Source organism: Zootoca vivipara, chromosome 7, assembly GCF_963506605.1.
Source record: "Zootoca vivipara chromosome 7, rZooViv1.1, whole genome shotgun sequence".
In the NCBI taxonomy this organism is placed as follows: Eukaryota; Metazoa; Chordata; class Lepidosauria; order Squamata; family Lacertidae; genus Zootoca; species Zootoca vivipara.
Genome location: NC_083282.1, coordinates 43,116,528 through 43,177,475, shown reverse-complemented (window position 1 = coordinate 43,177,475; position 60,948 = coordinate 43,116,528). Strand labels below are relative to the sequence as shown.

The following is a 60,948-nucleotide window of genomic DNA, read 5'->3' as shown; positions in this document are numbered from 1 at the left end:
GCCACCCACTCCTGTCTAGGTGGGTCAAAGCTCTGTTCTGAAGACACTCTGGAGGGACTGGGAACCTGTCTGATGCCCCTGGAAGTGGCACAGTAGCAGTGGTGCCCTCTTGAACTCGGAGGTAGTCCTGGTGATGGGTTTTTGGAGAGAGAGGATGGAGGCATGGCTGACCCAGAGCTCCTTCTTCATAATTGAGCATTTACTTCATTAACTCTCCTAATATGCTCCATCAGACCCCACCTCCTCTCAAAGAAGTTTCAAATGATTCACAGCTTGCTTTAAATATGCCGGGGGTTTTTAATTCCTGCATTGCAGAGGGTTAGATTAGATGGCCCATGGTCCTCTCCAACCCTACAATTGTATATGCTATCAGCTGAGTTTCTTTAGCAACAGGTGTATCCCATTTTCAGATTTTAAAACAACCTGGGGGATCGGAACAGGAGGCTTTGCTGAATCTGGCAAGATTTCAAACCGGAGTAGGATTTGGGCAAGGGCCACTTTCATCTCATTCATGGCAAACTGCTGTCCAATACAATTCCTGAGGGAAGAGAGAAAAATCAGGAAAATCTATTAAAAAGCACAGTTAATCATAATGCAGGAGCTTTACCTGCAAATGCTGACTCAGCCTGTCAAAATCCTTTCAGTCCAACTTTCAGTCTGGATAGACTCCCAACCATTAACAAGGAAACGCAAATCCTCTTGGAGCCTTGGACCTTGCAGGAATGCATCCCCCAATCCTTGAGTGTGGTGCAAGGTTTCAGGGGTTCCTGAATGTGCTCCAGAATTGGTTTCCTTGGAATGAGGGCCACAGGATACTTATGGCACTTCTGCAATGTGAGGTATGTGTTGTTGTTTTTTACAATAGTGGAAGGTTCACAGCACTAACAACCCACAACCCAATAGTCTCCCCATTACCAAAGCTTTGGTTTCTCCCAAAAAGCAAGTCAAGCCTCTTGAGGATGTAGCCTCCAGCCAGCAGAAGGGGTGGGACAGAAATACGTGCCCCTTTCCAAGCCCCTGCTTTATTTTTTACTTCCTGTAGCAATACATCACTCATATGTGACAATCAATGTAATCTTTCTGTAGCCACCTGCAAGTATGTACTAGGTCACTGGTGGCGAACCTGTGGCCCTCCAGATGTTGTTAGACTCCAGCTTCCTTCAAGCAGTATGACTATGACCAATGGTCAGGGGCAATGGAACTTCTAGCTCAGTAACAGTTTCTCCACCAGGCTCCATAGACAAACCTCTTCCTCTCCTCCCTATTGTTCATCAGCCACCTCTCACTCATCTGGCCTGAATGTCAGAGACATGGCGCCCCAGAGCGACGATGGGGAGGAAGAAGGGGACAGCGAACTAGAGATCTACAGAGACAGGGATCTTCGGAGAGGCAGCGAGGAACCTCTCATTCCTCCACAGCAGTTTGAATTCAGCCCCCCTCAATCCTCCTTGGCTTCTCATGTCAGAGAAGAAGAGACAGTTTCTCAGGACAGTGAGCCAGAGCTGGCAGAATGCACAGACACTGATAAGGAGTATCAGGTAGCAACTGAGAAAGAGGAAAGTATGTCAGAGGAAGGGGCAGTATATCACTATGAATCTGCTCACGCTCGTAGGTTCACAAGGGTTAAAGAGAGCCATCGATCAAAGAGAAGGGAGGGAGGGGGCTCCTGGAGGATATCCTGTTGGAAGCGAGGACATAGTTCAGATGCCTCAATGTGTTAATGACAGTCCTTGCTGCCTAATTAAGCCAAGAGTAAATCAGACCGTGACAATGAACCGTCTATATCCTCACCTTGGTCCAGCTGCAAAAGGCACAAAAGCATGAGAATGCCTCTGAGATGACTTCTCGGGTGAGAACCTAGTGGGGTCAAACACCTGAAGGAAAAGAAGGCAGATGTCTTTTATTAGCATCTCTAGCAATTGATAGTCTTGTTTCACAGTCTGGAAGCTTTTATATAATCTTGGGCCCAGTCTGAAGACATATATGTTTAAAATGCTTTGATGCTTCCTATAAGGTTGCCAGAATTTCAATTATAGGTTTGGATGCACCAATATCCAAACTTCAGGTCTCTGGGCCAATGGCCCAATTTCCAGGCCACCCACTGCTGTCACTACTGCTGAGGGCCCTGGACAGGAAGAGTGGAAGTGGAAAGAAGGTAGAAGGGTACCATCCTGCGCCAACTTGCATCTTTCCTTGTCATTTTGACCCACCTCCTCCAGTTGTCTCAATTGGCTTGGCAGGTGAGCAGGAAGTAGAGTTGTGCAGTGGTGGCAGAGGAAGAGCATGGGGATGGAAGCAGTGGCATGCCCATCCCACATTTTGGCAACAGTAACAACAGCAACATTTTGGCAATTGTGGCAGGCTTGGCTACTATGGTCCTTATGCAAGGCCAACATTTGGTGCCCTTCCTTTGCGCTGCCTTCCCAAAGCCAGGTAAGGAGGCGTCTGACTTTGAGAAGGAGGTTCGGGTGCTCTAGGACCCTTTAAGAGTCTCATGCTTCTTTCCCAAAGCCCAGCACCTCACATACCAGGCTTTGAGAGGGCGCTCCCTCTGCTCAGTGCCCAGTGTATGCACACCACCCACACAGCCCTAAATCTGCCTTTGGTGGCAAGCAACAGGGCAGTAGCAGGAGCATCCGGCCTGCTTGCTCATCCATCCTCCCCACATTTTATGTGGGTAAGAGAAGGCATAAACAAACCTGCCCATTACCATTTCCCTCAGTTTCCCAATTTTAAGTTTAGTTCTCCACATTTCTACACCATTAACACAAAAGAGTCCTCCTGAAAAGTTATCTGCATTATCATTATGTACACATATTTCGCACACAATTGTACACCAACAGTCATCAACAGCTATCAGTCAGTCAATCACCCATTTCCACCACCCTTCTGAGTGATCCCCCCTCCCCATCCCCACCCCTCCCCACCCCTTCTCTACATAAGTGCCTGGGGACTCCCATTTCACTGTATCTGAAGAAGTGTGCATGCACACGAAAGCTCATACCAAAATAAAAACTTAGTTGGTCTTTAAGGTGCTACTGAAGGAATTTTTTTATTTTAAGTCAAAAAGCATTTAGGAGTGATTCTTTTTAGCAGAAAATGGCAAGGGGGGGGGGACATGATTACAAATTGTTCTCTTACTCATGCTAGAGTTCTGCTTTCAAAACATAAACGGCCTGCTGGATCAGACCAAAGAGTAACTAAATGTCTTTGAGAAGCCTACAGGCAGGTTTTGAAGGCAACAGCCCTCTCTCACCATTGCTGCCCGGCAACTGGTACTCATCCAGACATCTTTTTGTGCCATGTTCCAAGGCACAGGTCTGGGCATTCAAGCTCTGTATCCGAGTAGGTGTTTTTTGTGTGATTTCTTTTTGTGTTTTGTCCTGGTACTTTCCCTAGGAAAACCCACATTGTACCATTTTAATTGGAGGAAATGGTAGTCAGTTTCCCCACAGATTGCCATTTGCTCCAATTCAGCAGTAAAGCATGGGTTTTCCCAGGGAAAGCACCAGGACAAAAAACACATACACAGAAATGGAGCTTTATAGCACTGACCTGTGCCTTGAAAGTGTGGCACAAAGGAAAGTCTGCATGAACCCTTTGTTTGACTCGAAGGGCAACATCCTCAGTAGCTGAGATTATTTTTAAAATGCAGTTTGGCTAAAATCCACCAGCTATGTATTCTAACTCTGAAACTAGTTGCAGATGTTTATCTGTAACTACAAATTATTACCTCTGGGTCTTGCCATACTCTAGGGTTTCGGTGGATACAATAAATATTAATTGCCACCAGGGAACCTGTAAAATAAAGTGTTAATATGATTAATTTCAATTAATCCAAGCACTGCCATTACCAAAGACCATAAATAAACGATAAATAGCAAGAACTCAGGTCAAAAGAGGATGGATTCCAAATAAATCTTCACAAGGTCTTATTGATGTGATGCGGAGTTTAAACGGGAATTAATCCCAATGTTGAAGGCAAATAAAGGTAAATTCCAGTAAAAATCAGGACAAGGCCCTGTATCGACTATTCTTCGTCAACAAAGATTCACAGGTCAAAGTGTACCAAATATGTTTGTAGGCAAACATATTTGGTACACTTTGACCTGTGAATCTTTGCTGACGAAGAATAGTCGAAACAGGGCCTTGTCCTGATTTTTACTGAAATTTACCTTTATTTGCCTTCAACATTGGGATTGATTCCCATTTAAACTCCGCATCACATCAACAAAACCTTGTGAAGATTTATTTGGAATCCATCCTCTTTTGGCCTGAGTTCTTGCTATTTATCGTTTATTTCTGGATTTTCCCAAGAACTCCAATTTCTATTACCAAAGACCATAGCTGCCAAGTTTTCCCTTTTCTCGCAAGGAAGCCTATTCAGCATAAGGGAATTTCCCTTAAAAAAAGGGAGAACTTGGCAGCTATGCCAAAGACCTATCTCAGAGCTAACATTTCAAAGAGAAAGAAGCAATGTTGGGGGCAGAAGGAGCTTATGGTTCTGATCCAACTAAATGGACTTGTATGTATGTCCTACTCAAATTGATGGAACATATTAGTCACATCTCTGAGAGGGCACACATAAACATTCTACACAATTAGAGATTACACAACAGCTGCTTCAGAGAAGTGGACACGGAGCAATGGATTCAAACTACAAGAAAGAAGACTCCACCTAAGCATTAGGAAGAACTTCCTGACAGTAAGAGCTGTTCGGCAGTGGAATTTGCTCCCAAGGAGTGTGGTGGAGTCTCCTCCTTTGGAGGTCTTTAAGCAAAGGCTTGACAGCCATCTGTCAGGAATGCTTTGATGGTGTTTCCTGCTTGGCAGGGGGTTGGACTAGATGGCCCTTGTGGTCTAGGGCTAGACCTTGTGTCAAATATTTTATTCAATCTAAGGTAGACTGTGGCCAACAGAAAGGGGCCAATCTGAACTAACCTTCAGGTAAGCTGCGTCCATCACAAAAAGTTATGGGTTTACTAAGCTGCCGGGAGATGGCAGGCACTGGAGGGTAAAGACGGAGACTCTCCTTAATACACATGGTGGTGTAAGGAATCTTCCCCAGGTCATCCCTGAAAAATTCAGATGAAACCATATTTGAGCAACAACTTTTCCAACTAAGATGATAGGATCTTTCAGCAGCTGTGCAACAGGTCAAACAAGGTAGCAAGGGTCAGAAATATACTACAGTGTTCTCGTTCTCTCTCTATCACAAATCTCCAGTGACATCATTGCTCTAATAGAGTTGATGGCTAGAAGACCTAAGCCCTATTCAGATATTTGGTACCTAGGTGTACTGAACACATGAAAGGAATAGTGAGGATACATGGGCTTGACTTTCCCTTGCCACTGCAGTACCAGCAGATACTGAATGTCTAAACAGGTCTCTAGACATGGAAATGGTAGGTTGGATCCAAAGTCAGTTAGTTATATTTGAGTCTAGCATTCACCAATGTGGTGCCTTCCAGATGTCTTGAACTACAACTCCAGTCCCAGTTAGCATGGTTGTAGGCCAGAACATCTGAAGGGCACCTGGTTGGAGAATGATGCTTTAGTCCCTTTGAAATCAATGAGCTAAATTAGTTATGACTTACTCATTTCAATAGATGTTATGATTTTATCAGAGTTCTAAGTATATGAGTCAAGTTTTTCCCCAAATAAGGAAGCTTTTCATTACATATCAAAGCTGGAAGCACATAAACAGAAGGATGTAAAAGATGAAGCCAATCTGGATCCCTGCCGACTTATCATGTAATAATTGGAGGAAGGGCGGAATATAAAATAAATAAATACTTAAGTACATAAATAGACAAAATAATAAAATAATACCAGGTTGGTGAAATAATGGAAAAACTCAATAATTGCTAACTTCCACCTGTATCTTTTGAAAGTAAACATACTTAGAACTTGGGGATCTAAGCGTTTGTTGGTGAGAAAGGAGCAAAAGGGAAATGATAAAGGAGTCTCTGTGTTTTAGAAAAGGGCGAGAAGAAAAACAAATTTCTGATAATAGAATATTGGTGCGCTAAGACGTAAGAACAAATTGGATAATTGACTTAGATAAATGTACTGTGTTGTGTACGTTCAAAGTTAAGACGGGTAAATGCATAAGGGAAAGGCAGGAAGTTCACGGAAAAATTTAAATTAAATACAAGAGGTAGGTTTTAGGCCCACCTCCTTATCCCATGCCTTATCTAACAATGATATTGAGAAAGAAGAGAATACAAACTTTAACGATAAATAATGACAAAACGACCTGATGGAAAGAGGAATTAAATTGAATTAAACGACACTAATAGTAAACTAAAGAATATAAGTTTTAAGGACAAATAACGACAAAATGATTTGATTAAAAGATAATTTTTATTAAATTAAACAATATTCAATTAGTAGAGACAATGGAAATACAAATACGATAGGGAAATATGATATAATTAGGTGAGGGAGGGAATGGTGGACGGGTGGGGAAGGGGGAGGGGAAGAGAGGGTTTATCTGTTGGTTTGACTGTCTTATTTTATGTTCTTTTTTGTGTGTGCTTTATGTTCCTTTTTGGGTGTGCTTTTTGTAAGACGTTATTTCTGTATTGTTATATTGTACTTTTTGAAAACAATAAACTTTAATTAAAAAAAAGAAAAAAAAGGAGTCTCTGTGATTGGCCTATTAAACTGATCTTCCAATTCTAGAATGAGAAAGCAATTATCCTTCCCCTCCAAACAGGCCATACAAGTATAGAAAAAGCAGAGTTAGAGGTCTCACCACTGAATTGTGTCTCGATCTCCCAGAGTGTCCTTTATCTCCTCCCTGCACCTTTGCTGGTGTTCTGGGTTCTGGGCCATTGCATATAATAGCCAAGAGATCCCACTGGCTGTGGTATCATGGCCTTCAAACATGAAAGTGTCCACTTCAGCACGCAGATCTTCATCAGATAACCCAACACCATTTTCATCCTGAAGAGGGGAAAAAAGGAGATTAGCTATTTGATGAGTTAGAAATGGTTAGGGATTTTAAAAATTACCACGATTAAAGGACTTCAGAAACTTTTTTTTTAAAAAAAAACTTTTAAAAAAGTTTTCTTGATTATTTCTTCATCAGGGGTATAATATTTACAGATGGTGGAAGGCTTCATCACTCTTCACCTACATATGCTTTTTGCTGCTAGAGTTGAGATACCCCCATGCTCTTTCTATTATACCCCTGATGAAGAAATAATCAAGTAAATGAGTGCTTCCAGTTGGAAAATTTTATTCATATAAAATTTAGTTACTGTATTCTATCCCCAGATTCCAACTATGGTCCAAATTACATCTAGTACTGAAGGATAAACGTCTCCGATATCTTATTAAAGCCCTGTACTGTGGAAGCAATTTGCAGGTTAGGTGTGGGTTGCAGGGCCAGCTCTTGGACTGTATTGAGATGGACAGGGGAGTGAGACAGGAATGCATTCTGGCCCCTACTTTGTTCAGTTCGTTTTTGAATGACTTAGAGGCAAGCTTAATGGACCCTGATGGCCATCTTCCAAAAATAGGGACGAGAAAGACCCCTGTCTTGCTGTATGTGGATGACGCGGCCATCCTCTCCCGAACCAGACCTGGCCTGAACTACCAACTAAGGAAATGCTCAGGCTGCTGCTCTGGTAATGGGTAATTTTCATCAATTATGAAAAATCAAAAGTCCTGGTGTTTGAGAAGAGATTCTCCCCGAGTAAATGGGTACCGGATGGTCACAAACTAGAGCAGACCAAATTCTTCCAGTACCTAGGGCTTCTATTCCATCATTCCAAGTCCTGGAAACATCATCAGCAGACCGCCTATCAAAAGGTAGAGGTAAGCAAACTGGCTAAACTTCGATTCCTTTATGCAAGGGGAGGCCATTATGTTCCATCAGCCATTAAGGTATTTAATGCAAAATCTGTCTCTCAACTCTTCTATGCCTCAAGCATCTGATTCAGTGGCTCATTCTCCTGGTTCAATGGCTTCCAGGCAAAGTTTCTCCGGTCCCTCCTACAAGTTCCAAATTGTGTTCCAAATGCAATACTATTTTTAGAGACAGGTGAATGTCCTCTAGCAACTAAAGCATGGTGGGCTGGCCTGAGATACTGGCTCAAGATCTCAATCTTTGGCCTAGGGAAGGGGTTACTTCCATACCTAAACAACAAGGAGTTTACCAGCTCATGGGTGAAAATTATGGTTAGAAAAGCCACTTTGGTTGGTATGCCACCTTCTCTCCTGTACCATCTGTGCTATGATACTGCCCTTGAATCTCTGAGGCAAAGGCTCTGGGACATATCACATAGTGTTCTCCGATCTCAATCTCATGTTGTCTGTGGCCCATTAGCAGTAGGAGTTCACTATGGGTTCGATTTTCAGACACCTGCATATTTTAGAAATTTGTCTGTACCAACATATCAGCGTCTCTTCACCAAAGCCAGATTAAATGTATTCCCATCAGAAGTGCTAAATGGCAGACTAAGAGGCATCCCTTATCAAAATAGGATCTGTGTATGCTCTCAGGATGTTGACTGTATGAGGCATATTTTATTGCAAGCTAGGGAACTATTGATTAAACCACTACTGTATTGGCAAATCGGCCAGGTCAATCTGAAGCCTACTATACCAAATATATTCTGGATGACAAGTCCAATGATATCACAGTGGCCATGGCAAAGTTTCTTTTAGAAGTCATACAAATCAAAGATCAACATACCTATGACTAAACAAATAACGCTTCGGTCTCCCATCCCTGGGGGGTTGTCTGTATGAATCTGTATTTTATTCTGAATCCATGTTATGGGTCGCTGGACCGCAATAAAGATAATTACTATAGTTATTCTGCACTATCCTGTCACTCATATGGGACAGCTGCCTATTCCTTCATTGCAGGGGGTTGGACTAGATGATCCTCAGGGTCCCTTCCAACTCTACAATCCAATGGTTCAATGTTTTAAACTGCAAAAGCCTGACTAGGAGGCAATGGTGTATAGCTTCCACATCAACTTATCAGGATGAATGCCCATTAAACAGATCACTGGATAACAGAGATTTTATTTTTTTAAAAAAATTTCTGTGAACATATCAGCATGAATGCTCAATAAATCCATTTTCTTCAGCCTTGGATCCCCAGAGATGTTGCTGGTCTACAACTCCCGTCATCCCCAAGCAATGGCTAAGCAGACTTGGAGGCATAGGAGCTGTAGGCTTACAACATCTGGAAACCGAAGGTTTCAGGATACTGCAGTAAACAGCCAGTCTGGAAGATTCCTGTGTGATTGGTACAGTTCCAGATGCATCCCTACTTCAAACTAATACATCATCAAGTATTATAAGGGAACAGGGAGAACCAGAGAGCCAATGTAGAAGACACGGAAGCCAGTGTAGTTACTTCTAGAGCTGGTTAGCAGCTAAATGTTATCTAACTTTTAGCTCTCAATATTATCTCTAAATATACTATTGTCATTTGGTTGGATGTCATGCTTCAGATTCTATTGTGGGATAGTTAGTGTGAGTGTTGTTCATGTGTCTACTGATGCCACATGGCAAAAACTGTCCATTGCATTGCCATTTTGAAGTTTCTTACCTTGGCACAAAGAAGAATATCCAGAAAATCCAAGTACCGCTTTTGTTTGATTTTTTCAAGTTCTCCCTCCTTCCTAAAAGATTTCTTTCTTTCTTCTATGACTTTGTCTGTGTGACAAATGTTAAGGAATGAAGACTTTACACTTCTGCAAAGGCAACACTGTCCCAAGTTCCCAACAATCATATGAAGTAAACACTGAGTTGTGATAGACTCCATACATGTCAGAAGTCACTGGACAAATATGAAGTGACTCAGGGCCTCTCTCAAGAGTTGGCATGTCCCAAGACTCCTTGCCCCACCAGGAGCTCACTACCAACCCCAGAATCTTCTGATACTGTTCCTTTGTCTTGTTGCTGTCAAGTTCATCTGTCTCTGCAAGTGAGTGAGTGTTTTGCCTCCAGGCAGCCATGGTGACTCTTTTGGAATTTATTCTCAAAGGGCTAAAGGAAAGTATATCTCTCAAATTGCCATTAGCTAGTTCTCCTGTAAATGAAGGAGGGAAGTGATGGTAGGGTGTTACCTGTATGTTGGTGTGCCACTCTACAGGCTTGCAGGAAACTGCGCCCAGCTGCAGTCCATCGATAGATGAGATCAAGCCGATACAACATGGTACGGACTCTCTGTGACACCAAATAGGTCAGGTCATAAACTGCTTTTATGTAAGAATCCAACTCTCTGAAAGAAAAAGCAGACAGTTGTTGTTGGTGTTGCCAACAGTTGTGCTTCATGTTTGTGAAAACACCTTCAGTTTAAATGAAAATGGGCATCAAAAAAAAAAAATATAGGCCAGCTTTATAGGCGGGGAAATAAAAAATAAAATAAGACATCAACCTGTGAGTCTGCCCTCTGCTCTGGTAACTGAAAGCACATTTCATAATGCTTTCCAAAGTCATCAGACTGACATGTTCAAACATCTCCAGTGATTTTGTGGCATCCTTGTCAATCATCTTCTCCCATTTATCCTAGAACAGAAAGCAAAGATGAGGAGAGTTAACTTCCCAAATCCGGAAGAGCATTTTACTGAATGGCTGTCCCAGGTCAAATATCAGAGTATCCTTATCATATGAACTGTTCTATAGCGCAGACTCCATCTGCACTATTCATTTATGCAGCCTTAACAAACGCCACTTCCCAAGTTTATGTGAGGGAAACCATGACTGTTTAAAGTCCTTTGATTCTGCTTTAAATGTATAGTGCAGACTGGGCCTAGCTTATGACGTGCCCATAACCTTTATCCTTGCTAACCATCAGTGGATAATGTGAACTTGCCCTCTCTGTGTGTGAAGGGATAAGAGTGGATTGGATGAGCCCACTCAGTGCATATAGAAATCGCCAGTTATTATTTTGCCATTCAAGTTCAGGCAATTCCAGTATTAGACCTGCCCCTGATTCCATCTTACACTGAACTACCGTGTTTCCCCTTTTTTAAGACGCCGTCTTATTACTTTTTTTTCTCAAAAAACCACAGGGTGGCTTATTTTTGGTGGGATGTCTTACTGGTATTTTTATTATGAGTCTGAGGGAAGGGAGGTGTGTGCGTCCCTGGCCCAGCCCTCTCTCCCCAGCCCTGGGATGTTCACAAAGGGCTGCTCTCTCTCTCCTCTGATGTGGGGACTCACTTAATAGCAATCTGCTACACTGGAGCTTCTTAAATCTAAACCAGCATAATGGAATCTATCTGTGTGATACAGTCCTAGCAGTAGCCTATACGTAAAAGCAAATAAGGATCTCTACTAGCCCAAGACTTAAGTTCCAACAGTCTGAAGTTCCAACAATGTAACACTTTGTAGTGATAGCAAAGAAGCTACCTGCTGAGAACAAAGAAGCCAGTAAACCATAGCTGCCAAGTTATCCCTTTTTTAAAGGGATTTTCCCTTATGCTGAATAGGCTTCCTCGCGAGAAAAGGGAAAACTTGGCAGCTATGGCTAAACAGCAATTAAGATTGCTGACTTGGTAAATGGTAGCAATTAAGAAGCAATTGAGCTAGCGAGGTGAGTTAAATTTTTGTGGGTAAAGGAAGCTAGGACCGGCAGTTTAACTTTTGTGCTCGCAAACAGCAAGACGGAAAAAGTCCTTAATTTAAAAAAAAAAGTCCCCAAGGCAAGGACTGCGATCCAGACTACTTACAAATCCTTAAAGGGGCAGCTCCACAGACAAGCAAGCATAAGGTAGAAAGGAAGGCTGCTTTATGCCTTCGGTAAAAGCAAGGAGACAACAATCAGACACAGGAGACTGCCGTCAAGAGGAAATCAACAGGCAACTCATGGGTGGGCGCATAGAATGGAAGGGAAAGGTGGAGGGAAGCGAGAGGTGGGTTCTCTCTCTCTCTCTGTGTGTGTGTGTGTGTGTGTGTGTGTGTGTGTGTGTGTGTGAGAGAGAGAGAGAGAGAGAGAGAGAGAGAGAGAGAGAGAGAGAGAGAGAGACGCGCTCATGGAGATCTCCCTTAAAGGGAAAACAGCCTTTGCATTCGCGAGGCAGCGGCTTCAAAAGCCCCTCTCCCGTCAAGAGGAAATCAACAGGCAACTCATGGGTGGGCGCATAGAATGGAAGGGAAAGGTGGGGGGAAGCGAGAGGTGGGCTCTGTGTGTGTGTGTGAGAGAGAGAGAGAGAGAGACGCGGGGAGACAGAGAGATGCGCACACGTAGATCTCTTCCTTAAAGGGAAAACAGCCTCTGCATTCACGAGGCAACGGCTTCAATCGCCCCTCTTTTCTTCCTCGTGCCTTCATCTCCTCCCCACCCCACTTTTCTCCTCTTCACCAAGTACAGCTTACACAGCTTGGCTAAAAAAAATATTTTCGAATCCTTTTATTTAAAAAAATGCTCTCAGAAACGGGGAGGGAAAATCACGAGGCTTCGGCAGCCAGCAGCTATGGCTCTTCAGTGCATTTTTACAAGCTTTTAAAGGAAATACGTGTCTGTGGAGCGACAGCAAAATGGGGAGATATTTTTAAGGGGGCTTGGCTGGCGAGAGGGGGGGTTATTGCTACTGGGTGAAGGGTCTATCAGTATGTCTTATTTTCGGGGTATGGCTTGTATCGCGCAATTGCTTAGAAATCCTACTATGGCTTATATAATGACTACGTCTTAAAATAGGGGAAAGACGGGTATGACCAATCCCTACTGTGAGAGAGGTAACTATCCCATTAGTATCACCAACCTTTTACCAGCATCTCAGCACCTTAGCGGCATCAGCCATACTACTTACTAGCATCACTTTGGTTGAATCTGCAATCAGTGCTATGTAAGGTTTCAAAATATCATAGTGGAACCCTGGAGTTAACAGTCGGCGGTGCTGAAACCACTTTGGTCCATCCAGGATCAGAAGTCCTTTTCCTGTGGACACAAAGAACAAGATGCCATTCAGAACACTGCAGGGTTGTTGATCCCAAGAGAGCTCAGGATTTCTGGGCTGCGACTTTCCCTAATAAAATCATCTGTTTATAGACATAGAATCATAGAATTGTACAGCTGGAAGGGACCCTGAGGATCATCTAGTCCAACTTCCTGCAATGCAGGAATGTGCAGCTGTCCCAAATGGGGACCAAACTTGTGACCTTGGCGTTATCAGCACCATGCTCTAACCAACTGAGCTATCCATGTACATATTCAGAGAGGATTGCAATGGGAAGGAGGCCATTAGGGAAGGACTTTGCAATGACAAAGTGCTGGAAATATCAATAGGTAGACGAAGACTTGAATGCAAGATTTAAACAGGGGTAGGGAACCTGTGGTCATCCAAATATTGCTCTAATTCCAGCCATCACTGACTGTTGAACATGCTGGCTGGGGCAGATGAGAGCTGGAGTCCAACAAGGTTTTACAAGAAGGTTTATCTAGAAGCAGAAGGAGAAATCAGCACTATTCTTATTCTACCCCAGACAAAGTCAGCTTCTGAAAATCAAAATTACCAGTTTACATAATCTGGAAGGGGTGTTTTTTGTGGGAAGGGGTTGGGTGGGTGGATATATACAGAGGTTCCATTTCAGGAACCATATAGCTTTTTGAGAATGGGAATACTGGCAGAAATATTGGCAGGTATGGGGAGAATAGAGCCATATTTCCTGAATCACAGACTCATTCTGTACATTTTCATATCTCTCTTATAGGCCTAAGAATGAATCATGTCTACTCAAAAATAAGTCCAAATGAATTCAGTGGGACTTACCCCTAGGTAAGACTAGCTAGATTAGCTAGAAATGCAACCTTAATGAGGACTGAAGGCCCAGATCCTGTCAAGCACTTCTAAGTCTCACTGATTTAACAGAAGCAAAATAAAAAATTCCTTCAGTAGCACCTTAAAGACCAACTAAGTTTTTATTTTGGTATGAGCTTTCGTGTGCATGCACACTTCATCAGATACACAGATCTGATGAAGTGTGCATACACAAGAAAGCTCATACCAAAATAAAAACTTAATTCGTTTTTAAGGTGCTACTGAAGGAATTTTTTTATTTTGCTTCGACTCAGACCAACACGGCTACCTACCTGTAACTTGATTTAACAGAAGAGAATTATCCATGGAGATAAATGCTTCCATAGAAAGCAACAGCACTTTAAAATGCTCATTTTGTTCAGGAGAACTCTCTTTGCTTGTTGTTTCAAAACTAAAATCCTCCAAGTTGCACATATGATTTCTTCAATTTGTTTAAAATCTCTACCGTACCACTACCGTACCGCTAAAAAAAAAAAAAAATCAGGGTAAAAAGTTCTGAATGAAATTCTGCTTGGAATTGCATAATATGAACATGCACTATGGATAATGGGCCTTGACTTTGAATCAATAAAGCAAGCTTGAGATTGAAATATTTAGGCACAGGATTGTTCTTTATACAAAAAGAAGAGCAAAACATCATTGCTTCATTTAACTACATATCCTGTATGAGACCCGCTTAAAAGGAAAACCTGCGATAAATGGGGTGAATGGTCTTTGCTTTTGCTTATACTGATGTGAAGCAACTTCAGGTGGCAGGTTGAACTGAGATCATCAGATATGTGGGATGATTGAGGTTCAGGAAACAAGATTGCAATGCAGATACCTCAGCTCTCACATGTGAAAAAAATATATGAATGAATTATCATTTTACCTACCAATCCAAGGGAGGAAGAACTTATAGGTCGTCATAGCCTTGGGATCTGAAAATAATAATAACAGAAAATATTGTTTTGAGGGTTGCAATCCTATATACGCTCATTGCTCAAAGCAAAACAAAAACAAAAACAGGATGGAATCAAAGGTAAACTGTAGTGGATATTCCAAACTTTGTCTATTTTTAAATTTTAAGCAGACCAATCTGTTTTGAGATGGCATTTGGTTTTCAAAGAGGGACTGATGAACCTGTACAAAACTGACAAGGGTGCTGTTTATTTCTTTAAGATTGTGCTCCTTGCAAAATCCAGCTTGAAAGGCACCCTCTTCGATGCCACAATTGACTGCTCGTATATCTCTATGCTGGCATTAAGTCACCGACACAAGCACTTGTAATAGCTTGTTATTGGTTAGCTTGGACTTTGGACTCTCTCTAGCGTGCAGAGTCATGATGACCGGCAAAATCCAGAGTAGCAAAAATCATCATCATTAAGGGAAAGGTGTTGTGGAACAAATCCAGCCCAGCCGTTTCAGGACATGGCGTATAGGACTAAAAACTGAATGTGACCACAAAGTAAACACAAGTGCACTGAAACCTGAAAGCAGGGGTGGGAACATCAGGTCAGGCCCTCGTGGCATCTCAGTCTCCCCAGGCCTCAACCCCCTTCACCAGGTTACGCTCCTCACTGATCCTGCATTGCAGTATTTTTGCCTCTTGCTTGTCCGGATGGAGAATAGAAAGGGTGTGTGTGGAATGTAGCCTATTGTACAAAAGGGGGATTTTACATTTGCTGCTCCATTTACTTTTGCACAGGGATGCAGGTGGCGCCAGGGCCGTCCCTAGGCCCGGGTCCGGTGGCGCGGGGCACCAGGGCACCAGGCCACCAGGGGCGCCTCTGCGTCTGCTGCGCCCGCTGAGAGGCGCGGCGGAGGCCGCCCCAGGCGCGGCAGATGCAGCCCTAGGCGCGCCTCTCAACTGTTCAGGCCGCTCTCCAGAGGCGCGCGGGCATCGCAACAGGGGGCGGCCAGGCTGAATGGCGCAGGGTGCCGGACCTCCAGGCGGCAGCCGCGCTGCGCCTGCCCACCGCACCGGGAAATGGGGGGGCACCGGAGGGATCCGTCGTGCCAGGGCGCCAGGCATGCTTAAGATGGCCCTGGGTGGCGCTGTGGTCTAACCCACTGAGCCTAGGGCTTGCCGATCTGAAGGTCAGCGGTTCGAATCCCCGTGATGGGTTGAGCTCCTGTTATTCGGTCCCAGCTCCTGCCCACCTAGCAGTTCGATAGCATGTCAAAAAGTGCAAGTAGATATAAAGGTAAAGCTCTGGCGGGAAGGCAAACGGCGTTTCCGTGCACTGCTCTGGTTTGCCAGAAGCGGCTTAGTCATGCTGGCCACATGACCCGGAAGCTGTCTGCGGACAAACGCCGGCTCCCTCAGCCTATGAGCGAGATGAGCTCCACAACCCCAGAGTCATCCGCGACTGGACCTAAAGGTCAGGGGTACCTTTACCTTTACCTTACTTTTGCACATGCCCCCATCTCCATTACTATGCTGGCACATGGTGTTCAGAAGTTTGCCTACAAGGAAATATGGCCTCCAGGCTGAAAGTTCCCCCCTCCCCAACCACTGTTTCAGGGACTGGGCAGAGGAGGAATGGTGGAGCCTGACCCTTCCAGAGAAGAAGAAGTTTGAGGGAGGTCACAGCTCAGAGGCAGATGAGGAGGAAAGCTGAGAAATAATGGGAGAGGAAGAAGAAGCACCAGAGGGGTGACAGCTGACACAGTGTCTTTAGAAAGCATTCCAGACCCCTCCCTCCCAGAACCCGGCAAGCATTGAAAGTAGGAGAGCACAGGGCTCAGAAGCAAAGGGCCCTCAGCGCTACCCATAGGGGAGATGATGACAAATGAGGAAGTGGGAGAAAAAAGGGGTGAAAAGTCACTCGGGACAACGCCATTATTCCAAGAGGCTGAGTTCCAAGTCTCTCTCTGTAAATATTGAATTAAAAAAGCAGATTTTAAGAACTTTTCCTTGCAACCTGCCAAAGGAGTTGCTTCCTCTGCCGCCTGACACATTGCCTTAAAGTCTAAAAGCCAGTCTTTATAAACAGACAGCTTCGTGTGAAATAGGCATCAGTGTACAATTTAGAAATAAGTATAGTGTGCCCAGTTCACTGTGAAAGGTTAAGAGTGTAGCTGCTATTTGCATATGGTAGCCTAGCCTCTGCTATATGTCCTGCCTCTTTCCCACTGGAAAAATGCTCCTCCTCAAGAAAAGTGGGAAGCTTCCCCTGAGGGCCCATGGGGAGAATGAGGCAGCGGGTGGGCTGTGACAGTTGGGATTTGTGCTTGGGGGGCATCTGTAAGGGGAAATTTGCAGCTGTGTGTAAGCTTACCTCCATGACCAAACACAGTTTTTGCATAATCTGGATGGTTAACTACTAAGACAGCCACGAAGCCACCAAACCACCTAGGGTAGGCATAAGGATATTTTTCTGTCCATTCTAAGGTTTTCCTCAGTTCCTGTCCTCGATGGATCTGCAGTGACAGAAAGTAACCATATAAAACGTTTATTAAATCATGTCCTGAGTGTATAGGTGTTATGGCAGAGAACCCATCCCAGAGAATCATTCAATCAGTGAATGAAAATGTGTCTTTCATTGTTTTTCTGAAGAGAGCTCTACAAGAAGGTACAGTACTTGCATGGCGTATAAGATTAGTAGTCAAAAATTTTCCCAGAAAGTACACTGAAGACCTTATTAACATGACATTGCAATTTTCAACTCTTCTGGGTGGGGCTGGTTTTGCCCTCCCTCTTCCCCCTCCTTCCACCTTTATAAGGTGTTCATCGACCATATTGCACAACTTACTTGTGAGGAAGGGTTGTTGTTTTTTAAAGACAAAGATGAAGAAACAAAAGATAGCTACACACCAATACAAGCAAAAGAAAACACACATCAGACATACCTGCAGAAGCACAGAGAAATGGGTGGCAAGTGAAATACATTTTCAGTAAATCTGATGAAAGCCAGAACTAGCTTGTAATCACACTACTGGTGAGAATTCAAGGAGAATATTCTGGAAATGTTTCAAGGTGATCTTGTTCTGACTGGGTGATAAAGCAGAAGGAGAATTGGACAGTAAGAAGAGCCACCTCTTATTCACTCTACTTATGCACACACGCACACTCTTCATACATTTGCAATCACAATTCTAATTCTGCTTTTTAACCCAATACTGTATTTTCCTGTATAGAACACGCCCCCGTGTATAAGACACAGAAAAGTCTTATACACAGAAAAGTACGGTATTCTCCTCGAATTCTCACCAGTAGTGTGATCGCATGCAAAGGGAGAGATTGTGATTTTGCACTTGTGCTGAAGGAGAGAGGGTTTTTCTGCCAAGTGAAGCCTCCCACCCATTTCAAGGCTGAGAAAAGCTATATCTGCCTGCCAAGTAGAAAGAAAGCCCATCTTCGTTTGCATCTGCCCTTTCAACTGCAAATAAATATCCCCCCTTCCCTTTTCCAAGCCTTCTTCCTTACCTCCCTGTTATGGCCATAAAGCCAGTGACTGGAAGGTCCTAGGAAACTCTGGAAGTTTTTGAGAAGTTCTTTCTTCCTCCGGTACAACTTAATGATTTGCAGGAGCCCAAAAATAATAATGAGCCCTATAAAAAGATGCAAGACCTGTAGAAAGTGGGTATACATTTTTCCCAGCAGAGAAAGCATAATGCTCTGCCCTTTTCCAGCAGCCTTTGTGTTGCCTTGTTATGTCTATGAATAGAGACTGTCTTTAAGTAACCAGAAACCTCCTATTTAACATGCACACAGAGACACTTCTTGGGTAACAACTGGGGGCTGGAACGCTCCAGTGCTTCCCTCCAGTGTTTGAGAGGGAATTGCGCAAAATATCTTCCACAGTTTGAAGGGACAAAGGTGATTTCACAACATTTCACCTAGTTAATCCAGAAACCATCCTGAGTTGGAATAGCACAGGTAGTACTTCAAATGTTTACGTACCATGGCCAATGTTGGTACCATGGCCAATGTTGACTGCTTTGAGCTGAAGATTGGGGGGGGGCAGTGTCATGGTGCATGTATGAGGTTACATGTGCAATGTGTGGTGTGCACCTGTGATGGCACACACATGACGCAGATCACATGCTTGTCCTATCTCGTGCTCAGGAGGAGCCTGCCTTTGATGCTCCATTGCACTTGGCTCGGTGGTTCGGACTCCTCTGCCACCTCAATATGAGGAGGCTAAGCCCCCTGCTAAGGAATATTGAAGGGGTTGGTGATGTCTCCACCCTCTATACTGGGTGCAACTGATACCAGCACCGTGCATGTTCATTCAAAACTAAGTCCCCACTGACTTCAGTGGGAGAAATGGGCAGGTCAGTGTGCAAAGGTTTTGAATCCTGCAGTACAATCCTAGACAGGTCCATTTAAAAATGTAGTCCCATTGAGTTCAATGGGCCTCACTTACAGGTTGACAATCACTTTCTCTTTTTCCTAATGTCACTTCCACTTCACATTTCTGCACCAGTTTGTGATTTTTTTTTAAAGTCCTCGCAAAAATTCATCAGCATTTTAGTGCACATATTTTTATGTATACAATTTTGTATAATATACACATTTTTGCAGACAGTTTTATCATGTTGCTAATACACTATTGTGCACCCATATGCATTTTCTGCATATTTTTTAAAAAAATTGAAGAACTGTGTTGTAAAATTCGATTAAGTGCCTGTTTGTTGGTTTGCACTTTGTTTTGGGAAATGTGAATACCCCCCTGGGTCTAAACTGCCATTTGTACTCATATATTATCAATATGGACAGTTATTTTGAAACTGCAGTCTTAATTTAAGATGTATTTATTGAACAGATTTTTAACCTTCCTTTCATGTGAATACTTTAAAAAACCATGAGCATATAACAGTTCATTTTTAATAACATTTATATATTAAAGTAGCATTTAAAAGTGATAGCAGCAGCTAAACAAACTTTTCAAACTGGGTTCATATAGGGAAATAAAGAGTCTTTATGAATAAAGCAATATTCATCAATACCCATATCTTTCTGAAAAAGAGAAATATCCAAGTAGATCAAATGTCATCAACATATGACTAAATTACTTAGCACATGTTTTTCAGTACCAAACATTCCGATGACCTCTGAGAAATCAACAACTTGAGTCAGTTTATGTTCAATGAATGGATCACAGTGTTAAGCTGTTACCTTCATTCATAGCTGACCAGTTGTAATTATTTGTGAAAGGCAGCTTATTGAACGCCCTTTCCCCTTCTGCAGCACTTAGAAGGAGGCAACAAATATCTTTTTTTCTTTTTTAAAGAAACTTTATTGATTTTTAAAATAAATACAAAATACAAACATATCAAACATACTGATACAAAAGAGGGGGAAAGGATATGGATAGGAGGGATGGGAAGATAATACCCTACATTAATTCATGCAATGCATCTTTTATCATCAGAATCCAAGGCACGCTGGTAAAATGGTAAAGGTAAAGGACCCCTGACAGTTAAGTCCAGTCGCAGTCGACTCTGGGGTTGCGGCGCTCATCTCACTTTACAGGCCGAGGGAGCCGCCGTTTGTCCACAGACAGTTTTTCCAGGTCATGTGGCCAGCATGACTAAGCCGCTTCTGGTGCAACGGAACGCCGAAACCAGAGCAGTGCACGGAAACACCATTTACCTTCCCATCGGAGCAGTACCTATTTATCTACTTGCACTTTTTGGCGTGCTTTCAAACTGCTAGGTTGGCAGGAGCTGGGACAGAGCAACGGGAGCTCACCCCATCACAGGGATTCGAACCGCCGACCTTCTAATCAGCAAGCCCAAGAGGCTCAGTGGTTTAGACCACAGCGCCACCCATGTCCCTAGTAAGGCATGCTGGAAGGATGTAAAAAAGAGCATTAGTTGAATGAGTGCACAACTTTTCAAAGCAATATAACATAATGGCGATGAGTGTAAAAAATGTGTCACTTAATGCCAGAAGTTTAGGATCACCAGTTAAGAGAGCAAGAATTGAAGCTTTACTGAAAAGGGAACATTTCAATATTGCCTTGATTCAGAAGGACAAAACTGACATTTCAGACATGAGTCCTTTGACTTTTTGCCTACTTCATTGCAGAATCTGGGGAGATGCATTATGTTATGTTGCTTTGAAGAGGACACTACAAAACTAAAAGAGTGTAACAACTTTAACGAAACAAAAAGTCTGAAGTGCATAGCCCCAAGACACCTCAGAGCTGGGAGGGCTATGAAAACTTCTCCCTGGTGCACCAGAAACAAAATTGGGAGCGAACGTGGGGGTTTGTTCCCATACTCCACCCCTTCCCTACCCCCAGGGGTGCATTAAGATAGCCTAATGTCTTGTTGAAAAATTATAATGACTACTGATGTATTTTATTTATTTATCTTGCTTGGTCTTGCTAGCTTTTATTAGAGGCCTGAAGTGTGGAAGCTTTTATCGTGCCTTTGCCTCTTTGGGTTTGCCAAACAACAGGAAGTGGGGACAACACCATCTTTGAGTGTTGCTTCTGGAATTGGGATATTCAGATCTCTGAATATGCTCTCCACTTGTTGCTCATCAAAACTGACTGGTATTTGCCATTTTTTAGAACCAGCAACTTAAAAGGGAACCCCACTGTTTTAGAGCAGCAATATATAAGGAATGATTTCCATCGAGAGACGGTCTCTGGACAGACATCTTGAAACAATTCTAGGGTGACCAAGCCATATTTCAGAATCTTGAAATTGTGCATAGCTTTAAAGTTTGCGTCTTTCATTTGATATTTCTCAAAGTGGATTACTGTGTTTCTAGGTAATGCTGATGACGAGCATAGCCCACCTGTTCTGCATGCTCTTTCTGTATCAGTCAGAGAAATAGATACATTTGTATTTAAACTTTTTATCCATTCCACTATAATATAAATCATGTCTGCTCCCTCCTCCTGCTCTGGAACTGCACAAAGAGAAAATTTTTCTCTTCTGTCCCAGTTTGAATGTTCCTCCCACTTAAGTTCAAGATTTTCATTTGCCTTTTACAATTTTGTTTGCAATTTTGCAGTTGCAAATTTAGTTGCAATTTTGATTGAATAGATAAAGTCGTATTAAGGGCTTCATTTGTAGTATGTGAGAACTTTGTTATTAAACTTTCAATTTCAGCTTCTAAGAGCTGCAATGCTGCAGCCCAGTCTGTTGCTGAAACCTTCCTTAATTTGTTTATATATTCCTCCATTTTTCCTCACTCCTTTCTGATGCTGAAGGCCAGACATCATGTCATCTTTCCTAATCTCTTCAAATAGCACCAGGTGATCAGCTGCCAATACTTCTTGGACATCTTCCTTAACCAGCTTAATTTTATGACCCTGCATCTCCCCGACATTACTTTTCTGAAGACAAATTTGAGGAGGAGAATGCTTTTATTTAGCAGTCATTCAACTATAAATTAGCCTCATGGGTATTGGAGATGCTGGGTCAGGCTGCCATTACCCAGAAGATCTTCACTAGAAGATGCTCAACCCAATCTATGGGTTTGAACCTCTGGCGCCCAAGGGTTCTCAGAAGGGGCAGTTTCTGATGCTCTGTTTCTAGATTTGCAAAAAAAATTCCCTTCAAAAATCTTCAACTAGCATGGGAGGCTGATCAAGCCTTGGGGATCGATCCTTCAGTGGTCTAGAATCTAATTCTCTAAACCGTTTATTTCTGTTTCAGCCCTGCTTAGGGAAAATTCATTAAAACAATACATAAATGGTTTTTAACCCCGCATGCGAAAAGGATGTCCCCCACTTTGGTTGGCGGATTTGCAACATGTAAGGCTCTTACAACTTGTGGTGGAATTTTAGGTATGTGAACAAACTTTGGGATTCAGTGGTTTTTGAACTCAGCACCATTACCAGACAAAAGATCTACAGTACCGTATATGGGCCCCAGGCTGTGTTTACTTTCCATGCTTTCTGGAGATACAGTAACTCCAATGTACATAGCAAAACATTTGCTGACTGCGACCAATATTTAGTCAGGACTCAAGGCTGTGAGGGTTCTTCTTCTTACTCTGCTGTGAACTGGTTTTTTAAAAAGCCTTATTCATAAACACATCAGAGAAATCAACCCACCAACTCCAAGCTCTCAGTAGGAAGCAGACTTTGTAGCTGTCTGGTGTGGTGTTTGTTTGTTTTTTAGCTTATTTAACATCACAGTCACACAGGTGGCAAATCCCCTCCAAATATGATATCATCTGGTGCTGTTTTTGATTATTTGAGTTTTTTATCAACTGTTCAGGTCTTATCTTGGGAAATTGCCATATTTCCCCTTGGGTTGAAAAATTCTTTTACTGTTCCTTTGTCTCCTTACCTTATCCCTGACTAAGCACAAACGATTTTTTCTCTGAATTGTTCAAATAGTCATCTTCTACATTTTTAAAATCTATATCTGGTTTTCTGCTATATGTCAATAAAAGTGCAATTTTAAAAAGAAAATTAAACCAGCTTTCTCCAAGAGAAATCTGATATACCACAGCCCTGTGTGTGTGTGTGTGTTTTTTTTTTACCTTGCCCAGGAGCAGGATATTTGAGACATCCCTATAATTTTCCCAGATAAGATTAACCCAATGAGAGGTTTGTTTCTTCTCTTCAAAACAAGTTTCACAACTGCCTCTAGTTTCAAGGCTCCTCCATATTCCTCTCTCTCTCTCTCTCTCTCTCTCACACACACACACACACACACAAACACTTATCCTCACCGTCTTAGTTTCAACCACATTCTCCCAGCAAGATCTAACTAGTCACATTGCTAGGGATTGGTCCTAGGCCACAGTGCTGCAAAAACCTCCCCAACTCCATCAACTAAAAAAGCGATGCTGGACAACCTTAGCCCTCTCAGGATTTGGTGAATGCACTGCATGTTACAAGCAACTGAAAAGCAAATAACAATTCAGCCATACCCAATACATTAAGGTTACTAGAAGTGCCCGGATTTACAAATCAGTCCCCATACAAAATCCATTGAAGTTGAAAAGTGTCCCCGGATTCATTGGGGGGGGGGGAATCTGGTAACCTTACAATACATTTCTTAAAAAGCAAACTATACCACTTGGAAGGGACCCAGGTGGTGCTGTGGTTAAACCACTGAGCCTAGGGCTTGCTGATCAGAAGGTCAGCGGTTCGAATCCCTGTGACAGGGTGAGCTCCCGTTGCTTGGTCCCAGCTCCTGCCAACCTAGCAGTTCGAAAGCACGTCAAAATGCAAGTAGATAAATAGGAACCGCTACAGCGGGAAGGTAAATGGCATTTCCATGTGCTGCTCTGGTTTGCCAGAAGCGGCTTTGTCATGCTGGCCACATGACCTGGAAGCTATACGCTGGCTCCCTCGGCCAATAATGTGAGATGAGCGCGCAACCCCAGAGTCGGTCACAACTGGACCTAATGGTCAGGGGTCCCTTTACCTTTACCTTTACCACTTGGAAAGCAGGCATTTGCACATGGGTTTGGAAAAGCACTGTTTTCATAACTGATCTACCTTGAGTCGTGTTACTTAGTGTGTTAAAATGTTAAAATGATTGTAAATCATGTTAACAGATTAAATTTTTTTAGAAAGACAGAACAGAAGTCAAATAAATAAAGGAGAAGATTCTGCTCTCAATTCTACTGTGTAGTAAAGAGAAGTGTGACTTCCTCATAAGGACTGGCAGGTCCCTTCAAATATATGACAGGGGGGACTTGTAAAAATAGCAGCATCCATAGATTGAATTATTTGCTACTCTGTCAGATTAGACATTTAGAGGTGTCTGAAAAACTACTATGTTTTCAATCCTAGACACACTTATTTAGAAGTCCCATTGAACTCAGTGGAGTTCCTTCTGAAAGCATTTATGTAAACAGGTGCATTAATATATTTCCCTGTATTGTATAGACTTGACCAGGGGTAGGCAACCTAAGGCCCATGGGCCGGATGCGGCCCAATCGCCTTCTCAATCCGGCCCATGGACAGTCCAGGAATCAGCATGTTTTTACATGAGTAGAATGTGGGTTATTTGTGGGGCCTGCCTGGTGTTTTTACATGAGTAGAATGTATGCTTTTATTTAAAATGCATCTCTGGGTTATCTGTGGGGCATAGGAATTCATTCATTTTTTCCCCCAAATATAGTCTGGCCCACCACATAGTCTGAGGGACGCCATGGCTGAAAAAGGTTTCTGACCCCTGGACTTGACCATACTTCTGCATACTTTCCACTTTGACGATTTTTTGGGAACCTTATTAGGTAGCTTCTTCTACACCTTGCAATAGTAAAACTGTATTCCCTTTTCCCATAAAGTACAGTATGTAGACATAAGTGCAAGCAACCTGTTTATAACTCTTTGGCACTGAATAATTGGAGGTTGACTAAGGAACCCAGTAATCTTTGAACTTTGGTTGGCCCTGGCAACAGGATAGCTATAAGTTTTAGACATGAAGGTAAACACTCACATTTGCTTGTAATTAGCTATTAAGTCATGTTACAGGGTGGGCAATGTTCTTTTATGTAATAGTGGCTTATGAGAGCTAAAGGTAGCTGGATTTACTTCAAAGTATTTTCTTTAGAGCACCAATGGAGAACCTGCGGCAACAGTTCCCCTCACAAATTTTCTGCTACAGATGTCAATATCAAATGCTGATTTATAAATGTTTACATCCATGATGTATTCATGCTCTCTCTCTCTCTCTCTCTCTCTCTCTCTCTCTCTCTCTCTCTCTCTCTCTCTCTCTCTCTCTCTCTCTCTCTCTCTGTGTGTGTGTGTGTGTGTATGTGTGTGTTACTTTATTATTATGAGTTTGTGGGGGCCAGACACCTATAATTCCTGGACCCAGAAAGTTTTAGGATTTTATCAATGCTTGGAGTGTTAAACTGGGTGCCAAACACTGAACCCTGGAATGGCAATGGGCCATTAAGAAAGTCAAGGAGAGGGGACAGCAATTGGGTGGGGCCCCTCCACCAGTTCTGAGTTAGTTAGAAGACAATGCCAGTTGAGTTGGCTTGGGGTGTGAGCCAGAGCATGGTGGTTGATTTCTGTTGAATCAAAAGTTGCACCTATGGGAGAAACACGACCTTCTTGGGGTGTTTATGCTGTGAATACCTCCATCATTGGCTCGGGTAAATAAACCATATATCAAAAAGTCACCACATTATTCCCTGTGCCTCATTTCCAAAAGGAAACATGAACCCGGGGTAAGCACCTGGAATCTCACACTGCTCAGAGATTGGGTGTTGTGCAACAATATATTACATATTTTGAATTGCACTCTGGTATTTGACTTTACTATTTGGTAGGCAGCTCTGAGCTTCTAGTAGTTATATTAGTGGATCACTTCTTTCCCCCTTTTTTATTATTTCACAGGATGTTTAGAAAGATACCTTTCTCATTAAAAGGTATATCCTGTCAGTAGCAGAAGCATCACATGACTATCGTTTACGTGCATTAAGAATTTTTTTTATATTTTAGTTGTACAATGTTGTGCAATGTTACTTTGCAGTGTACCTCTTTCTTCTCTTTCCCCTATTCCCTTTTGTTTCTTCTTTTCATCTCCTTTTCTCTGCCTTATTTTTATCTTTACATGCTTTGTGTGGAATAATTTCTTTCTTTTCTTTTCTTTTCTTTTCCTTTTCCTTTTCTTTTTCATGAAAATTGATGTGTAAGTATTTTGAATAAGTGCTTAGGATATAAATAACTGGTTTGTATTTTCTTTTCCTTATTTGATTGTGTATGTTTCAATTGATCGTATGTATTCTTTTTTATTTGATCTGATAAATAAAGGATTTTAAAGCATTTTTATTTTTATTTAGGAGACACCTCAAAATAAAATTTCTAGGTGTTGGTACAGCAAATTAAAAACATCATAAAGCCATAGTGCAATTATTTTACAAGACCTACAATCAGCTTTAAAATCCAATATAAAAGTATACAAAGTATATTTATCAAAAGCATCCTTGCTAGAAAAATCCTCTGGCAAAAAAGTGGCAAAAAAATCCTCTGAGTTTGAGCGAAGTCAAGTTTTTTTTGCAAACAACCACCATCTTGGAACCAACTTAGAAAGAAGCACCTTCTGATAGAATTATCTGATATATCAGTCAAGTTTCTTCAAGAAGAGATGTATCCCATTCTCAGACTTCAGTACAATCTGAGGGATAGGAATAGGCAGTTTTGATGGGTCTGGCAGGATTTCAAAGCGAAGCAGCGTCAGAGCAAGAGCTACTTTCATCTCATTCATAGCAAACTGTTGCCCGATACAGTTCCTAATCAGAGTGGAAAGGGAAAGTGGCTATGAATATCATCAAGTGATCAAATTCAAATGCATCTCTGTCTATATTGAATTAGGTCAAAGTAGTAGTCCGTGATCTTTTGAACACTGAGTATGGGTGACACCTACTTTCTGCCTATCTTGGGAATCCCACACTTAACTTGAGAAACGAGCTGTATGAATTGTACAGCCTTCTGAAAGACATAACTTTCTCTATATTTGTTGCACACATTTTCTTCCTATAATTCGTAAAGTCATGCTCAGTAGACCTTGCCTGGGGACAGAACACAAACTTTTCTTCTCCTTTTTTTTAAAAAAAAATCAATGCTATTAAAAAGGGTGTGTTTCAGACTCACCTTGATCCAGCTGCAAAAGGAATAAATGAATGAGGATGTCTTTGAGATGGGTTGTCCACTGAGAATCTTGTAGGATCAAATACCTAAAGTAAGCAAGGTTTGGGGTACTTTATTAATGGTTCTAGCTTGCTAAACTGCAGCATTACTTTTGACACCAGAGAAGGGTTTATAGGAGAGCTAAATAACCCATATTATTCAGGGAACAATAAAAAAGAAACACCATTGTTTCAAGTGCAATGGGGAAGTGTGTATATATTTGCATCCTCTAGGTTGCACTCTTATAGGCAGCTGTTGAAGCTTCCTAAAATAAGAGAAAGATCTATTGATCTGAAAAGCTAGTAAGCATGCAGAACTTCTCCATCATTATGATGATATCCACATCTAGATATATCTTACTTTGGTTAACAAAACAGGTTTATTTATGTGGCAAAATGCTTCAGCTTCCGCCCTTGTCAACTGTTAAGGTGGAAGCCAAAATGTTTTGCCACATAAATCTGTTTCATTAATCACAGCAGCATACCTATTGTTTTAGTGATTAAATGAACCCTAAAAGGAATCGAGAGCAAGTCTGTGGGAAGTGCAGTTTGAGATGTACATAGCAAATACATGCCTACTGTTCAATGACAATATAGGCTTCCATATGGTTTACAGAGACTAAAAGCCAGTTATATAAACATTAAAATCAAACCATCCACAAGTAAACTATACAAGAAGATTTATGTGAATGGGCATTTGCCCCATCACAGAGTGTGTGCCCATTTGCATCCTAGAGCCTTGTAGAACTTCAGAATATAGTTGGATGCTTGAACTTAACTATACAGTTACATACCCTCCAACATGTTGAGACCCCAACCAGGACGTGCTCCCATGCATGTCACATGACCCTCACAAGACCATGGAGCCCAAAAGACGTGCTTTTTGGGGGGATCTGTGTGTTCTCACAGCTCCCCCCAAAGCCCCACAAAAGTGATTTTTTTGGAGCAAGATCTCAGCATGAAATGGCGCAAGATCATGGCACCGAAAATGGCCGCCATGCTCTTGCAGGGAAAAACGGTTATTCTTGCAGGTTTTGTGGTTATTCTTTTCCCTTATTTAAAAGGAATTATTTACCTCAGGGTCTTGCCATACACTGGGGTTTTTATGAATATAATGGATGGCAACTGAAACTCTAAATCCTGTAAAAGAAAGAACAGGAGAATACAGTGATGACAACATTTTAGAATTGTGAGTGAACTGGAACTCACCAAAAGATCACAGACCAACATCTAATTCAATGCACCCAAGGAGTTTTGGACCTTAAATCATTGAGGGTCTTGATTAAAATAGCTCTTCAGATTCTTGCTTATGTTGCTGTTGTTGATGATTATATGTGCATACAGTGGTTTCAACAATGGATTTCCCATGCAGAGTACACGGATTGGCAGTTAATTAGAAAATCTGCATTCAAAGAGCAAACTAACAAATACAGGTAAACCTCATTTTATTGTGCTTCGTATATATGGTTCCTCACAAGGAGGATGCTGGTGTAGCTACAGGCACCCCAGCCACTTCCAGAAAGGCCTCTGCCGCCTTTCTTGTGCCCTTGTATTGGTATGTGCATATATCCCCCTGCAAGGGACTGTCAGGTGCTACTGGACAATTTTTTAATTTATTACAACTGCATCAGACCAACACGGCTACCAACCTGAACCTCCTCTGCCCAGTCCCTGATAGGGATTTAGACATGTTGTCCATTGCTATGTTACCAACCAAGTGGTGACTGAAGAAATGATCTATATCTATTTGCACTTCCTCTTTTGGTGCTTCTTGCGGTCCTCCAGTTCCGGCTGGTTTGCAACCCCTATCATGCCTGGCCATAATGGATGCAGCTCGTGGAAGTTGGCAGCCTAGCAACACCTGAAGGCTCACAGTCTAGTCACCCTGGATTTATACTGAAGTTCTGAGCTGCAATCTAATTTCACGGTAAAGGGTTATACAGTGAGTAGAAGGGAATGAAAAACAGAATTTCGCTTTTAAAGAAAATATGCAAACCTTCAGGTAAAGTGCGTCCATCAAAAAAAGTAATGGGTTTGCTCAGCTGTCGGGACACTATCGGAATTGGAGGATATAGTCGGAGACTCTCCTTTATGCACATTGTGGTATAGGTCATCTTACCAAGATCATCCCTGAAAGTTGCAAAGAAAGCCATTCATCTTTCTGCTGGCAAAACACTGGGTGTTGATAGCAGTGCAATATCTGGAAAGCATTCTGTTAACCTTATCGAATGTCCAGGCATGGGTTTTCTGTTCCCTTCTACCACCAGGAGTGGCAGCTTGGCCCCATGACTATAGGTGCCAAGGGCCATGGGTGCCATGCAACGTGCATGGCCCTAGCACCGAAATTTGTGGGTGCCTGGCACCTTCATGGGGAATATTATGGTTGCTCAGGCACCCAGGGCCCCAAGGAGTTGGCACCTTTGTCTACCACCTTGTATAATGGGAATAAAAACCACTAACTCAAGTGGTCACTGGAGAGAGTTCATATCACATATCTTAGTTAGGTTCTTGGGGATTTGGGGGTGATGTCAGGTGAGTAACAGGTTGATTTGGCCTAGGTAGAATGGCTTCAAAGGCCAAATTGGAAAGCCCATGGGTGGAAAATTCCCCACCCATTGATTAGGAAGTGCCTCCCACCCAACTTTCCTTCTCTTAAACTGGCAGCCTCCCCCAGCTGCTTTTCAGTTGTTGTTGCTGCTGCTGCTGCTGCTGTTGTTTTTAAAAAGAGTAGGAAGACTTTCCATAACGTTTTTAATGAGGTTATCAAGTTTGGCCCTCAGTTTAAGTCACTCGGGGGTGGGGGAATCAAAGGCAAACAATATTGATCTCACCAATGGATGTCCTCTCGATCCCCAAGAATGTCTTTGATTTCTTCTCTGCATTTCTGCTGGTGCTCTGGGTGCTGAGCCATAGAATGTAGGATCCAGGAGATTCCACTGGCCGTAGTATCGTGGCCTGCAAACATGAAAGTGTCCACTTCAGCACGCAGGTCTTCATCAGACAACCCAACTCCTTTTTCATCCTGACAAAGTAGGGGATAGGTAATCAGCAGGTAACTTGAGAATTCAAAGGAAAATAGTATGGTTGTGTTTTATATCAATAGACATGAAGATGAAATGTAAATGAAAATACCAGACCAAAAAGCATCACAGCAATGGAATTTTTAGATTTGTTCTACAGATTGGTTTCTGCTTCAGTGGCCCACATAGTGGATTATTCCTACATGTCTTGAGCAGGAAGAGACCACAGCCATCTGGTTTTGCCATGATTAACAATTTTGCAGTTCAACCTCACTGTCCATTCCCCCCTAATCTGTAACTCTTGTGGCCTCGAAAGGCCCATAAAATGATACAAAAGGATGACAAAGGGGAAGCTGACACTTCTGTAGTCCCCTGAAAAGTAGGGCCAGAGTTGTCACCTTTTCCCATCAGTACTACAGTAATGGACCTCATAATTATGTCCTTTCTGTGCAATTCTTACAAAGAAGATCAAGGTGAACTATAGTTAATCAAATATCTGGCCAGCTGTTTGCTTTGTGAGCCAGTTGTAAAAGATGTGTAAGGTAGAGGATGCTAAACTGCTTCATATAAATTCTTACCTTGGCACAAAGAAGAATGTCCAAAAAATCCAAGTGTCGTTTCTTCTGGATCTTTTCAAGTTCCCTTTCATTCTTAAGTGATTTCTTCCTCTCTGCAATTACTTTTTCTACCATTGCAAGATAAAATTACATCAGCATATCACATTTCCTTCTCATTATTTCTTTAACCCCATATTACCCCTTGAGTTCAGGGCAGGCGGCAAATATTTTAAAATATACAAAATGAAGGTTACTTAAAAATGCAGCTAATGTACAACTGGCAGTGGATTCAGGCATTGGAAGGGCATGAGAGTGTCATGGTATCCACAGCCCCGTCCTTCAAGCACAAGGCAGAAGCCTGATTTGGGTTACACCTGACTGCAGTTGACATAGTGACTGGGCCTGGGGCTATCAAGTGGGACTGGCATGGGATTCTGTGGATTCTATCCCAGCTCAACCCCTTCACAGGCTACCACTGGCAGAAGGACCTTCAGTGGACAGAACAGGGAGCCTCATGCCAGTGGAGTGATGCTTACACCCCTCCAAGGGTGGAGGGAGACCTCTGTCCCATCCAGCTCTCCCAGCATGAGGGTATGGATTGCACCCTAAAATGTTGCATTAGGTCCAACCGTAATTTAGCAGGCACCATCTGATTGCAGATAATCTCCCTGGACACTGAAGCCTTATTAGGGCTGGACAGCGGATCCTAGATGCTCATGGTGTGTATCAAGGAGCAGGAAGGCTTGTTCCTATGAGTACCAGAAGGAAAATAAGACTGCAGTCTTATATTCGTTTACCTGAGAGCATCCCATTGAATGCCATGTGATTTATTTCTGAGCAGACATGTACCGGATTGCAGTGTAAATTACGCAAAAGAAGTAAAATATGGCAATGTCCTTAAATTGCATAATTTATACTGGTTACAAAGGTTGAGTTGTCTTTCTGCATAATTTTGGAGGAGAACTTATAAAGCAACAATGAAGAGGTGTACTTGGACCCTTTCCCTGCACTTAGTGACGCCGTACGAGAGGAAGAGATTCCAGAACTTCCAGCTTAGATGCTCTCAGGCAGGTTTGCTTGAATCCCAACACTACTGATTTTCAACATCAAGCAATGGATACAGGCCAGAACTATTAGCTCTTGCACAGGTGGGACCACCCTCAGCACCACTCACCACGGGTGCCAACTTAAATAAAATAGGGGGGGCAGGTAAGCTCCACTGCACATAACCAGTCACCTGATGTGGCTCACACACATCACTTGAATAGTGATGCCTATTTATTTGGCGGGGGAGCCCCCTCAGAGATTTCATTGGGAGCCCCTAGGCTCCTATGCCACTCATTATTACTTAGATGTCCTGTTGAACCAAATGACTTGCTTATAGTAGTCCATTTCGGTAAAGCTCACATAGGAAGAAGAGAGGAATCTGCCAATGTTTGTAAGATACCTGTATGATGATGTGCCAAGCTACAGGCTTCCTTAAAGCGCCGTCCTGACGGGGTGCATGAATAGATGAGCTGATTCTGCAGCAATGCTGAGGTGACTCTCTGAAACAATAGGAGAGTCATATCTTGCACAGCATTGACATAATAATCCAGCTCTCTGGAGGAAAAGAAAAATGGAATATTTCAGACATACAGATATGGGCCATGCCACCGAGAACCTTCAACAGTATAAATTTGACAGTACTGTACTAACTTGTCCGTCTGGCAGTTACTCTTGTAACTGAATGCACATTTCATGATGCTGTCAAGAGTCATTAAACTGATATGGTCAAACATCTCCAGAGACTTTGTGGGGTCCTCTACAATCAGCTTCTCCCATTTATCCTGATGTGAGAAACAGATGAAGAAGCTTAAGTTGCTTGCTTTGAGCAGTATTCAAGTAAATAATCATGCCAGAACAATGATTACTCTCCTCCCCCTGTGAAGCCCTGCATTATCCCCGAGTCTGCTACAAATGGTTGGGGGAATTTAAGGCAGGGGTGGAGAGGATGAGAACATTCCATTGCCCTAGGAGAAATCCTTGTGTAGGCAGAATATTTGCTTTTGCACTCCATTGAGTACCACCCACCACCTGAAAGCTCTGTATCTTTTCTTTAAAGGTGGAAGTGCTTTGAAAGCATCATATCTGATATTTCCCAAATCCCTTCTTCAGTTTCATTGTGTAGCAATGTGAAGTGCCCTTGTGTAACATGCACCAAGCCATGCGCCTATGTGCTAGTGTACAGCAATGCCACTGGATTTGTGCCACAGTTGAGTGTGGCTGGTGGTTGCTATGATAACATATATCATGTTAGGAGCACTGTAAGGCAATCTCATGGGATACAACTCCTAATGCTTTAAAAATGCAATATGTTGAGTTCTCATTATATATGTGTGCAACAGATTTCTAGGTTCTTTTGCGCAACAATGTTTCAGGATGACCATGGGGCTACTTGTGCACAAATTGCTGCTGTACTGTATATGAAATATAGGGGGGGTGGTCATGCAGCACACGTGGTATAGATGAGTCTTTTGAAATTCAAAGCAAAGACAGACTTTTCTGCTGGCAACCATGTGGAGGAATGTGGGTCATGTCTAAGGTGCCTGGGCACGGAACTGATGGAACTGATAAGGCATAGTCTCCATTAGTTCGTTGACAGAGCTGAGTATCATAGCTGCCAAGTTTTCCCTTTTCTCGCGAGGAAGCCTATTCAGCATAAGGGAAAATCCCTTAAAAAAAGGGATAACTTGGCAGCTATGCTGAGTATTTTGAATGACATGCTACCATTTGGCTGAATGCACACACAAACTGGACTGGGGTAATTCTTCCCAGTAATAACGGATACAGAATTGAGTATTTATAATATCATTTCATTTGCAATGTGAGAATGGGTTAATTACCAGCATAACTTTGACTGAATCTGCAATTTGTGCCACATAGGGTTTCAAAATGTCATAGTGGAAAGCTGGTGTTAGCAATCTCCTGTGCTGATGCCACTTGGGTCCATTTAAGATAAGCAGTCCTCTCCCTATGAGTACAAATAGCAATAGACTAGTTAGAGTGTACAAAGCAAAGGATTCATGTTATTACACCCACTCTTGCTATAGCTGATTTGTTCATTTTGATTTTACAAATCCTCTTGCAAATAGATTTGCACAGTGCAAAGCTCAATATGGTGGTGGTTTAGTCGTGTCTGACTCTTCGTGACCCCATGGACCAGAGCACGCCAGGCACTCCTGTCTTCCACTGCCTCCTGCAGTTTGGTCAGACTCATGTTGGTAGCTTCGAGAACACTGTCCAACCATCTCATCCTCTGCCGTCCCCTTCTCCTTGTGCCCTCCATCTTTCCCAACATCAGGGTCTTTTCGAGGGAGTCTTATCTTCTCATGAGGTGGCCAAAGTGTTGGAGCCTCAGCTTCAGGATCTGTCCTTCCAGTGAGCACTCAGGGCTGATTTCCTTAAGAATGGATAGGTTTGAACTTCTTGCAGTCCATGGGACTCTCAAGAGTCTCCTCCTCCAGCACCATAATTCAAAGTGTTCAGTGGGACTTAATGGGAAATGTGCATGAGATCGCAGCCTAACAAAGCAATTTATGGGCTGTAGCATATTCACAAATTGATTCTAGTCAACTTTGTTAACAAATGTCGTTTTCCTTTACATGTTTATTCAGTGCATAGTACTAAGTAGCAAGAACCTCCCACTGATCTGTTTAATTACTATAGAATTCATCAGTGGGGGAAAGCCAATGACTGCAAGAACTAAAATAAAAAAATTCCTTCAGTAGCACCTTAAAGACCAACTAAGTTTTTATTTTGGTATGAGCTTTCGTGTGCATGCACACTTCTTCAGATACCTGGTATCTGAAGAAGTGTGCATGCACACGAAAGCTCATACCAAAATAAAAACTTAGTTGGTCTTTAAGGTGCTACTGAAGGAATTTTTTTATTTTACTTCGATCCAGACCAACACGGCTACCTACCTGACTGCAAGAACTGTGTAAAAGCAATAACAAGAGATGTAGGAAATACCAGAAGAAAGATAGGTTTGTCGTCAAAATACTAATAAGAGCTATGAAACAAAAAACTGCAGAGAGAAGAGATACTTTACATTTAAATAGAAGAGTATCCAAATAAGATAAATCCATTATGTTCTATGCAAAATGCGGAAAAAGAGATGAATGGATTGGTATTAGCTAATGTTAGGCTGTGGTGCCATGAGATAATCCTTAAATTCATCCCTTAGACAAGTAGCACATTACAAACCTAGGTACAACTGCCCATAAAATCAGTACCATATGACTAAAATCTTTGTCATGTGGGACAGAACTGGGATGGGGACAAGGCACTGGGGCTTTAAAGTTCATACTGCATAGCCAGACCAGCAGGAACACCCATGGAACCCAAACAATGCCATCCCCATGCCCCATAACATGGTACCATACCCCTAAGTGGCGATGGCACTGCAGTTGAGAGGATAGTAATGATTCACTTTCCCAGCCATTCCTCCTGAAAGGAGAATTTAAACTCTCTGAAATTAAATCAAGTTAAGGCTTGGGTGACAAGTCGCAGCAGTTAAGATTGCAATTCCCTTGTATTCTGTAAATGACAATGATGCGTAGAGAAGTAACTCGTACACATACCAATCCAAGGAATCAAGCGCTCATAGAGGTCTTTAGCTTTAGGGTCTAGAAAATTAGAAAAGTCAAACATACCAATCAGTGTTACAAACTTAAATTGACAGCAACAGTTCACATTTTCAGCACTCGTGCTGGAAATCTTTTAAGTTTTTTTTTTAATGGAAAGATAAGAGATACAGTAAATTTCAGCCACAAAAATTTACACATTATGCATGGCAATCAGTATTTTTTTAAGATGTATGTATGCGCCAAGGCAAGCCAGGTCAAAGGCCTGTGGTATTCCTCCTCTGTGATACTACAAAAACTATAGACCTTTCATTCTTTGCCTTGTGAGACATTTCCTTATCTTGGCAACCCCACAACCATTAATTTAACCACATAAAGGTTTTGGAAATCTTTTATCTGTGATTAAGATTTATATAGGTTTTTGTTTTTATCAATAAGTCCCCTTGAACTTTCTGATCATGGAAAAAGGTGGAGGACAGGCAAAACACACACAAACACCCCATTTACATGGAGGTCACATTCCAAGGCATTGTGCAATTAAGTGAAATTGTGTACATTTGAAACAGCCAACATCCCGTTCCACACCACCCCTTTTTGTGACCGTTTTGTGACATTCTCAGGTTACTTCTAGGTTCGGTGCAGTGTGCATGTGCATGGTCGCACACATATTGAATGCGAGTAATTGGGGGGGGGGGGTGTTGCTGTATAAATTCATTATTAGTATTAGTATTATAGACACATGTTCATAAAACAAAGCAGAGCCTGGAGCATGTTCTCTAGAAAATAACATTCTATATCTTTAGGTGCATCATCATCAGCATCATAATTTTATTATTTCTACCCCACCTATCTGACTGGGTTGCCCCAGCCACTCTGGGCAGCTTCCAACAAAATACTAAATGCATAATAATAATAAAACAACCAACATTAAAAAACGTATTAATAAAGTGGCCATGTGGACCTTTACAGAGAATAGTCCTTTATTTGAAAGCAAGCTCTGTTTAAGCAGCTCTCTGGTCCAAATGTGGTTTAAGGTCAATGAATCTTGAGAAGGGAGAGCAGGAAGTTAGCAGTTAATTGGCACCTGGGTAGTAATTATAGTTAATTATTTCAAAAGTTGCACATGCAAGTTTTATGCATCTCCTCATTTTTGTTGATGCACAAAGGGCCACCCTACATATAAAAATTGAATTATCCTCAATGAAACACACTTACCGTTTCTGTTACCGGTAAATAAAGTTTTGGCGTAATCAGGGTGAGTGATAATTACAGCAGGAATGAAACCCCCAAACCATCTGGGGAAAGCATAAGGAAATTTTTCAGCCCAGTTCTCCATTATATTAAGTTCCTCTGCATGACTGGTGATCTGCAATGATAGGATTTCCATTTTTAGTTGCACTCCCATCTCTTTCAAGTGCGACACATGACCTAAGCTGGGGAAATGATTTGAGATCTTTCAACTACCTAATTCTCTTCCATAGGAAATGAATGGGGTACCAAGCACATCTCAAAGAGTTCTGCCAGTTTCCACGCACAGTCTCTCCATATACAGGTGTTTTTCATAAATGCTTGCTAGTGTTTGAACAAGCTTGTCCATTTTATAGATTCAGGGAAGCCACAACCACTCATAAACCACATTTCCAGTAATATAAGAGACCAATTTGAAATAGAAACATTGCCACCCTACCCCACCCCCACCCCCACCCACCATGGCCCCCTCCACCTCTTCCCCCTTTTCTTCCTAATGTAACACTAATGTCTCAACAAATGACCTGCAGAAAATGTAACTTGAAAAAAGAGACATTGCGCATACTTTTGTAAACCAAGAAATCTTTAATAAAAAACACATTAAAAAAGAGAACAATTTAAAAGTCTTTAAAACACGAGTCAGACTGTGCCCCCATTATACCCAAAATTCACCCCAATCTAGCATCTCTTCCAAGCTCAATTACCCACACACGTATATACTGTATCATTTACTTACCTGATGGACATTACCATAGAGCCAATGGCTGGGAGGACCTGGGAAACACTCCAAAGTTTTGAGCAATCTTTGTCTCATGAAATACAACTGGGTAGATTTAATCACCACATAAACCAGACAGAAGCCAGCACATAGTTGCACGACCTGGAAAGTGAGGCTTGCCATTTTCTCTGTTGTGGATACCATGATGGTAGCGTCTCTAGAGCTGAAAGGAGCACAGTCTTGGCTCACCTTCTCCTTTTATTCTTCCAAGAATAGTTGCTGTAGCCAATAGTCAGGGAGATGAGAAGCTCACTTGCTATTGCATAAGCCTCCTGTTGCAACGTTGCTTGATGTTCCTCCCATAATAATAACCCAATTCATAATACTTGACTTGAAGAAGCCCTGAGGGAAAATTTTCAGTTTATCATCTCATCTAGCCTTTGTTCTGCTTCAGTTAAGAGAGTTTATTAAATAGAGTAAGGGTGAAACTTCACTGTATGTCTGATATCAATTGCAGAAAATTATGTATACATTCCATGGTTATGAATCACATTCTAGGATTCACAAGGAGCTTCTTCACCCAGTTGGAATACTGAGCTTCGCTTGGCTGAGTATATAGTTGGCTGAGTATATAGTTGGCTGAGTATATAGATCCATTTTAATCTGGATTCAGATTTGGTTTGGGGACTAACATAAACTTTGGTCACCTTGTTGGACAATCCACACCAAGATACCTGAACATGGAGAGTAATTCCTTCTTGGTTTTGCTGCACCTTTCAGCTGTGTTAATACTTGATAATCAAGGTTATCTTTCTCATGATAGGAAATGGACATAGGATAAACCATTTCATAATATTTCTGGTCCTTCCTTGAGGGTTGGTGCCAGCTCAAGGATCATCCCCTACTTTCCTGCTGTCTGACATCTATATCACTGATGGGCAAACTCGAGCCTATTAGGTAGTTTGGATTGAAAGGGTACTAGAATAATGAATCCAACACCACACAATAAGCCAGTGACAGAGGAGGGTTTTTACGTTAGGTCTCCCAATCCTTTGATGTGTTTCCTTCATTTCTATGAATGTGTTTCACTGGAACTGTGATATAAGCCCATGTCCTGAATCTTGCAAGCTCCTTTTCCAACATCCATCTTGTTAAAAGTGGCTAACATGGTTTGGTTCCTTCATGCCATAAATTCCAAGGCAGGCAACAACTCTGTGCTCTAGAGGACATCTTGCAAGCAAAGGATATGCTTGCCAGTCACCACAGGTTTTAATAAGCAAGGGGTCTATGTGCCACAAGAACTTACTATCAGACGGCGATAAAGATAAGTCCATATTTCTTGCCTTACAACCCTAACTTTGTTCTTTCAACCTGTACCAGCAACTTATTGCAGTAATAACACTGAGGAAGTTACAAGAGTGTCCAATAGTCAGAACTGTTGCTCTTTGTTTAGACTCCCATGCGATGACTTGCATGAAATAAGTAGGAAGTTATTTAACCCTAGGGAAATACTTAAAGGGTACAATCTGCCAATCAATTGAACTGAAATATTTAAGCATCTCCATCTGTGGCTTGATATGTCTGACTGAGTAACTTCAATGGGACTTACTTCCAGGTAATTGTCATAGGATTTCAGCCTTGCAGCATAATCCCATATCTGTTCATTTAAAGGAAGCAGCTCCCACTGTTTTCCATGAGATATATTTCTTAGTAAGGCTGAAATCCACTTATCTGGAAGTAAACCGCTTTGAATTCAACAAAGCTGAATAGACATGATATGGGCTGCGCTATAAGTGTGTTAAGGGTAGTAGTTTTACAGTGCAGCCCCATACTAATGTCTACTCAAAAGAAAGTCCTACTGAGTTCAACAGGAATTACACACAGGTGAGAGTATATAGGACCATAGCACTGATATATTGCAGACCTAAACAGGTGTTGATTTCTATGTCTGGAGATAGATAGGATGGACCTCTTGGCCATAGCAGTATACTTTAGGTTTGGGATCGTTTGAGTGGTACAGAAAGCTGATTAACCAGAAGAAATTGTCTCAAATATCTCCAGGAGTCTCTCTAACTTCAGATGTGTGAGTGTTTTGAGGAAAGTAAAGAGTGCTGCTTTGAGATATATTTGGATTTGGAGAAAATATTTTTTGCTTTCAATTCTGCTTGCCAGAACCCATACCCACCAACATTTCTCTGATGAAAACAGGGATGTCCTGTTCAATAATAATAATAATAATAATAATAATAATAATAATAATAATTTTATTATTTATATCCCACCCATCTGTCTGGGTTGCCTGGGTGGCATCCAACATATATGAAAACATAATAAAATATTGTCAGTGAAATCGACAGGCATTTCCCCCAACCTTGTCAATCACAAGAGACCATAAAAAGGGGAAGTTGGTGGTGGTGAAGGAACCAGCCCTGACAGCTATGCTCAGGGGAGAGAAGGAGAAATTGGGTAAAGTGGATTTGTCTGTTAGCAGTGGTAAAAGGAAGACAACGTTAAGACATGGAAAAGCCAAATGAAAAACTGATGGCTGGAAGACTAAAAATGTGCTTCAGATAGAATGCATCTGCTCATGGGTGACACAAAAGATGCAGGAGAGCTGCAACTGGGTTATGGAGCCAACATTCTTTACGGCCATTATTCAGTTAAAAAAGAAACCGAATTTAAAAAACTGAATAGGATCATTATGTCTTTTACACCTGCATGCTAAGTGAGGGGGAAGGCTCAAGAGCACTTGAAGAGGAATGTATGAAATAAATGTGTGTGCAAGTGCATGAGAGAGATCAACCCCAGGATCAACCCTGCATGTGTTGGCTTGAAGAATAATAATAATACAATCACCTTGTGTAACTTTCATTCCATTGCATAGGATTTAAATTATAACTGTGGGAAAGCAGCTCATAAACAACTGCAATAAAGTATTCCAGTAAGTATTCCACCTGAGTCAGGATCTGAAAGGAAAATTGCAGCATTTGACCTTTGGCTTGATTGTTTCCCTAGAGATCCACAAATACGGCATGTGTATAGTGAGCCTGAATTACGGTAATCTGTTAAACTGAATCACCCTGAGTCACGTACAGAGTTTCGTTGTGCATTTGCATGCATTGCAAAGGGAAGGTAAAAGCATGGCCTTTCCTTGGAGTGCAAAACATGCTCATTCCTGGGAGTCGCTGTCCCTCAGCTGACACATGGAACAGTCCTGAATCAATTTGGGAGCAAGGCTAATTGTTTAAGTAGGGTATTTTTTAAAAAAAAACCTAATTAAACATGCGGTCAGGATGTGGCAAGGGAAGGAGGAGATGCTCTGTATCCTTTATCCTCCCCGTCTTTGAGCAGGAGAGATTAATCCTGTAGGGTGCTGTTCCTCCACAAGCACCTTCCACGTGGCATGATCAGGCCACTCCTAGTCCTGGCTCTGTTAGGAAGACAGCAGTGTCTCTGGGGTGAGAAACAACCTAATCAAAAAGAGCTTCTGTAGTGAGGAAAGTGCTTCCACGACCCCCCCCCCTTCATCCTAGTGCAAAAGAGAGCCTCTCTTTCTCACAGAAAGGAAGACTGGTGAATGGAGAAGGCCCTAGCCAAGGAGCTGCAGCCCGCAAGATCAAATCGTCCAATCGCCGGCTGGTATGAGGAGGATTTGATCCTGCTCCTTCACCAGCACCTTCCCAACTTGGGTCAAGCCTGCACCCCCCCAACTGAGTTTGGATTCCAGCTTTGTCCCAGTTGAGTAAAGGGTAAAAGGTAAAACTCTGAATGGTTAAGTCCATTCGAAGGTGACTATGGAGTGCGGCTCTCATCTCGCTTTTCAGGCCAAGGAAGCCGGCGCTTGTCCACAGACAGCTTTCCAGGTCATGTGGCCAGCATGACTAAACCACTACTGGCACATGGAGGACCATGACAAGTCATAGCTGTCAACTTCTGGATTGGAAAATAAGGGATCAGCAGCGGCGCAGACATGCGCAGAAGCGACTTCCGGTGCCAGCTCTGCCCGATTTCCAGTGCCCAGACATGGGCAGAGCAGCACTGGAAATCGGTTTCGTGCATGTCCAGACATGCGCAGAAGCAACTTCCGGTGCCGGGCTGCCCGTGTCCACATGTCTGGGCACCAGAAATCGCTTCTGCGCATGCCCGGGCATGCGCAGAGGTGCTTTCCGGCAGCACTCGGCAAGCCAAGTGAGCGAGCAGCCAGCCGGGAGCCGGGACATTTACGTAGCTGAGGAGCCTCCTTGGCCAGCAGGAGCTGCTTTCTTATAAATCTGGGGGATTTACGGGATATTTTGCAATTCGGGATAACAGCGGGAAACGGATTTAAATATGGGGGTTTCCCGCGAAAAACGGGAGAGTTGACAGCTATGTGACAAGTGCACAGAAATGCCGTTTACCTTCCCGCCACAGTGGTACCTATTTATCTACTTGCACTGGTATGCTTTCGAACTGCTAGGTTGGCAGAAGCTGGGACAGAGCAACGGGAGCTTACCCCATCGTGTGGATTCAAACTATCGACCTTCTGATCAGCGAGCCCAAGAGGATCAGTGGTTCAGACCACAGTGCGACCTGCATCCTTACCCAGTCCAGCTTCCCTTACCCAGTCTAGTATACAGCCCTACTTTATTTGTAACTTGACAGAATGTAGCATTGCATCAGCTGTGATTCCTTCATGCTACAGAGCTGGTGGTGCTATGAGGCCTTATAATTGTAGTGAAGATCCTGAAGATCAGGTGTTGTTTGAAATCAGCAGAGTCCTGCAAAAACAGAGCAGGAATTTATAGACATTCCTTTCCATGCCAGTTTTCCAGTGTCTTTCTTGACCCACAATTAGTTTGCATGTTGTTGAGGGTTTATACGAAGGGCCTTGTACAATTCTCACTTAAACCAGTACCTTCTCAATTCTGCAAACTCTATTTTCTGTTTTCATGAATTAACCAACTATTCTAGCCCTAACTTTTGGGTTGCATGGAGTCCACATGCTCACATAATGATAATTAGCATCTTGATTAACAATCAAGAAGAAGTGTAGTGTTTCCTCATCTTCCGAAGCGGGTGGGTTGCTGAGTCAATCTACAGTATTGATTCTGGAACTGGTGCACTTAATTAGATTTGAAACACATTTTAATCTACCAGTGCAAAAACAGTCACTATGATGCAGCTGTAAGAACAGGTATGTAAAAATGTAAGGAAAGCGCTGTTGGATTAGACCAATGATTCATCTTGTCTAGTATCCTATTTCTCCACAGTGGTCAACCATATGCCTCTGGGAAGCCCAGCAGCAGGAGATGACACCACTAGCCTACTTCTTCTGTTGCTCCCTAGCAATTCATATTTAGTGGCATACCTGAAGTTGGAAACCCCATCAAGACACCTAACCATTGATAGACTTATCCTCCATGAATTTGTCTAATTCCCTGTTAAAGCCATCTAAGCCAATATGCCCAGTGCATGGCCATGGTTTTTCCATGTCCCTAGGCTGTCCTTGATACTGTGGTGAAGCCCCTATAGTTATACATCAATGTATGTTTCATGCTCTTCTAGGTGAAAGTTAATGTTCTCATTTTGTCAGTGTGGCTTTGTTCCAAGCAAGCCTCCACCCCTGTATGCATTGCTCATCCAGTTTATTGAAATACTTGGCACGCCTGTTTTTAAAACGTTTTTTTTTTAGTCTGTTCATCAAAGGCAACAGAGGAATAGAGCTCCTTAGAAGGCAATATATGGGCAAAGGTCATTTAATGAAGGATTAAACCAGAGCTGGGTGTGAGAGGTAAGGTGTAGGGGAGGAGGAAGCTTTCTGTACACCCAGCATATGCACTTCAGCCAGTGGAGTGTAATGGTTGGAGTGCTGGACTAGGATGTGGGAGCCCAGGCTTTAAGTCCCCACTCAGCTATGAAATTCACTGGGTGACTTTGGGCCACTTCCCATCTCTCAGCCTAACCTACCTCACAGGGTTGTTGAGAAGATAAAACAGAGAGCAGGAGAAACATGTATGCCACCTTGAGCTCCTTAGAGGAAGGGTGGGATGTAAATATAACAATAAATAAATAAATGGTAGTCATGTGGAACGAGAGGAGGGGTTGATCGGGTGTCAAAGAAGGGGGTTGGCCAAGAGGTTGACAGTCCCTAGTGTATATGTGTGTAGGCACACATTTGAAACCCCTGTGTTTGTTCATAGGATCCTAGGTCACTGAGGGGAAAGGGTGTGTCCCTGTCATGCTATGGAATTTCTGCCTGCTTCTGAAAACTTAAGGGTCAGCTAACATGGGACAACTTCTTTGTTTTGTTTCTCTCCCACAATAAATTTTACTTTTATTAAATTCAGCCTGAAAGCATGTAAAGGTTGCATTTTCACACTCTATAATAGCTTAAAGCAATTCAATAATTCAGAGAGTGCTCAGAACAATGCATTTCCAAAGCTCTGTGTGAATGTGCTCCAGGTCAACGAAGGGAAGGGATGTAGCTATTATAATATAATATAATATAATATAATATAATATAATATAATATATAATATAATATAATATAATATAAAGGTAAAGGGACCCCTGACCATTAGGTCCAGTCGTGACCGACTCTGGGGTTGCGCGCTCATCTCGCATTATTGGCCGAGGGAGCCGGCGTATAGATTCCAGGTCATGTGGCCAGCATGACAAAGCTGCTTCTGGCAAACCAGAGCAGCACACGGAAACGCCGTTTACCTTCCCGCTGTAGCGGTTCCTATTTATCTACTTGCATTTTGACGTGCTTTCGAACTGGCGCTGTGGTTAAACCACAGAGCCTAGGGCTTGCTGATCAGAAGGTCGGCGGTTCGAATCCCTGTGACGGGGTGAGCTCCCGTTGCTTGGTCCTAGCTCCTGCCAATATAATATAATATAATATAAATAATAACTCTGGCTGAGTCTTCCCCAGCCACTCTGGGCGGCTCCCAACCAAATATTAAAACAATACAACATTAAATATTAAAAGCTTCCCTAAACAGGGCTGCCTTCAGATGTCTTTTAAAATTAGGATAGCTGCTTATTTCCTTGACATCTGATGGAAGGGCATTCCACAGGGCGGTGCTGCTACCGAGAAGGCCCTCTGTCTGGTTCCCTGTAACCTCACTTCTCACAATGAGGGAACCGCCAGAAGGCCCTCGGCTCTGGATCTCAGTGTCTGGGCTGAACAGTGAGGGAGGAGACGCTCCTTCAGGTATACAGGACCGAGGCTGTTTAGGGCTTTAAAGATCAACACCAACACTTTGAATTGTGCTCGGAAACGTACTGGGAGTCAGTGTAGATCTCTCAGGACCGGTGTTATGTGGTCCCGGCGGCCGCTCCCAGTCACCAGTCTAGCTGCTCAGGGGCAGAGCATTGGCTTTGCATGTAGGGGATTCCCAGTTCAATCCCTGACATCTCCACATAGATATGGGAATGTCGCCTGTCCGAAACCCTGAAAAATAGCTTCCAGTCTGTGCGCCATACTGAACTAGCTGGACCAGTGATCTGACTCAGTATAAAGCAGCTTTCTATGTTTCCTCCTCTCAAAAAGAGAGGGAGAAAAAAGAAGGGTCAGTAGAGATCCCAAATTTTCGGTTTCATAGTTAATTTTCCAGCAGCTGGTAGAATTGTGGTTATGTTCAATCAAATCACAAGGTGGCAGCAAAGGGATTTAGAAAATATACTAGGTTTATTAGTGAAGCCAGGTGATGAAATGCTCTGTGCCCTAGCCTAAAATATATTTGGGGTTTGCATTCTACCTTTCATTTATTCTTTAACCCCAGAACCTTTGGTAGAGTAAGATGCTTTTCCTGTAGCAATATCCCGTTGTCATTCCTGATATAATGTCAGAGTTATAATAAAACTGCACTGCTACTGAGCCATTGAAACAGGCGACTATCAGCTTGTGAATCTGGAAAAGTAGGAGGGAAGGTAACAAAGATGTTTAGTGCATAACTTGGATATGAAAGAGTTGTCTGCTTCTAAGTTAACCTGTTAAGCCAGAATCCAAGAAAGCCATTCTTGCTCTTTTGTCCCCAAGACAACCTCTTATCTTAAGATCTGAATGAAGAAGTGAAAGATGACCATCTCCTCTGTGTGTTTTAGCCCCATGCAAAGCCTTATCTTAGCAAGTTGAGTCACACCACAAAAATCTGGCATGTTAGGCCATTCCTAATTATGATCACCATGTAGATGGGTGGGAGAGGAAGAGATGGTGGAACATAGCAAGCTGGCCAATAACCAGGTTCTCACAGTATTGTCTGTTCAGATTTGTAGTAGCCCTCAAACAAAAGTATTCATGCAAAATTATGTTTGGGCCCTGCCTGGAGGACCAGAAGTTCACTGCTCCTGAGCTAGATAACAAACTAAAGAAGCAAACAGATAGTGGCCTGGTCCACACCTTGCTAAAATATGGCAGGTTCCCGAGGTGTAGGGGATCATGGCTGTTTTGCTCCTTCCCAGTTGTTGTGCTGCTCAGCTGAGTCAATCCATGGCTTCTCATCTGAATGTGGGCTTGTGATTTAGCTCTCCCAGATTAACCAGGAGCTGTAAACCAAGACCTTGGTTGCAGCTCAGGCTTAGTCAGGAGACAGATCTTGAGGTTGGAATCAAGGTTCTCACTTCAGCTTTCCTGTGCAGTGGCTTGACACATCACCTATCTTGCCAGCTAAGAATTGATTGTCACCTTTTGGCCCTCTCATCACCTCTTGGCATCTGGTCTAGATGCTCTTAGCTTATTCAGACTGAGAAGAGTTTTCATATCAGCACTGCATACTTATTCCCCCCCCCCCACACACACACACCCTCTCCTACCACCTTCCCTGTTTTCAGATTGGCCACATGTGTGCGTTAACTCTCCAAGACACTGAACTCAGCAGATAACATGGTAGTGGTTTCCCTGGTGACAGAATGACCAATTGCAGGCTTTGCTGCTCCTTTTCTTCCACCTCCCTCCCTGGTTCATTTTCATGGTACCCGACTCCTGCAGCAAGGCGGAATGGGGCTGATAGGTGTTTGAAAGAGCTTCATAGTCAGAGGCCATGGGCAACTGATTTACGCTACTGCGGGCTATTGAAGATATATTCCTGCTGAGCTGCTTTGGAGGGGAAATGTAGCCCAAGAGGTCTGACATACAGTATAGTTCTTTTATAAAAAAGACATCTGGTTCTGTTGCATCCACTCTCTGTGCATAGACACAAAGATATCTCTCCTCCTTTTTGTGCAATTTTTTTGGACTGATCCATACAATGAGCACACACATCACCTTTCACTCCCCCTTAAAGAATTCTAGGCTAGATTTTATAATAAGTGCTATATAAAATCCAGTTGAATCTCAGAAAACTCAGACCTGTATTCAGATACAGGTAGTGCTAAATAGTGTGACTTGTGTTTTTATATATATATATAGCCAGGCTAATCATGGTATTATAGAGTTGGAAGGGATACCAAAGGTCATCTTGTCCAACCCCCTGCAATGTAGGAATCTCAACTAGATCATACATAACAGATGACCATCCAACCTCTGCTTTAAAACCTCCAAAGAAGGAGATTCCACTCCTTCTCGCCCGAATAGTTAGGACTGCTGTTCCTATCTAACCTCAAAATCCCAGCAGGAATGCTGCTATAATCTTTTAAATTTGGAGTTTAAAATATTTTAAGTAAATACCTAAATATGTCTACTTCCTTCCTGCAATGATCCTTAACATGTGACTAACCATTTTCATTTCTCTCTCTCTCTCTCTCTCTCTCTCTCTCTCTCTCTCTCTCTCTCTCTCTCTCTCTCTCTCTCCATTGCTGAGGTTTATCTTTCTTTTCTAACTTGCCTGTATGTCTTCTGTATTTATTTACTAACAGATATACTATTAGTTAGGGACCCAGGTGGCGCTGTGGTTAAACCACTGAGCCTAGGGCTTGCTGATCAGAAGGTTGGCGGTTCGAATCCCTGTGACGGGGTGAGCTCCTGTTGCTTGGACCCAGCTCCTGCCAACCTAGCAGTTCGAAAGCACGTCAAAATGCAAGTAGATAAATAGGAACCGCTACAGCGGGAAGGTAAACGGCGTTTCCATGTGCTGCTCTGGTTTGCCAGAAGCGGCTTTGTCATGCTGGCCACATGACCTGGAAGCTATACGCCGGCTCCCTCGGCCAATAATGTGAGATGAGCGCGCAACCCCAGAGTCGGTCACGACTGGACCTAATGGTCAGGGGTCCCTTTACCTTTATACTATTAGTTAGTATATACCAGGAGTCAGCAAACTTTTTCAGCAGGGGGCCAGTCGACTGTCCCTCAGACCTTGTGGGGGGGCCAGACTATATTTTGGTGGAAAGAATGAATGAATTCCTATGCCCCACAAATAACCTAGAGATGCATTTTAAATAAAAGGACACGTTCTACTCATGTAAAAAAAAAACACTGATTCCCGGACTGTCTGCGGGCCGGATTTAGAAGGCAATTGGGCCAGATCTGGCCCCCGGGCCTTAGGTTGCCTACCCATGGTTTATACGGTACACATATACGTTTTTTATTGTATGTAAGCTGCTCTGAGAGTCATTTTGGCTGAAGAGCAAGGCACAAATGTTCCAAATAAATACGGTACATACCTGCATGCATGCATGCATAAAATGAGGTTAAATACTCTACACTTCCATGGCTTGGCAAGCTCAAAAATATCCTGGGGCCTGTAGTTGTTATGGGTGGTGAGAGTTGTTAGGAGACCCCTTCTGCACCACACACACAGAACTACAACTCTCAGAGTGGTTTAACAGCCCATCATTCATCCCAGTCAACTCTGGGAACTGTAGTTCTGTGAGGGGAATAGGGGTCTCTCAGCAACTCTCAGCACCCTTAAAAATCTGATCAGAAGGCATACGATACATACAGCCATCTTAAATTAAAACTGCACAATCCTGTGATGTACATTCGAAATGCAGTCAGAGAAAACTCAGCTGCTTCTTTGTAGCATTAATATTATAATCTGACAGTGGTTTGGATCTCTTAATAAGTGACAAATCCAAGCAAACCTATGCAAATGAGGAACTGGGTTTATTACATTTTCATTTCTAGTCAATCAAACAGAGCTGTCCCAAGATATTTTGCTCCCTGAGGCAGAGCAGAGAATCGCAGCCCACCTCACAAATAGCAGTGCAAGGTTGGCTTATTTGCTCCGGCACCCGAAGCAGGAACCTAGGGCAGCCACTGAGTGACTGTCGGGCAAACGGGATTGGCCAAAATCTCTCTTTCCCCCTGCTCACTGGATCTCTGGATTCAACCCACTAGAATACACTGTTCAGCTGAGGCTACAATCCTAAAAAATACTTATTAGGAATAAGTCCCGTTGAGCTCAATAGGACTTACTTCTAAATAAAGATGATAGGATTGTAGTGCATGAGAATGTTCCTCAGTATGGATTCAGATGTCAAGGAAATAAGCAACTATCCTATTTTTAAAAGACATCTGAAGGCAGCCCTGTTTAGAGGAGTTTTTAATATTTAATGCTGTATTGTTTTTAACACTCGATTGGGAGCTGCCCAGAGTGACTGGGGAAACTCAGACAGATGGGCGGGGTATAAATAATAAATTAAACATTTTTATTTTTATTTTTTATTATTGTTTTGTCAATGTACTGTTCTTCCTTTCAAATCCGGTTTTCCTCAGATTTCATGTGAGGCATGAATTGCTGACCAATATTAGTAAAGATAATTTTTACCTCAAAGGGGGAGACGTTCTCTGAAGGTTGCAATATGGCCTTCTGGAAAGGCTCTTTTGAATCCAAGTCCTGGAAAAGTCTCACAAGCAAACCTTACCTTGCTGAAAGTCTAGCATTTATGAGAGCAAGGCAATTGTCAGATCTAGCCTCTGCTCCCAGAAGTGACATAAAAAGCTTCCCTCCTTCCCTCTCATAGAATGAGTGAAAAGTTTATGCTTATTGTGAGCAAGGAATGAGTGAGAGATTGAGGTGGTCAGAATGAGAGATAGACATCTCATTTTAATCACTGAAGTGTTGGGCCCAAATGGCTCCTTTTTAGCATGGTGGGCGCTATTTCTGTACCTTCTTCGCCTTCTCCCTGCATCACCATGGTAACGATGGCTGCAACTCAAGCAGCCATTTTTCACAGAGGTCTGAGGGGATGGGCCATAAATCCAGCTAAACAAGCTCGCTAGGTTCCAGTTGCATTCATGACAAGGTTACATCACAGGAGTGAGGAAGATGCATGTGTGCATGTGAGTGCTTAGCTCCGAATTTTCTCTCTCTCTCTCTCTTTCTCTCTCTCTCTCATTTTTAGAAGTGCAAACAATAGAGCTAAAAGGTCGTGTATCAGTGAGATAATCGTGGGCGACGTGTCATTATTACATACTGTGCATTTATTATCTCTTGCTGCAGCCATGTCAGAGGCGGCTGCAGAGGGCTAGATAATTGGGTGCCTTCATGCAGATGGTTTATTATCAGTCTCTTCCAGGAGGAGGTTTAAGACAGTTAGTGATGCTGTTTGCTAGTTAAAGATTAGAGACCCCAGAGAATAATTAACAATCCCAAAAGCCAGTCTTTCTGCAGGATTCTTATGCCTCCACTCCCTCCACTGCCTTTTAATCTATTCATTCTAGCAGGTGTAATAAAGTGATAAGGAGAGGCTCAGGGGATGTTTGTTTGACTGCTTTTGGGGTGTACAAACTACAAAGGATGGCATTTTATTTCTGTCTTTCCTTGGCACGAGCAGAAGCCAGGAAAACTTTCATGCCCACTCTGTGTCTGTAAACACACACTGCCGCTGGCCAAGTTCTTGCCCAGAGACCACCTGGGCCACCGACGGCTTGTCCATTTCCATGGCATTGGGGGCGGGGGGGGGAGCGATTTCTGACAAAGTGGCGACCACACACAGCTGCAAAACTGTGCTCTTTTTGTTTATGAAGACGCAAATGTTCAAACTGATTTTCCTATTTGGTGTACCCTTGCCAGAGACAATTGGATCTTCCATGCTTGCTAGGTAGCACAATTCTGGGACTAGGTAGGCAAACATGACATTCTGGCGATAAAGCAGTTGCCACCTGAATGTTTTCCATTGAAATATTAAATTAACTGCTTTCAAAATGTGGGAACGCTCTCAACTTTCAAATCTAATGGATGAATGATTGGTTGGGTTTGTGGGTTCCATGGGAAATCTGTGGTAGTACAATATTAGGGCTCCCCCCCACCTCTTGAATATGTCCCCCAGGGGTTCAGAATCCACATGTTGTTGTGTCTACAAATACTGCAGTGGAGGACAAAAGAGGGACATTCTAAACAGCAGCTGCTTTAAAGTATAAAAAGGTAAAGGGACCCCTGATCATTAGGTCCAGTCACGGACGACTCTGGGGTTGCGGCGCTCATCTCGCTTTACTGGCCGAGGGAGCCGGCATACAGCTTCCGAGGTCATGTGGCCAGCATGACTAAGCCGCTTCTGGCAAACCAGAGCAGCACACGGAAACACCGTTTACCTTCCCGCTGTAGCGGCACCCATTTATCTACTTGCACGTTGAGGTGCTTTCGAACTGCTAGGTGGGCAGGAACTGGGACTGAGCAATGGGAGCTCACCCCATCACGGGGATTCAAACCGCCAACCTTCTGATCGGCAAGCCCTAGGCTCAGTGGTTTAGACCACAGTGCCACCCACGTCCCTTGCTTTAAAGTATAGCAGCATGTAAAATCCAAGCCATGGCAGAAGACATCTTCAAGAAAAGAAAAAGGAAATGCCCCAATATTGTACCACCAATTATCCCTGAAGACCAATTTCTCTCCTACTAAGCAAGGTAAAAAGAAAATTGAGCTAGCATTGTTTTAGGCATGCTATTTGGTTGGAGAACTGCTTTGCGAAATTTGGAAAAGTATGAATTTCAAAGGATAGTTGTGTTTTGGTCCGTGCGTTGTTTCCGGAAGCGTGGGTAAGGAGGGTTCACTTGAGAATGCAAAATACTCCCTCATCCTTACTTGCAACCAGTAGCAGCAGGCAGGGCTGCATGAATGGGTCTGCCTGGCTCTCCTGCCCTCCAGGGACCACTGCCTGTGACCAAGAGGGAGGGAGGGCTAGGGAGTTAAGAAACTGGAGGGGCGTGGGCTTTCTGTGAGCACAGCATCAGGAACATTGGATGGGCTCCAAGGCTGCAATTCACATGCCTTCCCTTTCTCTTCTCAGTAACTGGTACACAGCACTGGGATGAGAGGTGTGTGGTGCAGCCACGCCATGTAGTCCTGCTGTCTTTTACTGCTTCCAACTACAGTCCTCACGTGGCATTTGTAGTTGCGATATAACATACAGGCAGGTCTGTGTGTGACCTCTTTCTTTAAATGGCTTCTTTGTCTAAAAGAAAAGCAATATGTAGTTGCTGACCAATGCCATCAAATGACTTCCGGAGCCTAAAATCGGTTATGTGCCAAGTTCTCCCAACTCCCCAAGTAAATGTATGTTAAAATTCATGCATGTGGCTTTCGGACAATGAACTCCCACTTCACACTCACTTAGATTCCCAGCCCACAGTTTGCCTTCTCATTGATCTATATATATCATCAGTAATTTCGGGTTACCTAGTCTCAGTCTTGTGACTTTTATAAGATATGTTATCTATCAACACCCTTGATATTTCAGTCACCCTTCTGGCCTCTAGAGGGCAGCACTCCCACTCTTTTTAAGATTCTGGGTGTTGGGACCGCCCAATATTCTTTATATTTATATTTTTTTAATCCATGAACTTTGGACTTCCTCCCACTCTGTCTCATAGGATTACAAAAAAATAAAGAAAACTTTAGAGATATGGCCTTTTCATAGCTTCACATGACAATTCATTTTCTGAATATAACTGACTAAATATATGAAAGTTGGTGATTTGTGACGCAAATCCCACCTCACCTCGGTGCTTGCATCCTCTTCGTCTACCCAGCTCCTTTCTTCAGAGTAGAACCAACTACTTCATGGGCTAGAGAAGAGAGTATTCTTTTGCTTGTTTAACAGACTTGTATGCCCCTTTTGGCAAAACAGCACCAAGGCAATTAAAGCAGTTTAGAACAATAAAAATCAAATCAATAAACTAATAATCAGGAACATGCTGAAAAATCTTAACATGCCTATGGAATGCCAGAGGAACAGACTCATGGAGAAAAAGGCCATCACTATTGACTGGCAGGGATGTACACAAAGTTTGTGGATTTTTTTGAAATTGCTTATGAAATATCAGATAATTCACTGATTTGAATTAGGTGAAGAGCAAGTTGGGGGAGGAAATAACCTTTTTTTTCCTTTGCCAATTTCACAATGAAGATACAGTTATATAGATCACAGAGAGACACAGGTTGTGCCTGTATGTTTTCCCCTTTGCAGATGTGGGGACTGATTTCCATAGGAGCTAAAGGTTACCCCAGGGGCCTAGGAAGGCATGGGGGTGAGGTCTGCCCCGGGTGTCATCCCTGAGGGCGTGACAAAATGGCACACCATGGGGGGTGGCACTTACCGTGGAACCTGGCCTGCAGCGTGCCCAAGCCACGTGTCTCTCCTGGGAGTGACGCGGTGGCTCAGGGCCCAGCACTGCCCAAAGTGGACTCCATGGGCAGCCGGACTCCATCGGCAGCTCGCCGCGGCACCTCCCTGGGTGAATCGCCATGGTCCCCCCCTACATGGATCGCCACAGTGCCCCCGTGGGCAGCTCACCCCGCCCCCACCGCTCCGGGTACTGGAGCAGCTAGCTATGCCCCTGGGTTACTCCTCTCCTTTGCACTGATGCAAATCTTGGGCCCCTGCAGCTGATAATAATAATAATAATAATAATAATAATAATAATAATAATAATATATTATTATTTATACCCCGCCCATCTGGCTGGCTGGGTTTCCTTAGCCACTCTGGGCGGCTTCCAACAAAATATTAAAATACAATGACCTGTTAAACATTAAAAGCTTCTCTAAAGAGGGCTGCCTTAAGATGTCTTCTAAATGTCTGGTAGTTGTTTTTCTCTTTGACATCTGGTGGAAGGGCATTCCATAGGCCGGGTGCCACTACCGAGAAGGCCCTCTGCCTGGTTCCCTGTAACTTGGCTTCTCGCAGCGAGGGAACCGCCAGAAGGCCCTTGGCGCTGGACAAGAAAAAAGATTGGGAATTCTAGTCCCAGGACTGCATCATGTCTAGTATGCCCTTGAGCATAAGGCGTTCAATAAAACTTCTCACATAGGAGAACTGGTTAATAAACAGCCTAGTAGAAAGTACCTGTTGGAAACTCCAGAGACTGGGGAAAGGTCAGTCATGCTGCTAGGGATGGAGGAGACATTTGTTTGGCCCACTTTTTGCAGCAAGCCAAACAGATGTCCTGGTCACAAACTTATTATGTAGACTGGGATGCAGCTGTCAGTTGGCTTATGCACTTCACTGTATTGTATGATGCCATTTTGGATCCCTCTAAAAATATGCCCAGAAGCATGTGTTTCATGTTTAAAGTGTGCACAAAATGCGCATTTTATATGGGGAGGGGCAATGCACTGCAAAGAATACAAAAGTATATTTTTAATCAGATTTATCAGATGCAATTTAAATGCCTTTTTTTTTAAGTCCACAAAAATTGAATCAAATGGACCCATGATTTGGTGTGTGTAAAACTGACATGGAATGAAAACAGGCTGATCCCTCCACTCCTGTTCACCACCAAGAATACATAGAATGTAAGAGGATGTGACCTTGTTTACCCTCTCATCCAAATCAACAACTGAGTACTCAGAGCATCTAGTTTTCTTCCATCTACCCCTTGCCTTGTTTTTCAGGCTTTGGCATGCACCATTGAAACATTTCCAAGTGTAACTTTGAACCCAGGACAACTGGAAACATTTCTTCTTACATAAAAGTGTGGGTTGCCAAAGCAGAAATCAATTGTTTCCAGTAATTGACTGTGACCCTCATCTATCATCCTGTGTTACTTTTGTAACAAAAGGGAAGGCAGGGAGTCAGAAGTGCTATTCTGATAGAGTGCAGCTAAGCACACACTTTAGGAAGAATTTGCTGAATTACAGGCTATGAGTGGAGGATGAATCTTGCTCAGGCATTCCCATAAAATGGGACATACTGTCTTCAAAAGGCTATAGTGTAGGAGCGGATAGAGCAGGACTGTAGTTCCTGAGCTATTTTAAGTCCCACACCAAAAAAAATTTAATAGATTCCACATCATTAATTCATATGCAATGTGATTTTGACTTTAGAAATAGTTCTCTTCCGTATTCTAGCATACATTGCCTGCATTTTGAGCTGCACAAAAGTTGAATGAAAGAGGCTTTGAGGACTCTTCTAGTCCCCAGTAGAATGGGCAGCAAGCAGCCTTGTCCATCATCTCCATCTATGCCCTCTCTTTCAGCTTCACACAAGGATAGAAGCAGTGGCCGGCACCAGCAGAGTCTTGGGCAGGCATCCCCAAACTGCGGCCCTCCAGATGTTTTGGCCTACAACTCCCATGATCCCTAGCTAACAGGACCAATGGTCAGGGAAGATGGGAATTGTAGTCCAAAACATCTGGAGGGACGAAGTTTGGGGATGCCTGGTCTTGGGTCTTAAGGCAGAGAGAACCACCCAGACTATGGGATAACCTGGAGACAACCCAAAGAGCAATGATCTGGCAGAGTTGCCAGCATTGTAGTCATTTTGAGGAAGGAATAGGTTTGGGCTTGGGTTTGAATCACTGGGGAAGAAATGGTGAAAGAAATTCTGCGAACTTTTGAAACATAGGATTTTGTAACATCCTGCTTTGCAGGCTAGCTGGTGTGGCTAGCCGAACACCCATACTGTAATTAAAAATATCTTTATTGATTATTTAAACAATTAAAAATACACACAGAGATCCATTTTACATTGGAAAATTATACCTGGGGTTTTGTTCCCACAATAAAAACTGTTGGCTTAAAAAAAATTATTCAGTAAGTATCAGCCAACACTCACTTGCGGGAAACAAATCCTCCAGCTCATTTGATACATACATGGAAAGAAAAGCAGATGATTCACATCTAAGGCTTGCATCTGAGTCACATCGGCTTTATTCATGCCCTAGTAGCTGGTGTGTCCTTGTGGCAATTCCATAGCAGAGCAAGAATCAAATGAAGCAATCTGGTGGAGCATTGCAGGCTTGAGTTGATAATACCTATATACTGTTCCCATGTAGATGCTTTATTGTGAAGAAAGGGTAGTTTCTCACCAAGAAATTTCCAGGGGGGACATAGCAGTGGGCTACAGAGGACTTTCAAGGAGGTCTGTGTTTGCTGTCTATGGCAATACAGCAATACTTGCTAAGAAGAAATAATCTTAGGGGCATTGCTGGGTACTTAGAAGACTTGGGGCAAATGTCTGTATGAAGTCTGCATGTGTTAAATGCAAATTCAGACTGGTTTTCACAGCCCCTTACCTTGCTCTAAGGGTTTCCAGGCAGGATCTTCTGGGCTGAGGACCCTGTAGGTCTTCACAGATTATGATGGTGAATGACTTTGCAGCACAGCTAGGTGCCCTGTAAGCTAAGTGGGGTGGTTTTTTTGCAGGGAGTGGGGCTCAAAAGGGAGCGGGGCAGAAGATCCAGGAGACTTGGTTTCAGGGCCCCTGAATGTCCCTGGTGATTATGGGATGACACTAACAATCAGGTTTGGTAAAGGTTCTGATGTTGGACTCACCATGATGTGCCAGTTTATTCCCCCCAAGAGAGGTGCACAGATGACCTCAAAACTGAACACAGGACTATAACAGCAACATGAAATCTGGTGTGGAAAGGTTTTAAAATAAAAAGAAATGAAACATAGGCTTCACTCAGCCAGCAGCCAATGCCTTTTAGCAAAGTGATTCAATGCATGCACAATAACTGATGTGCAGAACTGGTCTCTTGTATGGAGTCTATAATAGGGGTAGGATAGGAAGTGAGGGTGGTGGGGATGAAGATGCTACATGCAAGTGGTAAGAACTTGAATATTGTTTTCACTATGACCCTCAGTTGTGTTTCTGCACTCAAGCTCGACTTTGTTTTCATAAACATGGGGGCCTTCTTCACTCCTGAAATATTAAGGGACAGAAAATACATATTATTTATATGCTTCATTGCATCATGCCTAGCTTCTAAGGGGAATGGCAGAGTACAAATGGTTCTTCTTCCTTATTTTTATCCTAATGTTGTGCAGTCAGTCAGGCTGAAATATCCCAGCTAACCCAAGTTCACACAGTTAAGTTTTCTAGCAGAGCAGGGATTTGAACCCTTGAAGTAACTGTTACATTTCAGGTCAGAGTCATGATGTTTGAAGCATCTGTTTCAAGAAATTGAAATCTGATGCACAGATGCAGTAAGGGTGGCTATGCACGCCCATCCTTTTTTAGAAGCATTGGTGCTAATGCAGGGCTGTCAAACAAGAGGCTCATAGGCCAAGCAATGCATTTTGGGATTCCACTTCCAGTGTGGGACGGCACCTCTATTGCACCCCAAGCTATTCAAACTCTTTTCAGATGTCCAGAGTCAACCAATGGAGTCAGGTTACAAAGGGAGAGAAAATAAGTGTGCTTTCCTTCCATGTTCTTGAAACTGGCGGGGCCACATGTCAAGGAAACAAGAGACTGAGGAAAGGTGTGGTGATTTGTTATTGGGAAAGGCAACATGGATTAAAGATTACAGAGCTGTTTCAGATTTGCAGAGTGGAGGAGGCCACAGTTTTGAAAGACAAAGCAGTGACACATGGGGATTTTTTTAAACATAATGTTATATTAAAAGAACTCTCAGAGTGGTTTGCAGAAGTAAAATACATATTAAACCAACACAGAGATAATAGGGCAGAAGGGGACAGTGCTAGAGTTCCAAGAAAGCCTGAACAACAAATAAGCTTTTACTAAACAGTGGAAGCCTGTGTCTTCTGAATAATAGTGGGGAGGATGTTCAGAAGCAGACACCAGCATGAGGAGAGCCACTTCCACTTGCCACATGACACTCAGTAAGACACAGTGTTATTTGCAAGGTTTCCTCTGATGAGCTTAATGATTACTGGGTCTGTGTAGGGGAAGGCGGTCCCTTAGTATCCCAGACACTAGAGACCCTGGGAAACATCCTGGGTTTCCCAGGACTCCTTGTGTCTGGGATGCATGCTATGGCACCACACTAGGTGCAAGGGAACAAATGTGGCCTCGTGCAGCTAAGGGAAAGGAAAGTTGTTAACACCAAGGAGGTGCTCAGAAGTGAGCCAGGAGGGTCATAATTAGGATCAGTGGAGAGATTTCAGCAGCACGATGAGAATGGGAAAGGTGGGGAGCATTTTTAGAGGCCAGCTTTCCATGTCTATTCGCAAGACATTACCTCTTGTAACTGTGAGTAAATTATGCAGGCTTACTGATGCCGTGAACTGCCGTGAGCATGGTCTGCTATGGAAAGCCTGCATGCAAATGGAAGGGGATGAGCAGGTGCATAGAGCTCTTTCACATGCTGTCAAAATGTACAGGTGGAGAGAGAGGGTGTGGCTGCTGCATGCATTGGTGGAGGAGGAGTTAGCTTTTGTGACCCTGTGGCCTCTCCTCATGCAATCTGTAAATGTGGGGCAGGAGTAATCTGAATCCCACTTTTAGTTAGTTATGCTTTTTTGAAATATATAAATATGAAACTAACCTGAAGTCTGCTGCAGTTGTTGAATACCTCCCTTCTGACCCATTTGAAATGGGCATCTCTTCTTTAGTGCTGCTCAGGGAGAATGCTTTGTTTTTCTCCTCAAAGGAATCACTGTGGAAATAATCAGATGGAGGGTAGGTCTTGTGTACAATTCAAACACACAGGTCCTACACTTGAATGCCTCTTTCTTTCTTTCTTTCTTTCTTTCTTTCTTTCTTTCTTTCTTTCTTTCTTTCTTTCTTTCTTTCTTCCCTTCTCTCTCTCTCTCTTTCTCTCTTAGCTTTATAACCTGTACCTTCAGGACCCCAAAGCATCCCCATTATAATAAAATAATGATAAACAACAATAAAAGTCCAGCAGCTATCAAAATAATGCACAGCAATGAAAACACACTATCATCAATATAAGAACACATCAGGTTTATCGAGGTTAAAGAGGCTTGCAAAGTAGAAAGGGTTTTTCCATCTCTGGGGAGGGCATCTCACAGGCCAGGGGCCATCACTTGAAAGTACATAACTGCCCACCTCAGCTTGGATGCCATGGGCTACTGAAGAAAAGTATCAGAAGAATATCTCAGTATACAGACAGACTGGTAAGGAAGGAAACATTTGACTATTATTTATTTATTAACTTTTTGTCCCATTCTTCTTCCCAAAGGAGCTGTAAGGGGGAAGGCTTATAGGGAACAGCCTCCACTCATTAGATCGAGTTCCTCTCAGAGCAGTAGGTCCAGCAGTGGATCAGATTACAGGAGGCAGAAAGCAGAGAGTGAGGGACAAGGCTCCAGCAGTGTCAAAGAGCCTCATCTCCGAGTAGAGAGGGAGGCAGAGGGGGAGGAAATGAAGGGAAAGCAGTCAGAAGGATGCCCCCCCAATGCCTGAATTGAGGCGAACGGCACCCCGTAGGACAAGGGGGAGGCGCTTTGGGGTTCCCAAACTGTTCTGTTGGGCACAAAACAGAAAGAAGCCACTGCGAGGTTCTGACTCAGACTAAGCAGACATGTTTTCCATAGACTTTGCACTGTAAATAGAATGCACCATAATAAACACCTTAAGACAAGCAGGCGTGGAGCATCGTTACTCAAGAGTAGCCGCAAAAACCTCTGACAGGAGCCAATATACATGTTGGTGTGATTTAAACATAGTGGGGACAGACAGTAGAAGGAAGATTTTAACCCTACTCCACCAGCACTGCAGTCCCAACACAACTTTTTTGTGGGGGGGGGAAGGTAAAAGCACCTGCTTTTACATGTTTTTAAAAGGGTGCAATCCAGTCAGGTATCTACTGACATCGCATCTCATTTGGTCGCAAAGCAGCCTGATACAGAATGGTTGCATCAACACAGAAGCCATACAACCATCTTTGGCTGGAATAATGCTGGTGGTGGTGGTACTTACTCGTTTTCCTGGCACCATAACCGATTGACAACAAAGGCAACCATAGCCAAAACCAAGAAGACAGTAACTGCAATGGTGCCCTGCACCCATGGCTGAAGGCTTCGCTGAACTGTCAAGAAAAGGGATTAAAACAAGTTCATTGTGGCGCCCAGTACTGGAAGTCTAGCCAGTTCTGTATTAGGCATGCATCACTATGCTCACCAACTTGGTGGGAAGAGTTCATAGTTGACTGAAGGAGCGTCTGTTCTGCATGCAGAAGATCCTTAGTAGCCTACAATTACTGTCACCTCTAGCAAGATCTGAAACTATGCAGAGTCCCTGCCAGCCAGTGTAGAGTAGGGGGTTGGAAACCTCAGGACCAAGGTGGCCCTCTGGACCTCTTTCTCTGGCCTTCAGGACTCTCCCCAGGCCATCTCCCTCACCAGCCCTGTGTTCCACCCTCCTGTGTGAAATCCTTGAGCACAACGTCCCTCTCCTCTCCCACGGCTTCCAGCAACTGGTCTTCAGAAGCACTCCAGCCTCCAACCATGAAGGCAGAGCATAGGCATTATGGTTAGGAGGCGTTGCTAACCTTGTCCTGCATGAATTTGCCCAAACCACTTTTAAATCCTCACTCACCATGTGGGCCCTGCAAGGTTGGCCAGAAAGAAATGTGTCCCCTGGGTTGAAAGAGACTCCCCATTTCCAGTGTAGGCAATACTGAGCTAGACAGACCACTGGCCTGGCTTGCTATAATGCAGCTTCTTATGTTCCCAGCTGTAATTTATCAGGGTCCATTTCTGTTTAGTGACAAACTTACTGCTGCTGCCTAATCAAATAAATTAGAAGTAGCAGTATCTAAATAGCAGTACATGTGCATAAATCAAAAAGATTGCAATCTATGCTTCATCTGCCACAGACGCATTTCCTCCCCTTGTTATATTTTCACACCCTAGACAAGCCCCCAGGCAATTGAATATGGTGAATGCAGTGGCAACATGCATTCCATATTCTAAGCTGGCAGAGCTCTCTCAGAAAGCAGGCATGTCTCATCTCCCACCAGGTATCAAGCTCATCAAGAATCTGGTTATTTATTCTGAATCAACCTGTGGGGTGTTTGTTCTTCCCCCCTCCCCAGCCTTCCCCCCAATAGTTCTGATATTAAGTAGAACTAAAAGCATTTATGGGGGTGGGGTAAATAAAATTCTCTTGGGTCAAACTTCCATGGGGAAAGCCAAATTTACACACACACACAGACACACCGATTTAAGTATGTAAGAGTCAGGCTGACCCAAGGTATTTTGTTGATTAAGATGAAGGACAAGGTTGCCCCCATCAACTCCATGCACAGAAACAGTTGATGGGCAGTTGAATCTTGCTTCAGCACTTGCTGCCTGAGGGTGGGGCAGCACCAACGCAGAGTGCAAGCGAGGACCCCAGCATACTTTGTGTTC

At 43.0% G+C, this 60,948-nt stretch overlaps 3 protein-coding genes across 3 annotated transcripts in view; all 3 read right to left on the bottom strand.

The window, feature by feature from the left end:
* Positions 1 to 300: 300 nt before the first annotated feature.
* On the bottom strand, positions 301 to 18,390 carry LOC118088555 (cytochrome P450 4B1-like). The gene is made up of 12 exons (XM_060276921.1): positions 18,205 to 18,390; positions 17,057 to 17,198; positions 14,669 to 14,713; positions 12,786 to 12,913; positions 10,409 to 10,539; positions 10,098 to 10,252; positions 9,578 to 9,684; positions 6,761 to 6,951; positions 4,942 to 5,075; positions 3,734 to 3,798; positions 1,792 to 1,874; positions 301 to 538 (listed from the first exon to the last, which is right to left on the bottom strand). The coding sequence occupies exons 1-12, from the start codon at positions 18,388 to 18,390 to the stop codon at positions 370 to 372; spliced, it is 1,536 nt and encodes a 511-aa protein (XP_060132904.1). The 3' UTR covers positions 301 to 369.
* An 8,092-nt stretch (positions 18,391 to 26,482) lies between these two features.
* LOC118089053 (cytochrome P450 4A2) lies at positions 26,483 to 37,745 on the bottom strand. The gene is made up of 12 exons (XM_035123420.2): positions 37,541 to 37,745; positions 36,772 to 36,922; positions 35,554 to 35,598; positions 33,814 to 33,941; positions 32,627 to 32,757; positions 32,376 to 32,530; positions 30,950 to 31,056; positions 30,183 to 30,373; positions 29,348 to 29,481; positions 28,427 to 28,491; positions 27,317 to 27,399; positions 26,483 to 26,955 (listed from the first exon to the last, which is right to left on the bottom strand). Exons 1-12 carry the CDS (start codon positions 37,724 to 37,726, stop codon positions 26,787 to 26,789), a joined length of 1,545 nt encoding a protein of 514 aa, XP_034979311.1. The 5' UTR covers positions 37,727 to 37,745; the 3' UTR covers positions 26,483 to 26,786.
* A 17,681-nt stretch (positions 37,746 to 55,426) lies between these two features.
* Positions 55,427 to 60,948, bottom strand: part of PDZK1IP1 (PDZK1 interacting protein 1) — an 11,670-nt gene continuing 6,148 nt past the window's right edge. The window contains exons 2-4 of the mRNA XM_035124061.2: positions 59,516 to 59,624; positions 58,119 to 58,229; positions 55,427 to 56,530 (exon numbers count right to left, since the gene is read on the bottom strand). Coding sequence (XP_034979952.2) covers positions 56,422 to 56,530; positions 58,119 to 58,229; positions 59,516 to 59,624 — 329 coding nt within the window. The 3' untranslated portion in view covers positions 55,427 to 56,421. The remainder of the gene's footprint in view (positions 56,531 to 58,118; positions 58,230 to 59,515; positions 59,625 to 60,948) is intronic.

Coding starts and splice junctions, on each gene's coding strand:
- LOC118088555 (XM_060276921.1), bottom strand. CDS start 18,390: ATGCTTTCTCTGCTGGGAAAAATGTATACCCACTTTCTACAGGTCTTG. Junction 12,914..14,668: donor GTTCTTCCTCCCTTGGATTG/GTAGGTAAAATG, acceptor TTGTGTCCACAG/GAAAAGGACTTCTGATCCTG. Junction 5,076..6,760: donor GATCGAGACACAATTCAGTG/GTGAGACCTCTA, acceptor TGAATTTTTCAG/GGATGACCTGGGGAAGATTC.
- LOC118089053 (XM_035123420.2), bottom strand. CDS start 37,726: ATGGTATCCACAACAGAGAAAATGGCAAGCCTCACTTTCCAGGTCGTG. Junction 29,482..30,182: donor GATCGAGAGGACATCCATTG/GTGAGATCAATA, acceptor TGCAACTTTCAG/GGATGATCTTGGTAAGATGA. Junction 26,956..27,316: donor CCTTTTGCAGCTGGATCAAG/GTGAGTCTGAAA, acceptor CACTCTGATTAG/GAACTGTATCGGGCAACAGT.